A 61,969-nucleotide genomic window follows, 5' to 3' on the forward strand; every position below is an offset into this window, starting at 1 on the left:
TGAAATTTTTGCCAATCGTGGGTCGCGTCATTCAACATGTCGTATTAAATTTTGGGCAAGATGCGGCCGGGGGTGCGTCCGTGGCGCGTGCTGACGTGGTGTGCCATAGGGTTTACACTAGCATCGGCAACAGGCTATTGCTCGGGAACGGTAAGGGCTACGGGGGTGAAATTTTCACGCCAAGTCGGTCGCGTGCACTCATTTGTAGTATTAAATTTTCGAGGGTGTGGGTTCAGCGGTGTGACGTGATGGGGCCGCGACCGGCGCCGAGCAGAAGGCACGTGCTTTAGGCTCAGTTGTTCGCTTGCAAAACTGAGTGAAAAGAGTCAGAGCCGGGAGGTCATTGACCTTTGACAACGAAGCCCGACACAAGGCACCGCTCGCCAAGGGGATTCGCCAGTAAATACTATCAATTTGTTTTTGCAATATCTCACCCGTTTCTGGGCCTATTTAGCTGAAACTTGGACTGTCGGTGGTAGTGTAGTGTAGGGTAGGGTAGGGTAGTGTAGGCCGTAGGGTAGGGGTAGGGGTAGGGTAGGGTAGGGTAGGTTAGGGTAGGGTAGGGTAGGATAGGGTAGGGTAGGGTAGGATAGGGTAGGGTAGGGTAGGATAGGGTAGGGTAGGGTAGGGTAGTAGGGTAGGGTAGGGTAGGGTAGGGACTAGGGTACGGTATAGTATGGTAGGTTAGGGTAGTAGGGTAGGGTATGGTAGGGTAGGGTAGGGTAGGGTAGGGTAGTAGGGTAGGGTAGGGTAGGGTAGGGTAGGGTAGGGTAGAGTAGGGTGGGTTAGTAGGTAGGGTAGGGTAGGGTAGGGTAGGGTAGGGTAGAGTAGGGTAGTGTAAGGGTAGGGTAGGGTAGGGTAGGGTAGGGGTAGGGTAGGGTAGGGTAGTGTAGGGGTAGGGTAGGGTAGGGTAGGGTAGGGTAGGGTAGGGTAGGGTAGGGTAGGGTAGGGAAGGGTAGTGTAAGGGTAGGGTAGGGTAGTGTAAGTATAGGGTAGGGTAGGGTATGGTAGGGTAAGGTAGGGTAGAGTAGGGTAGGGTAGGGTAGGGTAGTGTAGGGGTAGGGTAGGGTAGGGTAGGGTAGGGTAGGGTAGGGTAGGGTAGGGTAGGGTAGGGGATTGTAGGGTAGGGTAGGGTAGGGTAGGGGATTGTAGGGTAGGGTAGGGGATTGTAGGGTAGGGTAGGGTAGGGTAGGGTAGGGTAGGGTAGAGTAGGGTAGGGTATGGTAGGGGTAGGGTAGGGTAGGGTAGGGTAGGGTAGTGTAGGGTAGGGTAGGTAGGTAGGGTAGGGTAGGGTAGGGTAGGGTAGGGTAGGGTAGGGTACGGTAGGGTTGAATTGAGTAACATCCTAACTTACAAAGGGCTCGAACGACTCGCATGCATTACCATCATACTTTACAGTTCAATTAAAAGCAGTTACCCAGTTATACACAAATAATACCATTAAACGCAAGTTTCTACACCCAAAACTAATGCATCCGTCAATCATACATATCAAAACATATAGTTATCGCGTAAACCTGTACCTCTAGTCTACTATTATAAATCCTAGAAAATCCGCCCACGCCGTCGGGGTTACTCCCTAAAAGGCTTATTAAGGCGCCGTCGATTGACGCAGGAGGGTGAAATTTTCACGACTCGTGGGTCACGTCATTCAACAGGTCGTATTAGATTTTGGGCACGATTCGGCCGGGGGTGCGCCCGTGGCGCGTGCTCATGTGCGCCATAGGGTTAACATTAAAAACGGCAAAAACAGGCTATTGCTCGGAAACGGTAAGGGCTACGGGGCTGAAATTTTCACGCCAAGTCGAGCGCGTGCACTCATTTGTCGTATTAAATTTTCGACGGTGTGGGTTCAGCGGTGTGCACGTGGTGGGGCCGCGACCGGTGCCGAGCAGAAGGCACGTGCTTTAGGTTCAGTTGTTCGCTTAAAACTGAGTGAAAAGCATCAGAGCCGGGAGGTCGTTGAACTTTGACAATGAATACCGGCGCCGGGCACCGCTCGCCAAGGGGATCACCAGTAAATACAATAAATTTGTTTTTGCAATATCTCAGCGGTTTCTGGGCCGATTTAGCTGAAGCCTGAAACTTGGACTGTTGGTGGTAGTGTAGTTTAGGGTAGGGTAGGGTAGGGTAGGGTAGGGTAGGGTAGGGGTAGTAGTAGGGTAGGGTAGGGTAGGGTTGGGTAGAATAGGGTAGGGTAGGGTAGGGTTGGGTAGGGGATTGTAGGGTAGGGTAGGGTAGGGTAGGGGATTGTAGGGTAGGGGTAGGGTAGGGTAGGATAGGGTAGGGTAGTGTAAGGGTAGGGTAGGGTAGGGTAGGGTAGTGTAAGGGTAGGGTAGGGTAGGGTAGGGTAGTGTAAAGGTAGGGTAGGGTAGGGTAGGGTAGGGTAGGGTAGGGTAGGGTAGGGTAGTGTAAGGGTAGGGTAGGGTAGGGTAGGGTAGGGTAGGGTAGGGTAGGGTAGGGTAGGGTAGGGTAGGGTAGTGTAAAGGTAGGGTAGGGTAGGGTAGGGTAGGGTAGGGTGGGGTAGGGTAGGGTAGGGGATTGTAGGGTAGGGTAGGGTAGGGGATTGTAGGGTAGGGTAGGGTAGGGTAGGGTAGGGGATCGTAGGGTAGGGTAGGGTAGTGTAGGGTAGTGTAGGGGTAGGGTAGGGTAGTGTAGGGTAGTGTAGGGGTAGGGGTAGGGTAGGGTAGGATAGGGTAGGATAGGGTAGGGGTAGGGTAGGGGATCGTAGGGTAGGGTAGGGTAGTGTAGGGTAGTGTAGGGGTAGGGTAGGGTAGTGTAGGGTAGTGTAGGGGTAGGGGTAGGGTAGGGTAGGATAGGGTAGGATAGGGTAGGGGTAGGGTAGGGGTAGGGTTGAGTTAAAAAAGGGCCCAACATTCAAAACACTTGAACACCCCGCAACTATCACCATCCCTTACAGTTCAATTAAAAACAGCTACCTAAATCTACCCAAGGCAAATAATACAGCTAAAAATACAAGTCAATCACCCAAACTAATGCACCCGTAACATAACATAAATCAAAACATACAGTTATCGCGTAAACCTGTACCTCTAGTGTTTAGATAAACTCAGCCTTTTTCCGGACAGTTTCGTGACTTGTATTGTCACTGCGTCGGCGGTTATACGAGCTTGCGTTGCACACTATAAAAATAAACAGAGTTGAAATTACACAAGAAAACACGCGTCACATATATCGCTGACTCCTCATCCAGACTACAGATTTTTTGGCATCTAGGTCATCTCGGTCAGCGAAGAATTTATAGGGAATGGTGAGGCAACACAAACAGAGCGGAGCAACCTGGTCATGGACGGATACAATGAAACTACGAGAACCGTCAAAGCTCCAAGTTGAATCTCACTCCCAGAGCTGGCTGCCAGAGAATGGCGACCGCTTCCGCAATTGGGCCAAACTGGCAGCTCCAACAGCCCCGTAAAACCATCAAAAACCAACCCTATCCAAATCATCTCACTGTGCCTAAAATACCACACTGCAGCCCACCATGCCTCCAGCACCTCCCGACAGATGGCAGTAGCAGCCATGCCCCTGTCAGATGCTGTACCGCTCAACAGGCATGTTTTTATTAAGTCCCCCCCAAGCGTTGGTAGGTGCCCAACAGGTCCATCCAGCGATGCTCCCTTGCCCTTCTGTACGTTACCCAATTTTTATATACTTTCTCCAGACCTATAATCCTTATATCCTCCACCAAATGTCCTTCCTCACTAAAATGACTTGCTACCTCCATCCCCTGCCTCCTACACCGCACACTCGACAGATGGTTTAGCGACCGTTGATAGAGAGTTCCCCCCGTTTCACCTACATAGACTACCAACCGACAGACACAACACCATATGCCATAAATAACGTTTGTGGATCTGCACCCTATAGTTTTATCGAATGTACACACCAATTTACTAGGACCGACTATTTTGTCGTCCTCGTCAAACATCACTCTACAAATGCAGCAGTTTTTTTCCACACCGTCCCGAAATATTTTCGCCCGCATGCGTTAGTCGCCGAGTTTTCTTGTGAACTAAGAGGTCTCCTAAATTTGTACCCCTCCGATACGAGACAAATAGTTTGTCCGTGAACATGTCTCCTAACTGGTTTGAGCGCTCTAGGATATGTCGCTTGGAATTTAGTATTCTGTTGAGGTTTGGTAGACAGTTGGAGTAGGTTACCACTAGGGGGACGCCTTCCTTATGTGTGCCATTCTTCCGTTCAAATAATTTTGACCTGTTCATTTTACCCGCCTTAGCAACCTCCCTTTCAGTTTGGTCCTGTGGGTAGCCCCGGTCAGTCAGCTGCCTGACGAGGTCACCCGCATGACGCTTGAAGCCTTCATCGGAGCTACATATCCTCCTGACACGTTTGACCAAACCAGTCGGGATAGCCCTTTTTGTGTGAGAGGGATGGTCCGAGGTATAGTGTAGGTAAGCCTTTGAATCACAAGGTTTAGTGTACAAATCAGTAGTGATCTTCCTATTGTTTATCCCAACCTTAACATCTAAAAACTCCAATTCCGTTTCTGAGCACCTGAGATCAACCTGTATATCCCGATGGATTTCATTAGCCATTTTGTGAAACTCCTCGAGACCCTGCTTGCTACCCTGCCATATACCAAAAATATCGTCAATAAAACGAAAATAGACCACAGGTTTGATCGGACATTTGTTCAGAAGTTCCTGCTCCCAGCTCCCCATGTAAGTACATGCATAGTTCCGGCCAAGTTTGGAACCTATTGCGGTACCTTTTACCTGTAAGAAATGCTTCGAACTTCCCAGGCCAAAATTATTGTTTTCTAAGACTAGTTTTATCATTTCCATTACATCATCGGTAGGAATGCGAGGATTTTGTCTCTCATCCAGAGCTAGCCTGCAAGCCTCAAGTCCCTCTCGTTTTGGGACACTTGGATATAATTTGCTTACATCCATACAAAATAGGAAAAGTGGACGACTCTGGTCCTCGGGTAGCTTAACAGCCTGCATCTTTTTTAGAAAGTCGGTCGTGTCTCTTATATATGAGGGTTGGGCTTCTACATGGGCCTTAACCCTCGCCGGCCGAGGGGGGGGGGGGCGGGTGCCGCCCCCCCATAGGGTTTTTTCGCGATAGCTCCGAACACGCTGGCGATAGAGAGCTGAAACTTGGCATACCTGACCTTTGATCCAAGCCGGATCTTTTGACACCAACAGCATTTTTGGGTCAGGTCAGGTCACTGACCTAGGACGTCATAAGTGAACCTCTGCACGGTCTTCAGATGTCGCAACTTCGCAACGCCCTCACTGCCAGAGGAGATGTCACAGGGAAATGAAACTTGCAGGATCTAGTATCCATTATGAGTCTCACAACTTGTATATCTCGGATTTTTCCTAAAGGTCATATGAGGTCAGGTCATTTTCGTGACCTCACCATTATAAGTCAATGGGGAAAAATTCAAACTGCTATTCTGGCGCCGGGAACGATCTCCAACTATCTCAAGCACACAGAATCGTGATTTGATGCACTCCTTGCAAGGTTAGATGCGTCACTTTTGCAAAGTTGACCTTGCGTGACGTCATTTATGACGTCATCAAGGTCATATTCGTTTTTCGTCAATAACTCTTGATCAAATTGAGCTAGCGAGTCGGGAAAGCCACCAATGGACTCAGGAAGACCTGCCGAATCGAATGATATGCGACATGACCTCTTTCGACCTACTTCGTGACCTTAGGGTGCTGACCTGACCTTGACCTGAGGTCAACACCCCAAGTTGACCTGACCGGAACAAAAAGTACATCATTCGACGCGCCTGAGCGAGGCAAACACGATGCTGCCAAAATCGCGGCTCTGCGGCCGTTTTTTGCGAAGTTATTCACCAAAAACTGAACCGTACCCTGGGGCACTTGACCTGACCTCAGAGGTCACCGGTTGACCTAGGACCTTAAAATCGGGTACCAATCTCTGCGTCTCGTAACGGCGCACACGCTCGTTTTTTCCGCGACGCGCTAGCTCCACCAGGGGCGAAACGGCGAGGGGGGGGGGGTCGTACCCGCCCCCCCCCCCCTCGGCCGGCGCGTATGTAGAAAACCAATAGGTCCGGCGAGGGTTAAGCTCTCCTTCAGCCAAATCCGCTAGGCCCTCGGTGGCATGACCCCTACCACTGATTATGACCCTTAGCGGTGCCCCCGCCTTATGTAGCTTCGGTTTGCCTTGTAGGTACCCTGCTTTGGGCAGTGGAGGGGTCAGGTACTTATGTTGGTGTTTCCCTATATAACCCTTGGCCAAAAGACCATCTGCCATTGATTTAACCCTTTTGGAAACGCTTTTCGGTACTATGGCAGAATTTAGAGTCCAAAGTTTAACGTGCGCACATAGCCGCGCACGGCCGGTCCCCTCACTGACTTCGCCTGGCTACGGCCTGCCACCAACCGTAACCATACCTGTCAGGAGGCCCATAAATGTCAAGCGCCCGTCGCGCTTCGAACCCGGACTGTTATAACCGGGAACGCGTGCTCTCACCACGCGGAGTCCAACGCTCTACCAACTGAGCTACGGGACTGGCAAGTAATATAGCAAGTAATAGTTATATATAATTATTGTTGTTTTGCTGCGGTCGGCTTTGCTGCTAATTCGAGAAATTCTGTCTTTATTCGAGAAATCGGAACCGGCCGTGGTTCAAATAATGTTTGGATGGAGATTTTGCAACACTCAAGTGATAAAAGAGATAAACAATATGTGAGCAACTGTATGTGAGCAACTGGATGTTTTTGCGGCAGAAGCATGTCACGCGAAAACCGAATCTAAGTGATAATCCTGCATTTAACATAGACATATGTATATGATGAGACTCTCATGAGAGTCTCATGTGCAGAATGGTTGAAAAATGTCCAGGTCATGTGTATTTTGAAAGTGTAAAAGATATTGATTAATTTATTAATGTATTAGTATCTCGATATTGTCACTGACGAAGGCACCCTGAGGCCGAAACGTCTGGCTATTTAGCCCTATTAGTGGCAGGCTCCTGGCTACCCCATATTAGTGGCAGGGGGGGGGGCTGTTTACGACCCCCCCTTGATATCCCGGCAGTTGCTGGGGTATTTCGCCACCCACCGTTTGCTGGGGGGGGGGGCGTTAAACGCCCCCAGCCGATAACTCGAGAACCAATAGGCGCAGCGAAACGCACGAGGCGGCAAACGAAAGAGCGCGACGAGACGCTTCAGATGAGTACTTTAAAGTTGAATTTTGAGGTCACAGGTCGGGTCAAGGTCAGGTCAAACACCTGAAATCGGGCTTTCAGTAGCATGGACTTCAGGACTTCGCAATGGGCGCCTCTCGCCATAAACTGTGTGAAAACGGTGCACAATCCATCTTATAAGGCCTGCAAGAGTGTCAGCTCCATGTAGGGGTCAGTCAAGCATAGGTCAGGGTCAAGGTCAGGTCAACCGGGTAGGCACATATCCCGGAAAATCAAAACTGATATTCGCAGCCTGTGACACATGTTTTATAGGTAATTTGGGGCGTAGAACACGATGGTGACATTCATTTTATCATATGTGTACGTGTTTGGCTCAAAAAGTTCAATTTAAGAAATTCATGTATCATGGTCGTGAAGTAGTCACGAAAAATTGTCAAGATTCAGTTCAAGCTTATGGAAAATGCGGAACGATAATCAAAAATCGAAGATAGCCAATTGATTGATCATGGTATTGGCAGTCTAATGGCGTTTACGGCATGTCTGTATGTCTATTCTGTGATTTTATATGATTTTTTGAACATATGCCGTTTTTGGTCGAAAACTCAGAAATCATGACGTCACTAAAACCTCGATATCTCAAAAATTTTCCGACCGATTTTTTTGAAACTTTGTCACAATAAACTTCAATCAATTCCCTACAGGTACCCAAAGTTTGGCGCGCCTGCGGCGCGCCGTTTTTATGCTATGGCCCGGCGAAAAAAGTGGGGGCGTTTAACGCCCCCCCCCAGCAACTCGCGGGATATCTCGAGATCTAACCGGCCGATTTTCAAAATTCAAACGGCATTCGATTTGGCTCAACGAGATCTACATTTCTAAAAAAAATAAAATTAAAAAATGTCAATAGGGGGGTAGAGGGGGGTAAAAACGGGCAAATTGCAGATATATTTTAGACTGTTTATCACGGCCAGGTTTCTGAACCAATCTTAACGCAACTTTTGCCGATCGATAGAGAATGAACCAGGAATTCACTTGGATCCTAAAAATATGCATTTTCAAAAATCATAGGCGGATACAGATCATTGAGATTGGGGGTACACAAAAAGTATAGTAAATAAGGTTTTTGTTGGTACTGTTTCTAAAAAGGGTGGCAATGGTCTTGTTATGTTACAATTTTCTTATGAGAGAACGACTAAAATTGTATTGGTCATGCATAGGCGGTGTCAGGGCACCTATGTTGGGAGGTAAAAAATAACCCCCTTTTTGGACGCCTGGATCCGCCTATTATAGCAAAAACGTGTCAAAAGAGGATGCACAATAACTTTGTATATGTTATCACATGATACCTTTCATTCACTGTTCGTAAAACTGGTGCAGCATCGTGATCTTCGCCCAAATGACTCGCTTCACGAATAGGACCCCCAATTCCCAGTGCTCTGGAGCCGCCCCTGGTAAAGTTATGAACTTGAAATTTTCAGGGAATGTGCCCAATTTAGTTTTAGGAAAAGTCAGAAAATTTCAGCATCGTAGCTTCAGCGGTTTCGGAGATATTCCCGAAAAACCTGAGGGGTGGATAAAAACAACCCCCCTGCCACTAATAGGGTTAGAATATTTGCTTTTGTGCTGTCATCGAAAGTGAATAAATATCACAATGTCTGACACGATACATAGACATATATATGCTGTGCGGCGTTGTTGATTCTCAGAAATCGTATCGAATACTTTATTAGCATAGATGTAGTACCTCAGAACTGGAATTAAGGAACTCGATATCGTTGCCGAATATGCTTCCCAGAATAATTTATTGTTGAAAGATGTTACTCATCCATGGTATTATTATACGGAACTGGATGCTAGTGAAACCCCAGTCAGACACTAACACACAAAAAGAAATTGCATTCACCACCGATTGAAATGCATATTCGGTAACACGGTGACATTCAGTGAAAGGTGATAACCCATCAGTTGTAGAACAAATATAGATACAAATAATGAATAAGGAACAGAGCAAGACTTTCCGGGGTTTAACACAACATAATTCGATACAATTTTCTAACATCTATCCAATTTATTGGTGGATTGTGATATGCTACTTAAACAAAATAGAATCGAAAGCATCGAAATTTAAATCGAAGGCAACGTCTGAGAGTCTAATAAATCAGATGAATGAATAACAATCGCTACCAAAGCTGACATCCAATACTATGAAAATTTGAAATATAATTTGACCGAACTACATCAACTGTGACCAAATAAATGCCACATGGCCGTTGAGAAAATGGCTGCTGTTAACTATCTCTTAAAGATAAACTTATTTCGACGGACCTTGTGCTCAGCCAAAACCTATTCACTATTCAGTCCCCGCGCCGTGCTGGGATGGGGGGGGAGGTTACGCCCCCTCCCTGGTTTTTCGTGAATATCTCAACAACGGTGGCATCAGTACCTGCCACTCGGTACTCAGACCTGACTGCTGACAGTACCTATGTCAGTACTGCTTCTCAAATCGGGACCAGACAGGCATAGACCTAGAGACGGGACGTATTTCGTTTTTGCAACCAAAGGAAGGCGCTACTCTGATAAATAATGTTCCAGGCAGCGGCTTCCTTTGGTTGCTAAAACGGCATACGATGTCCACCTATTTTATTATATATTTTAAAGAAAGGAGTTTCCATTCTGAATGTTTGTGTATTCTGAACTTACCTTAACCCTCGCCCATGTAGGGGGGGGGGGTTGAAGTTTTTTGAAGTTGGTGCAACCCCCCCCCCCTGAGGTTTTTCTTAGCTACACGCCGAACCGTTTCAGATGGCCTGCTCAAATTTTCAGTACCCTCTGGGGCATCCTTTGCGCAACATTTGGTATTTTTTTTTTGTCAAGGTCATGTCAGGTCACGGAGTTATGACGTCATAAAGGGAACAACCTCCGGCCAGATTTACGCTAAATTGGAGATTGCTTCACATTGGTATAAATGCCGACTGACCTGACACACTGATGGATTGTTTTAGAATCACAACTGGCTGATTTGACATTGGCACAATGTCCGTTGACATTTTGAAGGTTACTAAAGGTCAAGGTAAGGTCAGTGACCTCGGTTGACCTGTAATGACTTCTTGCACTTGTATGCCTTTTCGGGGTATTTTGATGCCCTGAATTCGAATTTGCTATCCATTTCAGGCATCGTCGGTTGTTTCTTGTAGTTCATTTTGGGTCAGGGTCAGGTCAGTGACGTCACACGCCTGACGTGACCCAATGCACAAATGACCTTGCAGACTTCCGATGCTCCCAATGCATCATTTTTAGAGTTATGATATCGAAATACACACCAAACGATAGAGAATTGATCAAGGATCACGATAGTGAAGGTTTCAAGTCTACATGTCTTACCGTTTAGCCGCAATCGGCGCGGAAATATGAAAAAGTTAGATTTTTATTCCGAAAATTTGCCCTTTGACCGGTCATAAGTAGGTCAAATGTTAACCTAGGACCAAAAAAATATACCACCAATCGCGGGATCTCGTTGAGAGCAATCCGTTGGTCTTTTCCGCTAAGCTCTACGACGCTCCGTTTTCAAACGCCAGGGGGGTCGCACCCCCCCCCCCCGGCATGGGCGAAGGTGGTAAAACACCGTTTACGGGCGAGGGTTAGCCCTCGCCCGTACATGGGCGGGGGAGGGAGGGGGTACCACCTCCAGGTAGCTTTTGTGCTCTGCACTAAACATTCTTAAAGCTAGAAGCTTGATTTATCCTTTGTCAGCGTCCAATGAAAATTTCAAGTTTCTGTGGTTTTTGGTTCCGGAGATATTACCTTGTTTTTCAGATCGTGTCATGACCCAAATGGCCAATACTCAATATTGCGTTGGCTATGGGTCTTGTGAGCTATTGACACCTTGATTTCAATATGTTTTTGCTAGTCTTACCTCAACCTATCATGGAACATGCTATTCGACGATGTGCAGATGTAAGGGTCAGGGTCAAGGTCAACTTAGGTCATCTAAGGTCAACTTAGGTCATCTAAAACATTGCATTTTAGGCTCGCTGAATTTGCTTTTCGTGAAGTTTTTTACTGTATTTTTGGTAGCACCACAAACGGCAGCGCCATCGGTATATGATGGGTACCCACGTACTTACATACATACGATCACGGTGGCCCCAAACAGCAACATTTCTTAGTTTGACCTGACCTGGAAGGTCAATGATTGACCTAATGAAGTAAAATTGGGTACCATTGGTTTTGTCTCTTCCCAAAGAATCTGCTGGTCTTTGCCGCGAAGCTCTAGCTCCAGCAGGAACGAAATGGCGCGGAGGTGGGACCCCCCTTCCCTTGGGCGTTCTAGGATGGGAAAATGGCATGTGTGGGCGAGGGTTAACCACTACAAGCTGGAAACCACAAGTTCACCACTGCACTGGCGCAGCCGTTAACCGTCCTCACGGGATCCTAGCCAACCCTGAGTTTCCCTTAACTTTTCATGGGTTGTTTTTACTCCTCCTATCCCTTCAATTTGGCCTTATGGACCAACTCAGGATTGTTCCCGAAGGTAACCGATGAACAATTTTATCTGAAATATAGCAACAACTTTTGTATGTATATGTATACATACCTACAAATACCATGTATATGTATACATGGTGTCAAAACAACGTTTTATACATTAACTATGTCCCAGCTAAACAACAATATTTACAACAACAGCTTTTCTGCACTAGGTAAGTGCAAAAGCTACAGCAAAACAAATTATTTTTCCAGGCTTGGGCCAAATTTGCCCTTGGTGGCCAAAGTAGCACGAAACTACGGTACGCTTCTACAGCAAGCAAATCTTGTCTCGATGTTCTTCTCACGCAGATGTCGCGACGAGCATCCTTCCTCGACCTCAGCTGTAGGTGACGCTGCGTACGAGTCCGTCCACGGCCTGCACATTTTATTTGTCCGCAGTTGGGCATACCAACAGCAAACACAGGCTCTATAGGTATGTACGTTGCCTACTGCCAAGTGCCAGGCATATGTTTTTTCATACATATTTTGAAGTTCTAAGCCAGCGAGACCAAAAACATGCCTATAAGCTCGTATAATGTCTGCAAGCAAGGGAGAAGAAGAGTCGTGAAACCCAGCAAGGCTCCTTACGTCCATATCATCAACGCCAACACACTTAGCTTACTCCGTTCATACGTCAATGCATTATTGTTGTTTTTATCTACATAACTTCGAAGTCTTCTTCTGTTCATTGTGCACGAAGAATGACTGAGCCTCATAGGAAAGCATAGTAGGTATATCATGGTAAATCTTCACTTCATAGTCGACAAAGCAAATTAAAAATAAACGATTAAAAAACGATTAAAGAGCATGGTAAAGACAGCACTAAGTACTAACGGCTCTGTAGGCACCTCTTGTATGATGTCCTCGTCTGGGCCTGCACTCATCAGACAACACTGATTGTTTATAAAATCTGATGGCCAATAGTTGCAAACCAAAATGATAATTAAAATATAAATATTTTGTATTTCATATAAAATACAAATCTTATATAAAATACAAGAAGATTTAAATTTTAATTACCATTTTGGTTTGCAACTATTGGCCATCAGATTTTATCAATATGTCTAACAATACTAAACACTGATTGTCATAACACGCATCCCTCTAAACGAACCTCACTCGATATATCCTAATTACACCAAGCACAGATATCACATAGCGGTATCAGCATTTTGTTGTCGACGGGTTCGCCATTCCTTCTGCAATTTGTTGTTCATTATCAACACACAATACACATCAACTTCAAAAGCAAGCGATGGGCGGAAAATGACGCACGTATAAACCAAACTCAGCATCAAAACTTGTGCATACTGAGCGGAAATGTGAAACATTTCTCAATGCCCGCATAAATGCCGCCATATGCGTGTTTGCCTATCAACAATAAGCAGTGCATGCTCGCCCTCCTTTTAGTTCTTATTCAATGAGAAACGCAAAAATAGTTTCTCGTGCACACTCAATTCAGAGACATTCACCCTCGTAAACGCAATCACTTTGCCAGTCAGCAATGGGCGTTCCAGTCCAACAATCACGCATTTTTAAGTAACCCCTTGATCGCTCCGATGACACTCGCGATCAGTGACGTGATAGTGACCAGTAGTGACGTCACCCCGTTGTGTGTCAGCGTTTGTTGGCGTTCTGTGCCACCTGGTGCTCGCATTGTCTGTCCTCTCACTAAGCTCCAACTCCTCTGTCCTCCAGCTGTGGTCCAGCTCGGAGGTGACGTCATCGACACACCCGGAACTCGACCGGAAGTCGCCAACTTCCGGCCGGATGTCGCTCACTTCCGGTTGTCTTTGGGGTCGGGAAACACGTCCGGCAGCTCCTCCATGGCTGTGCCGCCGGACACGCTGTCGTTGGAGACCTGGGACATGTAGGTACGCGAGCCCATCACCCCGTCGCGCGACTTGCTTTCCTTCGCTGCAATCGACACAGAGGTGAACACTGTCAGAGTACTGTTAACGATACAGGGATAGCAGTTTAACTGGCGAGTCATTTTACCATGTGTGCGTTGGATAATTGTTAAGAATGCTGGAATGCAGCGTTACATTAATGACTGCGTAAATATTGAATCGACCAAAGATCCTACGAGGCATGGAGTCTGTTTCGATGTACTCGATGGGACGGTGTCTAGCATTTCGGCTGTAACTGTCCCAGGGGCGTAGCCAAGGGGGGGGGCATAGGGGCCATGCCCCCCCCCCCCTGGAGCCCAAAAGGGCCCCATCGTGGTGTCATAAGTACGGTAAGGGGTACAATAAAAGTAGCGTAAGGGCCCCTCGGGGCACTCCACTGGGTTCGCGGGAGCCTTTCGGGCTTGAGACCTTGCCGCTAGGGCCCTCTGGGCTCTCTTCATTGGTTATAAAAGGGCCCTTCGGGCCTGAGGCTTTGCCACTGGCCACTGGGCCCCTCGGCGCCCTCTCCATTGGGTTCGCAGGGGCCCTTCGTAATTTTAAGGTAGTTAAGCAAATAACTACGTCATGAAATTAAAAAAAAGTTGGGCCCCTTCGCTCACATGGGCCCCTTTCGGTCTGATTGGCCCCCCTGAGGAAAATCCTAGCTACGCGCCTGGCCCTGTCAGGCGTTCAGGGGCCCCTTGGGGTCCTTTACATGCTCAGAGAGTTTTCCTGTAGATCAGAGGACCCGTCACGCGCGCTCAGAGGCCTCTTCATGCACTTAGAGGGCCCTGTCGTGTACTCAGAGAGCCTTTCTGTGGTTTAGAGGGCCCCGTGAAGCGATCAGGGGGCCCTCCATGCGCTCAGGGGTCCCTGTCGTGTATTCAGAGGTTTTTTTTGTTTCTTAGAGTGCCCTCGTCAAGTTATCAGGGCTTACGAGGCTCTCATGGGCTGTAGGGGCCTTTGGCGGTCTGAAGGACCCTCATCCGACCTACGGGGCCCTCAAGACCGCCTTCAGAACCGGCTGAGCGACTCTATGAAGCTATTCGTGGGCTTATCTAGCAGGGACCCATCAACTGCTTGCCCCTCATTTCTAACATTTTTTTCATTTTTTGATACTTTTTTAATTTATTTGGGCCCCCTCCAAAAAATAGTGGACGAAATCCGATGACTTTTTGGATTTTGAGGGGTTTACCTTGGGCCCCTGTAAGTTTGGCCCCCTCCTGGAGGAAACCCTGGCTACGCCCCTGTTACTGTCCTGTCTTATAAAAAAGTGAAATGTATGCATCATACACGATGACCAGTTCACAAAGTCCCGATACTTGCTGAAAGCACTCTGCTTCATAGTGCGCTTTGATGTGGCTACTTCCGAATCAAATGCGCCCCGCTACTACATAGCACACATCAATATGCAGAAAAATTGCATAAATAAGTTATGGGCTGAGTCATGACTGTTTTGAGCCTGCATTGTCTGACCTGAATATCTAATCAGTTTTATCGACGCAACAAAAAACGCCAAAGGCTAAAAAGCTCTTTTGACACAATATTGCTCTTTTCTTCGTTGATTTAAAATGCAGATGAGAATGTTGTTTACCGTAAAAGAATTCCTTGCAAAAGTCAGCTAAAAGTTTGGACGAGAACTTTGATATGAGTGGAAGCTAGCAAACAATGAACTTATTTATTATTTCACATATGCGCACAAAAGAAAATAATAAAACGTATGCAGTGTGTGCCATTATCTAATAAGCCTAAACGAAAAAAAGACCAGCGCGCTAGCGCCTTTTCGATTCCGTTAGATGGATATTTTCCGATGAAGCCAAGCACGAAAGCAATTATGCTCGAAACTATGCTGGTACCAACACAAAAAGAAAGACAGACAGTAATTGAAATTAACAACCATTCCTCAAAAATGCTGGCGAAAAACTTAAAACGAGAACGGCCGGTGGATGTTGGTGGATGTTTGCATAGAGATCTTATATGTATACATATAAGATCTCTATGGATGTTTGTCCATCTTTTGGCGTCACTAGTGCAGCTTTCATATAATTAGCCGCGTTAACAAGCAAGACAACATGTTGGGTCAGTACTTTCCAACGAACTCTGGCCTATTTTATGCCTGTCAAACAAAAGGGAAGCAGCATGGATGCTCGACAGATATTAGTTTGCACAGGTTAAAGTAACAGCAATGGTTTGCCTATGCGCCATGCGTAACTATAAAAGATTTCCACTTCTTTTAACCATATATTGAATGGAATGCAATCTTAAGCCAATCGTTAAGGGTTTCGGTATACTATTTTTGGCTTTAGGCATTTTATGAGTGACAGTCACAAAATAACGTTAACAAGGAACAATCCATTTACGTGGTCCCCGACGTCACTCGTCACAAAAAACGGATGGCTGTGGTCGATTTGACGGCGGATAGGGAGCGAGCAGATAGCAGCACGTGATACGTGACCGTGACCGTGTTGAAGTGTTCCAAACGTGTTATATTGATAGTGGCATATATTCAGACCGGCATCAGTGAACTAAGATCAACCAAAAGCTGATTCCGACCACGTTCAATTAATTGATTCAATAAGTTAATTAATTGAATCAAAATAATTTAATTAATTAAACTACCACGGACCACCCAAGTGTTTGACAGTAACCACGCGGGCTTACTGTCATACCCATTCAAATCATCGTGTGCCGTTTATCGACATAGTGGTACCCAATTCCCAAATATTCTTTACAATTTAACCCGCGCCCCACTGGGGGGGGGCTATTTATAGCCCCCCCTCCCGTTTTTCTGCAATAACTTCCGAACCGCTTGACCTATCGACGCCAAACTTTCATTACCTTAGGCTGCATCAATTTGACACCTTGTGTCAAAATTTGAACTTCGTACCTACAATAGGGCGGCCGGAAATGACGTCAGAGTGACGTCATGTTCGGCCGATTTCGACGCAAAACATTGAACCACGGCAATCGCTCCCAAGAGCTCAGTTTTTACGCTAGATCCAATTTCTTTGCATTAGAGGACTCAGAATTGACTGCGCTATCAAACTGCTATCTCGGATTTTCGAAATTTTGAAAATTTCGAAAATTTAATATAATAATCTCCAAAATTTATATTTTTACTTTTTTTCAAAAATTTTTGACTTTTCGAAAAAACCGGAATATATATGATAGAACGCATTAATATGACTGACTCTAGCAAGTTTTAGCTAAATATCTTCAAAAATGGCCAAGTTTTACGCATTATTGCAAAAAATTCACAATTATTAATTTTTCAAATCAATTTTTCAGCACGTATTTGACATCGTACGCCAATATAAATAGCACCATCGTGTTCCTGAGCTCAAACTGCATCCAATAGACACCTTTTTTTGTTGAAAAATTTTAACTTCAAAATTTGACCTTTTTTGACCTGAAAGTGACCTAACATAAGCTAAATGCGACTCAAAATGACCTCAGATGACACAGACGACATCAAATTCGAAATCTCTGACCTAAATGGACCATAAAATATGTGTCACGTGACCGACGCATGATATAATATTTTCGTGACCTGTGATGACCTGACCTTGACCTGAAAATCAAAGTACAAGTTTGGTACCCTCAGGGTAGCTAGAGCATCTGTTCCCGAGTGTGTGATTCAAAAATGAGCCTGATCTGACTTGTAAGACGGCGGCCAGAGCCCAAAACGTGATCAAGCCAAAATGCGAATAATTTTTACTTTGACCTGACCTGTGACGTCATCGGTGACCTCGAGGTCAATGAAATTAGGTTTCGCTCGACAGTTTTTCCGGGGCTATCAGACGCCGTTTGAATTTTGACGATCGGCCCAGTAGTTTCGGAGTTAGGAGGGGGCTATGAATAGCGCCCCCCCCCCCCCCCAGTAGGGCGTGTTATACGCAGACCCCAGTGGGGCGCGGGTTAACAATAAAGCAAATGGTGACAGGAGTCAAGAGTGCTAAGTTATTCTTTGCCTTCTTGGATCGGTTGAGGTTGTTTTTTAGTTAGTTCCTTCAATTCTGTTTTATGAGGTAACTCAAATACCCTGACCTTCCAGGTGTTTTACATGATGTATGTAGGTACTTATGAATCTGGGAATTGAGCATTAAAATAAGGCAAGGACTCCAAATGTACGAGTCAAACAGCCCGATATTTTCATTCATTTTGATGCGGCTCAGATATTTCCCCGCCCACGGTTATACCACGCAGGCCCATTGGCTGCGTCATAAGTTACGTTCAAGTTCAATGTGCATGCACTGAAAGTCTTGAAACCAATGAATGTAAGCGCAGTCCGGTTATTGAGCAGCTGACAGCCAAAAACGTTCACAAGACACACGGCGACACTCCTGCCACCTGCTGGCGTTTTCCGGCGGCGACAGCTGCTTTCCCAGGGAGATTCGAGCCAGTCGGGCCGACAACCGAAATGTTCCGGCCCTGGAAACTGGGACAGAGGCATACACTCTGCACGGCATACCTAAAACACCGAGCATTTTCTCATACAACCAAGGCGACTGAGCAGTGTTATCAGTAAATCTGACATTTTTTTTTTTAGAAAACTTTATGAGTCTTCCGTGAATTTGTTCTGTGAACAACATGTTCTGTCGTCGTTGGAAAGCTGCAGTGAGCACCAATGCGGCTCGAACCACGGGATCGCGAAAAGACGTAACGTAAGCGTAAAAAGAAGCACATACATCTTGTTCCATACACATCTGAGTGGATTATTTTATCAGTTGTTTTATTGTCGCGTAACTTTTAGTATACTGAATAAGTTATGCTTGACATCCATCAGCGTGTTATTGGATTTTGTCGAAGTAACTAGCTTCCCGTTGAAACAATAACAACAATACGAATCTGCAGGACTACAACAAGAAACATAAGGTGCCAACTGCTTTCTATCTCCTTCGAACTTGACTTTAGAGCTCAAACTAACCTTCCCCACCAAGGCGCCCCTCTGCTTTCTGTCTGTGAGCCCGTGACAGTCAACTTACACTGCATGGAGCTGTCGGAGAAGAGGCGAGGGCGGCGGCAGAACAGCACCGTCTTGTACGCCTGTCGGTACTGCTTGCTCATGATGACGTAGATAATGGGGTTGACACAGGCGGAGAAGTAGCACAATATGTAGCCCAGGATGTGCAGACCTGTAATGAAACGGGCACGAGTTTACTTGAAAGAAACGGACAGCACTTGTTCAGCTAGGATGTTTCGTGGAAATGGTCTGATGAGTTTTAATGAATTATTCATCGTTGAATTTGCTCCACAATTAGCGTGTGATAAATGGCACACATTTAGCATTCGGTTTCATCTCTCATGTATTTTAATGGAACTTTTGCAGATTGCAAGGCTAGATCCGAAACATTAAGTTCATCCAGGATATTTGAACACGACATACCTAATAAAAATCCACATTGAATGCCAAACATTTTAGTCAAATTTCAGCACAGTTGAAGCTCACACAAACATTTTACTACGGAGCATGTCATACCTGGGTACTTGACGAACGGATCTTTGATCTTGGAGACGGTGACGGGCAGGTAGCAAAGCAGGAACGTCAGGAAGATCACCAGCGACATCCTGGTGATGCGCATTTCGTTTTTGCGCCGGCGCTCCTCCCTGGATTTCTTCTGCTGGGTGGTTTCCTTGACACCGGCCTTCACGCTGTGGCGACGCATTCTGCGGTCCGACCTGGATTGGGCGGGGGGGGGGGGCGATCGATAAGTCGATTAATTTTGTTTTTATTGTCGTCACCATTCCCTCTAACTGGCAAAATTTCTCCGGTGTACGAGAGGCTACTGTTTGTTGCCTTCCCTATGATACCGGTTGTGATGTGAGGCCCTTGGTGGGCAGGTTAGGACGATAGTCGATAGGACGGGCGGCGCCGGGAATCGAACCCGGTTCCTCCCAAACTGACGCCTTACCAGGAACTAGAGGTGGCAAAAGATGAAAATTTTGGGAACCAGACTCGAACCAGACCCGGCTGGACATTTCTGGAACCAGTCGGACCCGGTCTTAGTTGGAATCGGAACCAGTTGGACCCGTTCCCCAAAAGTCAATTAATACAAAGTACTTGTAGTCATCATTAGTTGCATCATGTAAAACAGCGTATTTCCAATTGGGAATAGTCATGAGCTACTGTGTGCAAAAACACATTCACTTAATTCACTTCATATTTTGCAATAATGTGTAGTGTGCAAGATGTATAGTTTATGGTAGGACCCGGTTGGACCCGTCAGAAAATTTCCAGGAACCGATCTGGACCCATGTAGGTCCAGACTGGTTCTTTGGACCGGGTCCTCGGGTCCACATTTTGCCACCTCTACCAGGAACTGTATCATCGTCTTCGCAAAAGCTCTGAATGTGGTTAGCTTGGCTCGTAAAGTAAAAGGTATTTCTCTGGAAGTGGGGAATGTAACTATTTTGATCCGTAGTGATCATACTGGAAAATAGACAAGCTATTGTCGCAGACAGTTGCATTTTGACTCATGTAAGCTCGACGGGAGTCTGAGAGCTAATCCGAATGCCGCTCATTCTTCATGCTTGTGGTCGGAGGGAGTGCACACGATTGCTGGAATCAGCTAGAGTTACATATTCAGGCAATAAACCTGTTAATATTTCTTATTTTTTACTACAGGAAAATAAATATCGCGAACGGTTAGGTAATTGTATAATCTATATTACTATAGTTCTTTTTTCAAAAGGACGCTGCCTCCAAGTCCATTATCGAAGCTATCACTTGAGTTTTGGCAGCTTCAGCGTCTGGCCAAGAATTTCTGACCGAAAAAATATTCTAGTTCAAATTTTTTCACGGTAAACACCTGGAAATTGTGTCTGAAAAAAAATAGCATGCTATGATGACGTCACTGGTGGCAGCAGGCACCCAATGTCCGTACAATGGGACGAAGTGTCGACGAATTTGGGGGAAACTTTGTTTTTCACTGTTGCGAGGTTATAATCGAGTAAGCGGTTCCGTCCATGTTATTAACACGTTACATTGCAATACAACTTCGATAGCATGACGTCACCGCTGTTCTGATATCTAGTCAGAACCGAGCACGTATAACAGTATTTCAGTATTTCACATGTATGCGTGGAAAGGGTATAATTAATCAGCAGTCAATGCCAGCGCAAGATGTTGCTCCGCGAATAGGACTGCATTAAGTGATGCAGACCTACATATTTCCACACTATTTCAGTACATTTTGCCACAGATATATGTTTAACCCTATTCCTGGCGGGGGGGGGGCCTCAGGAGCCCCCCCCCCCTGAGGTTTTTTGGTTATTTCTCCCAAACGCGTTGAGCTAGGAAGCTCAAATTTTCTGACTTTTCCTAAAAGGCTTCTACGCAACATGTCTGAAAATTTTGAGTTGATCTGACCTCAGGTCAGGTCACCAGAGGCGGTTTGGTGACCCTACCTCAGAAAAGTTTGCAATCACGCCAGAGCTAGAGTTTTTGACCGATCAATTTCTTCTCTTCAGGCTTTAGTTAGGGTACCAGTATGTGCAATTTGTATATCTCGGAATTTTGATATCGGTGACCTAAGGTCAGGTCAGTTTCGCGACCTCCCCATTATAAGTCAATGGGGGAAAAATGAACTCCCTGTTTTTACCACTAAAACGGGTCGGAATGGCCCCATATACCATAAATGACTTCATATACGATCAACCTTCACTACCTTGAGGTCTGTTTTGCTGTTGGGCAGCTGTGAGGTCATGTGACGTCATCAAAGGTCACCAAAGGTTTTTGGCCAATAACTCCGTACAGGAACAAGATACAGACGCGTGGATGGTCTCATTGTGTTCAGCTCGTCAAGACGCATCGAATGATATACATGATGACCTCGAGGTCACGTGACCTGAGGTCAACCTTTGACCTTGACCTTTCGAGGTCAACATATATATCATTCGATGCGGATTGACGAGAGGATCACGATGATGCCCTTAGTTTGTTCCTATCTTGACTAATTCGAAAGTTATTCGAGAAAAACTCTCTCCATATCTAGCGCCGCCATTTTGACTTTTTCGACCCCTGTGACGTCATCTTTGACCTGACCTGAAAATGACCTTAGTAAAAATTGTAGATCTTGACCGTGCGTATCCGATGCCGTTTACCGTTTGTCGCTGCGATGTGTAGTTTTTTAGATCTGAAGGGGGGGCCGAATCGGCCCCCCCCCCCCCCCGCCAGTTTCTTGTCCCGGCGGAGCCCGCCAGGAATAGGGTTAAACATATATATGTGGCAACTGGCAAAATAAACTGAAACAGCGAGGTCAGCTACTCAATTGGGTTGTAGACCTCTGGCCACTCCAAGGCCTCGGTTTTTGCTTCCTTTCCTGCAATCCATCGCTTTGGCTGCTCCGCGCTGGGCATTGGTCCCATCAATCATATTTCAGTGCTGTAACTATGCGATACACGCAATGCTAGATGCGCCGCTGATTTACTACTCACTGGCAGTCGCCAGTCAAGGCTTCTTTTTCCTCTGGGAACAGATACACGACCATAGATACGACCAAGATATTTCGCTAGCCGGCCGACGCATATCGGAATCGGAGCGATTTGCGGAAAGGAAGGTCCCTCACCCTGGCACTGCTATCACGCGTTGCTGCACATAGCGTCCTTCAGTGTGGACTAAATAAGTGTTTTATGTAAGCATGTTAGGCAATCCTCTGACATAGCAACTTCAGGAAAGCTGATACTGGAAAACGAAAAACAATATGACGCAAACCCACTGCAGGAGCTCGTTAGAAGTTCAGTATACCGGGTGGCCCAAAAAAAACGTTCCGAACTTTGGAGGCCTATATCTCAAATTCGAGTGCAAATAACGAGCCAAAATTTTCATCAAGTTTGCGTCACTTCTTTGCGCATTGGTATGTCAAATTATAACACTGTACCATCATTTTAAAGCCAGCAATCTTATGTTGAATGAAGTAAGACGTTTTTGCTTTTTTGCGGTTGTTGAACGGAAGTAATGATTTGCTTAGACGTACAATGTTAGAAAAAATACAAAAAAAGAACGGCTTGAATGATACCAGCACGTGTGTTGCTATTTTGTATTTTTTTTTGTCACACTTATGTGCTAAATATTCAAATACTAAGCCAAAGTTGTGTTACTGGATGCCATTCGTTTCAACACAAGTTCTGTTTCAAGGCGAAGGAGTGGCACGGTGCATGGGTTTCTGCTGATCGCCCTCCCTTCAAGAAGATCAAATAGTAAATCGACCGAATAAGGAAAAAAGCTAGAGGGAATGTTTTTTTTTTTTTGCCTGAGGCCTGAACCACCAATGAGACTAGTTGCCAGTAGCAGTCATGGCTGTAGGCCGTGGTGCCGAGATGGAAGTGGCCCGTTCACTCACATTTTTGGTAAACATCAGAGCAAAAAAGTGATTTTTACATGGCATGCTAGAAACATGAACCGTTTAAAAAGTAATTGACCGAATAACATAAAAATCACACCATTTACTGAAAATGTGTGCCGCATTAACTATTCGAAGTTTCAATGTTGTATCTTTATCACTTTCTGAGAAATATTGATTTAAAGTTGGGAACGTTTTTTCTGGGCCACCCGGTATATGCTAAGCAAATAATTATTTTTTATGACTTTTCCGTAGATCAAACACTTGAGCTAGACAGTATGGTTGTTGAAATAACAAATACTTGCTCGTTATTTATTTTAATTTGTCCTTCAACAAATAAACTTAATTCCGAATCTGGCCATGGCGCTCTTTTCTCCGAACTAAATCGGCCGCACAAGACGATACATTGATATGATTGTGATGACGATGGTGAGCAACAATAATAGCATGACATCCACAAGATAGTTACTGACGAGAGAGCCTACTCACAATACGATGACGAGGAAGATGCCCACGTAGCAGATGACGATGGCAATGCAGGGGATCAGGAAGCCGATCAGAAAGAGCGCCTTTTTGGCCGAGTTTCCGTTGGCATCACGGACCACCGTGCACGTCATCAGAAGAGGGTGGTAGCCGAACCGACCTGACGGTGAAAGGCGTCATTCAGACATCAGTCAAACATTGGTCACAGGTCAGCATTCAGTCTTCGGACAAACAACGGTCTTCAGTTAGACAGAGATCGTCGTCAGGGTATCAATATCCTGGATGTATGAATTCAAGTACTCCCCACACTCTCATTTAGTCCCGTGAACATTGAATTGTGAATGGGTCGAGTGGGAGGAAAGCCCTTATCTTTTCAGCAGTGAAAGTCAGATGCAGCTTTGGTGCTGAATTGACGTCGACGGCCCTTCAACAGCAACTGAGACAAACAGGGTATTTATAGGGCTGAGCTGTGCCCAATTTAGAAGCGTTATTAGCTACGAAAGCTGGCACTTGTTGACGAAATAGAGACTCTTGTAGAGTTCCTTTTCATTTGTAGCTGAAACTGTCATCCTTTGAACCCAAACTACCTGTGTCGAAGGATTGCTGTTAAGTAATGTTAATCTTCCAACTCAATCCCCACCCCCGACCGAAAAAAGTAACTAGCAAGCATCCAGATATTGGGCTCGTGCTTGACGCCTCCCCGGCCGGAAGCCCTCCGTTGGCTGAGTAAAGGCCGATCACCGACTGCACTGGTGGCAGTTCGTCCTTCAGGAACCACTGCTTCAGGCAGTTTCTCCTTCAGGAACCACTGCTTCAGGCAGTTCGTCCTTCAGGAACCACTGCTTCAGGCAGTTCGTCCTTCAGGAACCACTGCTTCAGGCAGTTTCTTCTTCAGGCGAGCACTCACCCCACTGTCCGGCCAGGGTCGGCACCAGCATGCCGAAGCTGTAGCCCCAGATGAAGAGGATCTGCACCACCACCCAGCGCCGCTCGTAGATCTTGTTGTACACGTTGTTGAAGGCGATCATCACGAACCTTGAGTGAAGGCGGCGTGGTTCAACGGACTCTTGGAATTTACGCCCACATGAGTATAGTTGTCGTGTATCCATATAGAGTCATGCGATGCAAGCTTTTTTACCCATTCTCCATTTCCCTGTATATAGCATCAGATAATATGCTTTTCTGTGCGGTGCGAGCGACTTTAGCGAGTGTCATTTGAGCGAACGTCATTTGAGCGAACCAATTTCAGCGACTGGCAACTTAGCGAATATCAAATTAAGCGATTATCAAATATAGCGATTATCAATTTAAGCGAAAGCTATGTTTCAACGACATCTTTTTCGTCGACTACAGTTTGAGCGACTGTCATTTCAGCGAAACACTTCATCGTCCCCTATTTTTTCTTTTTTCTTTTGCGAGCGTTCGCACAACGAATGTTTCCGGAACTTTTCATGTTTATCCGGAACTGGATGGCGGATGTCACGTTCAAAGTTCAGACATTAAGCTCCAAATTTAATGCCACATTTCTAAAAAATTCCAGCGGTTCGATTTCACCTTGCTGTTTGCCAATAATGATGACCAAACGTTCGTTCAGAGATTCATATTCCTTGTGCTGTTTTTCGCGAAATTCCCCCGCTTTAATTTGAATCAGTTCCCCATGTTGTAAAATTTGTTCTTGCCCGAAGCAACGTACCTACGAATTTCCAGATATTTGGGTGAAGTCCCTGGACCCTGAAACATAGACTGGATCCCCCTCTGCCATCCCTCGAGTTTATTATTGGTCCTTGGCATTCCTTCCATCGTCCTATCTCTCACGTTCCACATTTCCAGATCAAAGTTGCAGAATGGGGCCAGATAGTTTTGTGGTTTCCAAGCTTAAAAGCAAATTTTTAATTTACCGCGCGCAGCTAAGCTTGAAGCATGACACATAACAAGCGGGTATTCCAAGGGTAAGGATTACCGAAAAGTAGCAAATGATTGACTTCCGTCGCGTTCGGTTTCGCTGTAACTGTGTTCGCTCATTTGGTCCCCCATTGACCTCCATATATTCGCTCAATCTGGTTTCGCTGATTCTGGTCCTCGCTTAAGTTGATAATCGCTGTGATTGAATTCGCCGACTTGACAATCGCTGAAAAAGTCAATCGCTTAAATTGATAATCGCTGAAAAGACTTCGCTCAAATGTCGTTCGCTGAAATGACGCTCGCTCAGGTGTCGCAGAACCTTTTCTGTGATATACGTTACACCTATCCACCATTTTCACTTAATATAAAACCTTACATCTACCGATATAATAAAAGTTACGTTACCATCATCGCGTCTCTGAATGCAACTGGATCAGTCTAATATGAAAACTGAAGCATAACGTACGAATTGAAATATCTGGGTATGGTTACGTCCTACCGGTTACATGAACCTCACAAGACCGATATAGATAGACAAAATGTGCCCTTACCTGTTGATGGTTATCTGAAACAAGAAACTTCTTGTTAGACTCGAATTGAATACACATACATACAATAGGTAATAGTACGGAGCCATAACATTTTCAACTTAACATTCAGGGTGGTCGAGTAATTAATAACTCTCGCAACTCATCTCATTTCCGACATGTACGAGTGCATAATCCTTTTTCGCTGCTCTTGTGTTTCACGCTGAAATTGTTCTTAAAATAGTTACTTGCTTCGTATGATCCTGTTAACGACATCAAGGTCTTTTTCCCACATCTGCGCATCCTTTTTCAGAGATATTTTATACCAAGTCCCTTTAATGTCTCGGTCTATGTAGTGAGACTGTAGCCTAGTCGTGTTTCTCGTAAAATGCTTGTGCCCTATACCCCGCTATATGGCTATACTATATGAAGACCATGCAAAGGCCAAGCCAGCCACTCCCCAGCCCAGCCCACCCCTTCCTCCAACACTCTCTCACCATGGCGATTGATAGCAGCGAGCAGCCCACGTTCCAGTAGCGCAGCAGAGGGAACAGAACGCAGATGAAACCGTCGCCAAACAGCCACTGGCCGTTAGCGAAGCGCGACACCTCGAATGGCAGCACGAGCAGGCAGAACGAGAAGTCGGCCACGCACAGGCTGCCGGCACGCACACGGCACAATCACAGAGCGTGTCAATAGGGGGTCTCTTTGTGAGGCGGCAGCGCCGCGCCGGAGTGTGATGCCGGCCGGGCCTCGGGGTGTGTGAATGGGGCCCCCAGGCAGCCTGGGTATTGCGAACGGCCCGACTCAGAGGCGTAATAAATCAATTGAAAGGTAATTCTTGACGGTATGCAAAACAGGCGAACATTTTAAATGTATATTTGAAATTTTCTTTAGAAATTGCTATTAGAAGGCCAAGTATAGGAGTAAAATCAAAGTCAGTAAGCAGTGAATGACTAGCTGAATAGAGACAACCACGTAAAATTACGCAAGTTAGGATTCCAAGAAATCTGCCAGTCACCAACGCGCTCGAAAGGTCTCTTTTCCATTTGTTGAGCTGTGTCGTAATTCGGAACGTTTAAGAGAGCAGCACTTGGCTAAATCTTATTTCACATTTCGAAGAAGAGGTAAGCTTCAGAGCAAATTTTTATTACATCAACTATCTAGAAGCTTGTACTACTCGCGTTTTTGCACACTAGTCATGTTTCAGCAACGTGACATTTCGGCCAAATCCTCCAAAAATAATCCCTTTAAGACTTGGCAGTGCCTGTGTTCGGGCTCGAAGAAATGCCGTGTCACCATTGCTCTGATCGCTGGCCAATGCCGGCTCCCACTGCCCTCCGTCCGCGCCACACCCACGCTCCGAACGCGCACCGTCCGTCTTTGTTTATAGACCGTCTCCAAGTCGGCGTCACGGGCCGTCCTTCACGCCCCCATTGACAGGTCACCGGCACAGAGACAGCGCGCAGAGCGGAGCACACGGCTCAACTGCAGCGGTGCGGCCGCTTTGATACCGCGCTCAGAGGGCAGCGATGTCACGGAGACGATCAGAGATGCAGGGCCGCGTCCGGAACGCTGTACCGCTCAGGTTGGTGGTGTTATTGAGAGCCAGCCGGGCAGTCACAGACAGGCAGCCTTGCGTGGCGCCGAACTGGGCCCCGGTGATAGTGCTCGTCTAGGTGGCTTTGAGAGGTCATATCGCTGAAAGGTGCTTGAGTGGTCATGTCATCACGACGGTATATTGCAGATAAAACTGGACACCACTGGTATATCCATTAAAGGTGCTAAAAGTCACGATAAGAACTAATCCCCCTGTGTCATCGCTCACTCTCATAAACTCATGACGTCAGTGAGATCTGATGACGTCACTGAGGACGTCACCTGTGGACAGAGGCAGCTGACGGTGCCCACCTGCAGATGAAGGCGGCGGTGACGTTCCGCACCCTGGGGCACCTCAGCAGAGCCACGATCGTGATGGCGTTGCCGAACAGACCCACGACCATGAAGGTGGCGATGAGCACTGCCGTCAGCGTCATCAGCGAGGGGGAGAACCTGCCGGAGAGGTAGCTGGTTAGCCGTGGTTCCTACTCCGAGCTCAGTGCAATCCGCGGCAGGCACCACTAGACCATAGGCTGGCATTGAGTACAAAGTTGTGGGTGTTTGAAAAGTAGTCCCAAAAAGATTCGGAAAAAATTCAACTGCCACTTACAATAGATAAACGTAAATATCCAGGCATTAGTCAGATACAACTTATTCAAGTGAGCATGTATGTCAACAAACTACGTTGGTCTTAGTGTATACAGAAGGGCAATGTCATGCAGGCTGCGGTGCCGAGTCTTGTCTGTAGTCAGACTGGTGTTGTAAATGGCAGTAAATCAGCCTCGGCTGTGGGAGACCTCTGCTATCTGCCGACCACCCCCCCCCCTCCCGCACTGCCTCCTCCCCTCCCCCATTACCCCCTCTTGGAACAAACACCATGTCGTCCCGCTAAAGGCGTGACAAAGGAGCAGCTGGGGCCCCGTGTGGTCGGTTCCAGGGCTCGGCTGGTAATACAGAGCGTTAGTATACCGGTGCCGACACTGCAGTGTAGTGAGCAAATGCGACCTCCATAGCCTCATTGTCATGTGAATTTCTGGAATTGGGCCAAATTCATCCGGCATCTAATTCAACAAAATAAAGACGACAAACATCCAAGGTGATAAGGATTCCAGTATGACATGCAACATGCGTTGTAAATTGATATTATGTCAAGCCTTGCCTGCGTCACACACAAAGCTCTTCGTAAGTGCGTTTACAACTACTGCTTTATTTTATGGTATCATGTTACATAACTGGGTAGAACGGCACTTCTAATAGTAAATAGGCGGTAAATGTATTCAACAGCAGAGGTACGGTAGTATTTTAGGGCGAGTTCCAGCGAAACTGAACAATGTTTCGTGGATGGGAGGGTTTCCCTCGTTAGTGGAAAGGCTAATGAAGAAGGATGAAAAGAAGCGACTGACTAAATGTAGCAATAAGCCGCACCAGGTCAGTGCACCCAGCTGCCCAGTAGTGACCTGACACAATGTCATTTCGGGTCACAGTTTCGGCTCAATAGCTAAGACAGACCATTTAACGTTGGCTGCTGAAATTCAAAGAGTGATTGAAATACGACTTCCGAAATACGACGCTCAAGGCTAGAGGCAAGAGCTGCGTAGAAAAGCGTTTGTATATCTGAATAAATAGCCTATCCATGCTCACTGCGAGCTGTATCAGCTGGCCTTGGCCGCTGCTGCGGTAATGATGGGCCAATGCGTTAAAGATCAGCACAATGCAGATCTACGCGCCATTGAATCTTCGTTCCATTGTTCAACATTAAGCTTTAATTAAGAACAAGAACAGATGCGTCGTCCTTTCGTAGCATCTACACACTTCGTGCAGTAATTGTTGGTTAATTCAGCGGTGAATTGGACTGTTACTAAGCTCTAAAGACAGTGAAGAACTTCTGCAGAGCAAGTGCAGTTCCTAGCTGGTATAGCGTTCCTAGACCATTTCAGTAATCGTATGCGGTTATTCAGCATGAAGATCTCTCAATTGAAGGTACTTGAGGTAGGCACAGTTCTTCCCTTTACATTTTAAACGACTTTCCGAGAAATAATGAGACAGCTTCTTTGCGCAGTGCGTTCACGTTATAGCTTTACCTACGGCTGGCAGCACTTCATTATAGCATGTATGTACCCCTCGGTATGGAAGCCCGCATCGCATCAGTTGATTATATACCTATTGTGAATGGAATGTCGCCACTTCAAAGGCATCCAAAGCAATTGAGGAAGGGTGTTATGCGATACAAATGAAGAGAGAGGAGAGAGGAAGGGAGAGAGAGGGAGAGATCAGAGAAGTGAGAGAGTGAGCTACTCTGAAGCAGAGGTAGTTACGTACCACACATTTTCCTTTGCTGTTTATCGAGCCTTGGTAACTGTTTTCAGATGTTTGACGCTCTGAATGATAGGATAAACAGTATAGGAACAACAACACGTACTGAATTCGAAGAATGTCATATAATCGCTACTTTTCATGTTTTGAAATCAAAGCTGAAACATATCACTAAGAGATGACGTATGGAACCGTATACCAAGAATGCACTGTTATCGGATATTTGGTCCTGCCGCCAGAGGCTATTGAACAGAACACCCTGCACCAGTTCTTATCAACCAGAACCCCGCTGCTGCGAACATCAGTAGGTATACTCGTACCTATACCTTACCGACGTGGGCCGAACACCCCGCCTGTTTCATGTGATGTTAGTCCCAATGGTAGGTATAAGGTAGCATCTTTTTAGTTATTGACTCAGACTTAATAACACAGTAACAGAGTTACAATGCATGCGATTCTCGGAATTGGCTGCACTTTCGGAAGACGTTTCCCAGTTGAAATAATATTGTTTCCTTCAAAAAAATAATATATTTATTTTATACTGATAGCCTATGCCATAGATAACAGTAGAACCATAGATAGATAATAGATAGATAGATAGATGCAATAGATAACAGTAGTTCTACTGTTATCTATGCCTATGCATATGGCGCATTTGAATGTGCGGCATTGAATGTCGGACATCTTCGTTTCAGGGCCTGAGCTGAGCTGCTTGGTTCGTAACAGTGATGTTTGTGTTGATTCGTGCTGGTCAGAAATATTTCGAATGAATATACATATCTTGTAATCACCTAACTGGACGTAAAATACATACGAAAGACTTCGCTCGCTCCGTAACCCTTACGACAGCATAAAGCTTACCTACCTTTAACGTGCAATATGTAGTAGTGGCTAGTGCATAGTTTAAGAGTGAAACTGAATGCGGCAAAAAAAGTAGGTTTACCTTCTTTGCTCATTCAGGGAATCATCACACTAGTTTCCTACCTGTTTTACTGCTAGTCTTTACCTGAAGCACAAGTAAATAATTCGCACTGACCTGTTCATTTCGTTCAAGTCGGGCAGGGGTGCCTTAGTTGTGACGTTGCTGACCGTTGCCATGGTTACGTTGGCCGACATCTCCGTCACAGATTGGCTGTCCACGTCCATAGTTCAGCCCGGGCCGCAGTTAGCTTGAAATGGTTACGGAACGGGGACAATCCCACTCTCCGGCCAAAGCTTGGATTTACACGCAGGTGAAAAGCAGCAGTCTGAAAATACAGAATAAGCAATGGCACTCATTCAGTTTGGAGAGCACTTAGAGCGCCTTTTCACTGTGAAAGAGCACACATTACGGGATTATTGAATATGTGAGCACACTCGTCCAAAAATCCCACAGAGCCGCGGGCAGAGGTTGCATTCGACACCATACGGGATACTTCCACAACTGTGATGCAAAAGACATTTGACTTAGGCTTTCCGAAAAGAGCTGTCAATTAATTTTCTTTTCGGGTATAACCATGTTCCAATAATGGGAAGCCCCTGCTCGGTCAAATCTTACACTGTAAGCACCAAGCGCCCCAGTGCAGTGTTTCGAATACCCGGGATCATAAGACTCCACTCGGGCCAGTCGACCACCGGGATATTCAGCTATGAAGGCCAAATGGGATTTATGAGTTTCAAAGATAGCAATTGCTCGTTTTGGCGGTGCGCTTCTGATGCAGCGCACGGCCACAGAAAACTGCTGGGTAGGCTGTGCCGCACTGTCGCCAGTCATTGCGGCACAGCATAACTCACTCAGTGGCCGCCACTTTGCCGCGCTCGTCATGGACACACAAACCAAAGTACACAAACCATCCTCGGCCTGCAGCATGGGTGTAACTTTGTATACTTTCGAGGTCCCATGTGGGACCCCAATGCGAACATTTGGGACCCCAATTGTCATTTTGGGACCCCAATAGTGGAGGCCCCCGAGACGCATCAGCTACTTTGCAAACGGAGGTCCGATATTCATATAAAAGGTTCTCTGTTTAAATAGGAGGCCCCTTGGACAAATCGGAGGCCCTGTTGGACAAATAGGAGGCCCCCTGAACAAGTAGGAGGCCCCCTGAACAAGGAGGCCCCCTGAACAAGTAGGAGGCCCCCTGAACAAGTAGGAGGCCCCCGGAAAACAGGAAGTCCCCTGGAGAAATAGGAGGCTCTCTGGACAAGTAGGAGGCCTCCTGGACAAATAGGAGGCCCTAGACAAATAAGAGGCCCCTAGACAAATAGTAAGCCCCATGGACAAGTAGGAGGCCCTCTGTACAAATAGGAGGCCCCCCTGCAAAAATAGGAGGCCCCCTGGACAAATAGGAGGTCCTAGACCTAGACAAACAGGAGGCCCCTTTCACAAAAGGAGGCCCCTGGACAAATAACTAGGAGGCCCCATGGACAAGTAGGAGGCCCTCTGTACAAATAGGAGGCCCCTGCAAAAATAGGAGGCCCCCTGGACAAATAGAAGGTCCTAGACCTAGACAAAAAGGAGGCCCCTTTCACAAAAGGAGGCCCCCTGGACAAATAGGAGGCCCCTTTCACAAAAGGAGGCCCCTGGACAATTAAGAGGCCCCCTGAACAAGGAGGCTCCCTGGATAAAGAGGAGGCCCCCTAAAAATAGGAGCCCTCTGGATAAATAGGAGGCCGCTTGGAAAATAAGAGGCTACTTTAACCAATAGGAGGCCCCTTGGACAAATAGGAGGCCCCCTGAACATGTAGGAGGCACGCTGGACAAATAGGAGGCCTCTTGGGCAAAGAGGCCCCCTAGAAAAATAACAGGTCCCTTGGACAAATAGGAGGCCCCCTGGACAAATAGGGGACCTCTTGAACAAATAGGAGGCTCCATGGACAAGTAGGAGCTAGAGGCTCTCTGTACGAATAGGAGGCCCCCTGGACAAATAGAAGGCTCCCTTAACAAAAAGGAGTCCCTTAAAAAAAAGGAGGCCCCGGGACAAGTAGGAGACCCTTGGACAAATAGGAGGCCCCTGCACAAATATGAGACTCCTAGTCGAATAAAAGACCCCTGGATAAATAGGAGGCCCCTGGACAAATAGGAGGCCCCTGAACACGTAGGAGGCCCCCTAGATAAAAAGGAGGCCCCCTGGAAAATAGAAGCCCCCTGGATAAATAGGGGACCTTCTGGAGAAACAGGAGGCCTCCTGGACAAATAGGAGATCCCATAGCCCGCGCCCTGCTGGGGGTCCTGGATTTCCACGCCCTGCTGGGGGGGGGGGTGTTTGAACACCCCCCCTTGTAACTCGGCTCCTGGGCCACGTAGCGATACGCGGAAGGCGGCGTTCGAAAGAGCGTAAAAAATAATGACGAAATCAATTCGGTCAATTTTTTGGTCAGGTCAAAGGTCAGGTCACCAGAGGTCATTGAAGGCAAAATTTCGCCGATTTCCAGGTCGAATGTCGAAAATTTCCAAGAAGCCAACGCATAACTCGGGAACCAATAGAGCTACAGCGCCGCGGAAAAGCGCATTCGATAGCCCTATTAACGCCCTTTCTGAGTAATCCTCTCAGATTTGACCTAACGTCAACGGTTTTGCCTGCAGGGGGCAAAAACTGCAAAAATAGCCGATTTTTTTCGAAAACAGTTTTTCTGCAATAACTTTTGACCCAAGCCTTGTACGAGCTTACTTTTACCGGCATCGTGTTCCTCTCGTCAAGACGCATCGAATGAACTATAACTTGACCTTGAAAGGTCAACTTGAAAATTTGACCTCAGGTCAAGGTCATGACCTGACCGGAAAGGGTCATGTTGCATATCAGTCGATCCGTATCGTCGAGCTGAACACATCTAAGGCGTTTTCATCGCTCTAGCATGCCTCTATCAAAAGTTATTTGCGAAAAACTGATAGATACCATTCGTGACCTAAGATGACCTCAGGGCATAAACAAGGGTCACGGACACCATTTTCAAGTTCAGTGTGTCTAAACCACTTGTAATTCGGTGTTTGGGAGTGTTTATAATGTCTTTCATCCAAAAGAGGCGCATTTCAATTTTCTCCCATTGACTTATAATGGGGAGGTCGCAAAATTGACCTGACCTTAGGTCATCGATATCAAAATTCTGAGATATACATTTTGTACATGCTATTGCTCTTAGCAATCGCTGAAAGTTTCAAAGCGATCGGTCACTCGGTGTAGCTATGACAGACATTGAAACTTTTTATGAGGTGAGGTCACTTCAAGTGACCTGGTGACCTGACCTTGAATGACCTTGGTCTGAAATTTTCACAACATGTGTAGAATTGATGTATAATAAGGTATACCAAAAACGGCGGCGCTCCGCGCCGCCGTTTTTGAGATATTCGCGAAAAACCACAAGGGGGGGTGTTCAAACACCCCCCCCCCCAGCAGGGCGCGGGATAGACGAATAGGAGGCCGCTTGGACAAATAGGAGGCGCCGTTAACCAATAGGAGGCCCCCTAGACAAACAGGAGGCCCTCTGTAACAGTAGGAGGCTCTCTGTACGTACAAGAGACCGGCGCTGTAGAAGCTTAGCCGTATGTACGCTAGGAGGCTCTCTGTGCAAGTAGTCGAAGTAGGAGGCTCTCTGTACTGTACCTACAATTACAAATAAGAGGCCCCCTGGGTAACTTAGATGCAACACAAATCGGAGGTCACCTATAAAAAAGCGGGACTCTGTTGGAATACCTGATTTAATAAATTATTTTCCTGATATTCAAATTACTTAGGTAATCCTCGTCCGCACATGGTGGGGGGGGGGGGGGGCAGTGGTTGCCACACCCCCCACCCCGACCTAGGTAGTTTTTTTCTGCTCTGCACTAAACATTTTGATTGCTAGAAGTCGGATATTTCGTATAGCTGCTGCTCTATCCTTTTTTAGCGTCCACTGAAAATTTCAAGTTTCTGTGGTTTTTGGTTTCGGAGATATGACCTTATTCTTCAGGTAATGTCATAACCCAAATGACAAATACCCAATATCTTGCGTTGGCGTTGGGTCTTGTGAGCTTTTGACACCTTGATTTCGGCCTTTTTTGTCAGTCTTACCTCCCACCTATCATGGAACATGTTGTTCAATGATGTAGAGATGCCAGGGTCAGGGTCAAGGTCAACCTAGGTCGTCTAAAAATATTGCGTTTTAGGCAAGCTGAATTTACTTTCGTGAAGTTTCTTTGACTGTATTTTTGGCAAAAGCTTCTCAGTTCATGATCTCATGTAATATGGACACATTCACAGTCGGTGCACACATCAGTATACTCGTACACACAGACACACACAGACATACAAACACATGTCATTGACCTTGAGCTAACTTGACCTGAAATGACCACAGCCAGCAAAAACCTAGTCGGATAGTGTGACAAAGAGGTTCTAGCTGGCTTGGCACCACAATACGGCAGCGTCAGCGGTACATGATGAGCAGCGCACGTGATATTCCAACGGGCAACGGTGACCCCAAACAGCAACATTCTTTAGTTTGACCTGACCTGGAAGGTCAATGACTGACCTGATGAGGTAAAATTGGTATCATTGGATTCGTCACTTCCCAAAGAATCTGTTGCTCTTGACCGCAAGGCTTAAAATCTTGTAAGAAAAAATTGTGGTGATGTCGAATAAGATACCTACACAAGCAGCGGGCCAACCCATCATATACCGATGACGCTGCCGTATTAGTGCCAAGCGAGCTAGAACAGCTCTTTGTCACACTATCCGACTAATTTGCTGGCTGTGGTCATTTCACGTCAAGTTAGGTCAAGGTCAATGATATGTGTTTGTATGTCTGTGTATGTCTGTGTATGTACTGATGTGTGCACAGATCGGTTTGTGTGTCCCTATTACACTTGATCATGAACTGAGAAGCTTTTACTAAACATACAGTCAAAGAAACTTCACGAAAAGTAAATTCAGCTTGCCTAAAGCGCAATAATTTTAGATGACCTAGGTTGACCTTGACCCTGACTCTGACATCTGTACATCGCAGAACAACATGTTCAATGATAGGTGGGAGGTAAGACTGGCAAAAAAAAAGCCGAAATCAGCGTGTCAAAAGCTCACAAGGCCCATAGCCATCGCAAGATATTGGGTATTCGTCATTTAGGACATGACATGACCTGAAGAACAAGGTCATATCTCCAAACCCAAATGCCGCAGAAGCTTGAAATTTTCAATGGACGCTGAGAAAAGATAGAAAAGCAGCTATACAAAGAAAATCAGGTTTCTAGCTTTAAAAATGTTAAGTGTAGAGCAGAAAAACTAACTTGGGGGTGGCGACCCTCCCCCCAGGTGCCGGCGAAGGTTAACCCTCACACTTTCTGGGGTCGGCTTACGGCTAGATTCCTTGCGCAATGCTGTGCCGTTATTTTTTTTTTTCTATTATAAAGGCATTGTGTTTTATTGTCAAAAGTGAAAAAGCCAGAAATTTTCGTCGATTTCGGATGCCGCGGGGGATATTTACATACAATGTCACCCTGCTGGCCTGGATCCACCAGTAGGGTCAGGTGACCTACCATTTCTTTATCGATATTTAAAAAAAAAATCATGGCATCAGAGCTGTGACGAAAAATAAGTGGCCTAAATCCGATGAGAAAACTGGATTTGGGGGTCCCCATGTTTGGCTTCTGAGCCTCTGGTCCCCCAATGAAAATTTCTTAGAGGAGGCCCTGGCGTGGCTCGTAAATTACCGCTTCCGCAATTGGAGGCCCCTAATTGCTTGGAGGCCCCCACTAAATGGAGGCCCCCTTGGACGTTTGGGACCCCAATGGTGATGTCAAAGTTTCACCCATGGCCTGCAGCAAGCCGTTAACACACGTGCGCCTGTATACAAAGGCACCGCCGGACGAAACCGAGCCCTGGCCTTCAGCAGAGGCAACTGTTTACTGTAAAGAATGGTTGTTTGCCGTCCGAGGGACAAGGAAGAAACAAGGCTTCGTAAATGGGACTCGTGCGCCAACTAGGTCAAAAGGCCTACGTATGGGAGGGTCTGCACTCTGGAGTAGTGAGGAGTGTGTGTGTGGGGACTGGGGGGGTGAGGGGAACTTACAGCGCTCCTGGCAGCTCCTGAGAAAGGAATTTCACAAGCTTGGTCAACCCTTTCTTTGCAATTTCACGGATAATACCCGTAATAATTCGCTCAATCCATTGCTATTTTAAGCTTCGGTTACCCCTTCTAACTTATGTCTCGTGTTGTTTCCTTTAATTTATCATAACCAACCATGTATGTGAAGGGTAAGATGTCTTCAGTGTACGCAGTACGAGTATAAATTAAAGAGAATGATTGGCGGACCTATCCTGTCAATATTTGACCTGAAAAGTCATGCCGGCAATTACCGATCCTTACTAAAATCGAATTGACAAGCTCTACTTCTCAGAAGAGGTATATAGTTCGTTTTTTTTTCAAAAGGACGCTGGCTCCAAGTTCCTCATCGAACCTCTCACGTGAGTTTTGGCAGCTTCAGCGTCTAGCCAAGAATTTCTTACCGAAAAAATATTCGATTTCAAATTGTGCACGGTAAGTACCCGGAAATTGTGTCTTGAAAAATTAGCATACTATGATGACGTCACTGGTGGCAGCAGGCACCCAATGTCCGTACGATGGGACAAAGTTTCGACGGTTTTGGGGGAAACTTCGTTTTTCACTGTTGCCGAGGTTATAATCGAGTAAGCGGTTTCGTCCATGATAGTTATACGTTACATTGCAATACAAGTTTGACAGCATGACGTCACCACTGTTCCCATATCTGGTTCCAAAATGCACGTATGAAAATTATTGGGAATATTTCACATGTTAAAATAAGGCGACGTTCGAGTTTCTCAGGTTCAGTTTTTGCTCGTTTTGGTCGCTAAAACGCATGCTTTTTCGAAAAACGTACTTGGAGCCAGAGTTCTTTTGAAAAAAAAAACGAATTATAATAACCAGTAAAACGCCTTTTGGGCGAAGAACGAGCGAGCGAGATAGTGAGCCCTGCACGTGCGGAAGGGCGAGAGGGTGCTTCCAACGGGCTTGCGCAAAGCACTCTTCTAACCGGTCGCTAGCGGTGTGCCAAATTTGAACGCAATCGGCCCAGCCGTTCCTGAGATCTGGAAGCGGCATTCTGCACGTGCGCACGTGCAAACGGGGTCCAAAATGACTTGTGCACGGCACCCTACTAACTGGTCTCCAACTGTGTACCAAATTTGAGCGCAATCGGCCCAGCCGCTCTCGAGATCTGGAAACGCCCCCTGCACGTGCGCACGTGCAGTAGCACCCTAACCGCAACACATGGGAATGCATTGCCTGGTGGGTGCCTACCTGTATGCCAAGTTTCAGCGAAATCGCCCCAGTAATTACCGAGTTACTGAAATGGGAACAAATTTGGCACCTCTTATTGTTGTATTTTGCACGTGCACTGGGGGTGACCCACATGCATGGAGAGTATCCTATTTTGGGTAGAAGGGATGCTGCTACCCTACAAAAATTACCGCAAGTCAATCGCCCAGGCGGCTGCTGAGATATGAGCCTCTCAAAATCACTACTTTTGCAAAACAGCTTGAACACCCTTGACTTTTCACGTGGCACGTGCCACGACGGTCACTGAGATGTATCAAAAGTAGTCAATTACGGGGTAGAAGGGATGGGGCTACCCAGCAAAAAAGACCGCAGGCCAATCGGTCCAGCGGTTGCTGAGATATAAGCCTCTCAAAAGCGTTACAGGCCGGGCCGGGCCGGGCCGGGCCGGGCCGCTCATACTGAGATTTTTCCGTTATATTGAAAAGACTCGCTTCGCTCGCTGCGCTCGCTCGCTCGTAATCAGTGAATTTAAAAGCTGTAACACATATCCCCTGCGGTCCTCGGCAGGGTATCTGCGCGCCCCCGTGCTCTCGTCTCGGTGGTCAGGGCCGGAGCTGCGGTCAGCGGATGGACCCTATCGGACCACACGGCTTCCGGGACAGCCCACCACTGTCCGGCAGGACGCGTGGGCATGATGGGACGTGGTTGGAAAGGCCCAGACCGATTGGCGACTGGGTGTAGAGGAAAACCGCCAGATATGGTGCACTTTTGCAGATAGAATATATCCTGAGAAACTCTGCTGAAAAGGTTTCCATTGCTGACAGAATTAGTTGTGCATTTAAAGGATCCTTGCAGCCTGGTAATCATTATACGGCAGGTAGGTAATAGCAGGGTAAATATATTTTAGGTGACTCGAAAAATGATAATGGAGGATTGAAATAAATTATCATCATACTCAAAGAAATAACAGGAGATGCTCTAACACTGTTAAAGGGACCCTCCTACCTTCAAAAAAGTTAATGAATTGGCATGAAAGTGATGTCGCTCGGTTCAGAAAGAGCAAAAACGAATATCTACCAAATTTCATCGAAAAATATTCACCGGTTTTCAAGATATTAGACTTTTACTTTTGTTTACTTTTTGGGATCTCCGCTGTTCCTAGCGACTTTATTTGAAAGTGCGGCATTTGTTGCGCGCAAAGCAGCATATACCACCGCGTGCTACAAAACGTTTTAGTCAAACATTTAACGGACGTTCGAAAGCCTGATGACGTCATCAGATTCCCGTGATGGTTAAGAGATAGGGACCACGCTGGTCCCACCCTGCAAGTAAAGGGAAGAAATTTCTTGAACACCATAAAGCTGCGGGGGTTACGACCAGGATAAATGGTGGTTTCTGAGCCTGGCCGCAAACTTGGCTATCTCAACTCAAAACTAATGTTAAGGTGGGAGGGTCCCTTTAACGTGAGTCTTTTACCATGCAAGTGTTACATATTCTCTAAGTGCTTTTCACAATTTGCTACTGCTATCCAGGGCATTACGCAGCTGCCGGCTGATAGCCATATTGTTGTATTTCAGGCACTGATAGCACACCGTTTATTTTACTCTTCCCGTTCTGTGAAGCATCCCACATGAGGTCCACCACTGGTCTAATAACACCGCCCCAGCGGCTGCCGAGCGCCCTGCGATATGTATCGGATGTCGCCGGCTGATGGTTGAATAGCGCCGCCCGATTGTGGTCGGATGATATGCAGCCGCACGCAGTGGCACAGCCTGTCTCCGATTACTGCGCCGTTCAGACACCCGATCTGTTCGGCAGAGAACACTGTGCGCTGCTGCAGTCAGGCAGGCGCCGTTAAAACGGCAGCTGCTGGCTAGCCGACTAGCTGACTGAGCACAGCTGATCAGCGGTAAGACAGCAGTCAGCTCACAGCGAGAGAGCTGACTGCTCACAGCGAGATAGCTGACTGCTCACAGCGAGAGAGCTGACTACTAACAGCTGACCAGCGGTGAGACAGCAGTCAGCTCACAGCGAGAGAGCCGGTCAGCGGCGAGACAGCTGACTGATTACTGCTTACCAGCGGCGAGACAGCGGTCAGCTCACAGCTAGACAGCGGTCGGCTCACAGCGAGTCAGCTGATTGATAACAGCTGGTCAGCGACGAGACAGTTGTCGGCTCACAGTCCTACAGCTGTCAGCTCACAATTGGCCAGCAGCAAGCCAGACAACTGTCGGCTCCGAGCTCACAGCCGCGGGGTCTGGGCAGCAGCATGGAGACAGCTGCAAATCGCGGCTCCGAGCAGTCCACTCTGCCGATAAACGTCTGCTCTTGGTTCCATCCGGCGGACGAAGGGCAGACGGCTCGGCTCGACACTACCGCGACAGTGCAGTGGACTTAGTACTGATCCAGTGCAGCAGGGAGCGTCCGTCAGTCGTTAATTCAGTGTCGCCTGCCTTTCACGGTCACCATTCGCGGTCTGGCCAGCATTGTTGGCAAGGTCTGCGTTGTTGGGAAAAATGCGGCTGATTCTGGGAGAAGCAGCCGCTTTTACCTTCTTTTGCTGGTGAGAGGTTGTTCGCTGCTGCTAAAGGCGAAAAAGGACCGAGGGAGGGGCGGGGGGGGGGGCGGAGTCTGCCGCTGATGCCTCCGCCGCTGGAGAGGGCGGTATTCGCTGGTAGAGGTGCGATCATGATTCAGCTCCCACATAGCTCATTTTGTAGCTCCCTGAACAGATGGGAAGGCGCTCTCCCATTATTTTCTAAAGCGTCAGCCGACATAAAAGATACACCGGGAATCAACTTTATAGTTGGTTGAGCCCGGCATTCACACAGCCGTTTATGATGATTACGACATGAATATACTGATTCCTTTGCACTATAATAGTTTTCGAGTTAACTTTTGTCTTGGTTTGGAAGTAACACCGAATTATCTAAGTTTATTCCTGCTGAAGCAACGGCAAGTCGGTATACCCAACTAAAATGCCTCCGAGGTTTCCTACTGTTGTAAACATTGTCCAATTACAGGATAATTAAGGCAATGAGGCTGCATGTAATGCAATCTCCTATGTGTTTTATGGGCCTATTTTAGGGTCTTGTTTGCTCATTCATTTTGTGTTACAGCGGAAAGATAACATTTTGGTTGCTGTGTGCAGAAATATCGACTGTGGCGGCATGCATGATCGATTTGAGTTTAGTACCATTTTGGCTGGCCGAAGTGTGCGACTCTTTATCCAACGGCAAAAAAAAAAAACAGGCTTATGCAACACACACATGCAGCCTAGAACCGCCAGTCCCCACATCATTTGTCGTCCGTGCTGACACTGGAGCGTCCTCAGACGAGTCCCACGCGCCAGCCGCTCGTCGTCGCCACAGCGGCGTACATTTATCACTCACAAATAGCCCAGCTTTAACAAGGACGGGATGCATTCTCACCAGCACTCGGCCGCTGAATAGACCGAGATGGATGATGGTTTTATAAGCGATATTCAAAGCTCTCAGCTTCTATTAATTGCAGGCAATGAAATATCCACTCATCTCTCTCACCGTTTGTCACAAAACTGGCCTCATTGTCCAGTCTGGAGTATAGTCTGATGTTGTTTCCACCGGCAGCGGTAATTGATTTTCTATGCCTCCTGTTCACCAACACCCACTCACAGCTTGGCACCGCTGCTGTCGCTGGCACCGTTTTACACGAGCCTCGGTGTCACGGACTTACAGGATGACAGCAATCACTGGCGTCACGATGAGCGTCACACCACCACAGTGTCACAGCCACAACCGTCACGGTGTCACAGTCACGGCCACTAGCTGGCGGAGCCCGCAGTGAGGCCGGTCGTCTCGTGTGCTGCCGGTGCCGGCTGGCGGACGACTCGCCGACCCGTCCGCCGACCGGGCATCCAAAAACAACGAACGGGCCACGCGGCCGGCCCGGCTGGAGCAGCGCCAGCCGTGTCGGACGGACGTCACACCGAGTGACCCGTCACGCGCGTGACAGGTCACTGACCTGAACTGTGTGACAGGTCGCTGACCCGTTCTGCTGCGCTGGCAGGCTAAACACCACCTCCTTTATCTCTTATCGCAGCTTCAAGGACGGCAGGAATCGGGGTGTTGAAATGAAAAAGTGAGATGATAATGCGAGTCGATGGAGTAAGTATTTTTACCTATACCTTATTTTTATGACATTGTCCAATCATGAACGAAACTATGAGGACTAAACAGACAGCGTGAAACTGGCTCAAACCGACGTCTCATTAAGCAGAAATCAACCCAACTATTGAACACCAAGTCACGAAGGCAGGCAAATGCAGGTCCCCTTTTCATACAGGTGCCAGTCTGCTGGCTGCGTGAGTACCTGTCTGGTAAATGTTTATACTGAGCACATCATTTACATGCAGATTATTAACGACTGTTCCTTCAAACGTGTTATTGTACAATATACAAGACACGATATATCGCCAATGTCTTTTATCTTTGTCAGTCGTATGTCTACAGTGAAATACGATTTTATCACCCCTGTTTATATAAATAAGCACGATCTATTTGATTGGCATAGTTGACAGAAGTGCCCTCTATCAGGGGCACATGTGGGTGAGCGTGAAGTGTGTACTTCGCTGGGGGTCTCATGCCAGCAGCAGTCAGCTGAAACGGTTCAGCTGCCCTCCATGCTCGCATCATCAATTTACTAAGGCGGGGTAACATACGCGTAGGCGGTGCAGTCGGGGGCACCACTCAACGCTACCTCATTAAGTATAAACACTGATATCAGCTATAGGGTTGCGGCTGATTGATGAAGTACATCCTGCTAACTGTCGTGTTAGAGGCTGATAGACGGATTATGCGCAGATCAAAGGGACGCGACTCTTACTTTACAATTAAAAAATTGATGGGTTACCCTACTATTATTGTTAAAACTTTCAAAGGACGATGCAAAAACATACAAGCAATTGCTCAAACTTTTCCTGTGCATTTCAATTGGCTGTCAATTGGAAATATCACAGCAGTGGAATGGTCAGTAGATAAGCCGGCGTGAATAGACTGAAAATATGCTATATTAGCAGGGTAATTAATATTTCTTTGCTATGGCAGCACCGACGGCGAAGCTGTCACTGGTGACACGGAATATATGTATAGTCTACGACAGACAATATATTGTCGTTGTATATTGTCTGTCGTAGACTAGTTATATATTCCGTGCTGGTGATAAGTTAAGTACGAACACAACTGATATTACCCGAAAATTGATTGAAGAAACCGATACCAAACGCATCATGTGTGAACCCTACAAGAAACTCAGGACCAAATGACAATTTACGAAAAACAGTAATCTCATCTCTCAAAGTTGAAACAAAGGAATGATGATTTGTCCAGTTCAAAGCTGTGTTCAAAGATTTATAGTACCCATTAATTTCATCGAGGCTCCCATTCCTCTAAATTTTGGATTATGATGTTATTCCTTAGGTGAAATAAAGGTACCATATATACGTTCTACGTCTAGCGGACCCCGGGAGAACGCTGTTGAATTGAAACACACCATTCACCTGTCACCAACGCGTGAAAAACGAAAAATACACTTCGGTGAGATGCAACTTTCCCAGCCTTCGTTCAGCTTATGTCAGTAGATTTTACAATACTGCGTAAGGTTTTCGGACTTGATTTGAAATAAGCCTTTTTGCCAATGCGTTGCAAGTAAAGCAAATCAAGCGGAGCTCCTTGCTGACCTTTGCCTCATAGCAGAACGTCATCCCGGATGTGCAGTTAACCCGCGCCCCGTTGAGGTCTGGCAGGTTCCAGGTCCTGTTTTTTTTGGGGGGGGTGGAGGTCAAAGGGCGTCCCATCGTATCTCCGGAACCAATAGTCGGATCGGAAAAATTCAACCGGCATTCGAGAGAGCTCATCGAGATGCATGAGATGCAATATCGGTTGGTGCCCCAGAAAATGTTTGTGGGGCAGGGCAGTGCCGGTTGCAGCATTTGGGGAAAGTTTTTTGCAACTCTATCTCTGAAATGTATTCTGTTTGTCTATTTCTTCAGATTTAAAAAAAAAAATCTCAGAAAATGTACAGATTAAGTTAGAATGTCAAACGATCTTGATAGAATGTTAAAAGATTTTCATGTTTTGTAAATTTTGAGATAGCCATTTTGTTTGCCATGTTTTTTTTTGTATCTATGGTTCAGTTTTCTAGCCTCTAGGTTGATATCCTGATATTCTGTTTTTTTTTTTGTCGTGAACAACTTTTTAACTTTTTTCGGCCAAAAACTGCCGAACATGACCTCAGTTAAACCACTAAAACTTGTGGCCTGAAATGACCTAAAACATATTTTTTTCAGCAGTTTTTTGAAATTGATGTTTGGAGAGGTACTGAAAATTTCGAGTCGAAATTTGCAGCCGTTTCTGAGTTATCAGCGGAAAACCTTAGGGGGTAGCTCCTTGCCCTCTCCCCCCAATGGATCTCGGGTTATTGAATAAACAGGTTTATATACACCGTTCCACTGAAGTAATGCATATCCCGGATCAACACTGGTGAATGTGAATGAGCAAACGTATTGTATTGCATTTCAATTCTTACTTTCATATGAGAGGCGCATTTCATTCTGCCAACGTGTTCCGCTCTAAGCTCGCCGGCTGTCCGAGTGAATCGGCAGGTAGTGCCCCGCGGCATGGTAATTTGATGAGACATTCCATCTATGGGCGCAAAATGACCTTGTAGTCGGCGCGCCCTTAAGCCCCAATAAACAAACAAACAAGAGCCACCCCCGTTCGGTTCCACATCCGGCATCCGTCTTCGTTATCAGAAGGTACTGCAGGCGTATAAGCATAGGCGACTCGAGCTGATGACTGCCTCTGAATCGAGATGTATGATGCGGTTATTTGATAAAAGAAAGAAAAAAAGAGAAAAAAGTTGACATCTCTTCGACATGCAAATTGTGGTGAAGCCTATATATGCTTATTAATTTAAAGCTATTGCTAATATATATTTATTTTTGGATTTCGCGTCATTCAAATGTCGAGGAAAGGTCAACTGTTTCTCTATTTTATCTCTATTAGCTTCATGATGTTTCTCGCAAGAGCGCTCCAAAGAATGGTGATGCATATTTTCATTGGTTGAAAAGACTTTCATGCGGTGTATTTTTGAAGTCTATACATAAAGGAAATTATTCTTACCTAGCCGGATCCTAATATACTTCTAATATACGTTTCAAACATTTGCTATATTACATTGAGGCTAAAGAACATCGTAACATCGTATAAGTAAACAAGAGAATGCATGTAAATTATTTCGTTACAGAGCATGCATATTGCATAATGTAGCCAACAAAAATGGACATGAACATTTTGAATGTAATTGTACCAATAGTTGGAATGCCATAAATCTCGAATTCGATTTGCAAAAATAGAAACACGTTTTAATATAAGTTTGTTTTTTTTTCTGGTCAAAGCTACACACATTACTTGTGTAAACCTCGAGAAGACATGAAATTCTCAAATAAACAAAACCAACATCTAACCTCTTTTACTCACCAATCTGCTGAGCTGCGTCCCGTCGCTGCTATATCGGTCAGTGGTGCCGCGCGGGGGCCGGAGGCCGGTTCAGGCCGGGTCGCGGCGTCTCGCTGCTGGTCGGGCTCGGGCCGGGAGGAATCTGACGGCGCGGCGGGCCAGCGACAGTCACTGCAGCGCGTCCGGCCGACCCGATAGGGCGGGCGCCGCCGCCGAGCCGTGTCACCGAGCGGTGCTGGTGACCGCCGTCACCGAGCGCTATCGACGCCCTGGTCACCGCTGACCTTCGGCGGCCAGTCTGGAGCTGCAGTCTGATTCTGGACCCAGTCTGTAGTGATCCAGATGGCAGTCGGACAGATGCCAGACAAAAGCCAGTCTGCAACCAGTCTGCAGTCATTCAGTCAGTCCTTAACCACTTCTTTAGCTAGTCTGTAGTCAGTCAACAGCTAGTTAATCTGTTACCAGTCTGTAGTGAGTCAGAAGCCAGTCTACAGACAGACAGCTGTCAGTCTGTAGCCAGTCTGTAGTCGAACAGTAAAATCAGTCCAAAACTAAACAACAGCAAGTCTTGAAGTCACTTGCAGTCAGCACCCAGACAGCAGTCCAACCGAAATTCGGTCCGAAAAACAATCGATCCTCTTATACTAAAAAGCGCTTCTGATTAAACCGCAAGACCATAAATCGGAGAAGGGCCATAAATCGCGGAGTGGAAGCGCGAACCACGAGGTCAAGGGTTAGCCCAGATCTGTTTACGCGTTAACTGTTCGCATTACGCTCCAAAGAGTTTTTGCTCTAAACTGCAACTGTGACGCTAACCAGGTTGACGTTAATGCTATCGCGGAACCGGCTTGCGGTGACAGGGCCTCTGGCCCCTATCACGCAGCGCTTTTATAACTCGCCGTTCGGGTTAATTGCAAACGGCGATGTGGCTGGCATGTTTACGGTATGATTGTGCGCCGCCACGCGCCAAGTGAAGATTGAGTCCATTGTGCGTCGGGAAGGAGCAGATAATTGGGAAAAAGGTAAGAAGACTGCTGCCATTCCGACCCAGCCTCACCTAGTGGTGATAATGAACAGGACACGCCTCCAAAGATTGAGTCCGAGAAAGCTTTTAGCGAAAATCATTCAGCGTGATTTTGTCGGATCTTTGCAAATTAGCTCGCAAAGACATCGATGATATTTTCAGTCACAAACTTGCATTACAGACTAACGGCTATATAGTGTTTTTCTGGTTCGATTTTGACTGAGTACATGCAATGGTGACTTGGTGGTGACTATATGAACTGACTAAATCCATTCTTTTTATTGTCCGTGGTTAGAGAAAAAGAACAATGGTCCCCAGATGGTGAAAAGACTCATCCCATGACGGTACCGACCAGTCGTATATGTAAGGGATTTGGAAACTATAAGAAGCAATCCTAAAATACCAATAATTGATTCAAATAGTTTTTGTCAACAGTTCAAGAAGGTAGTGAATTTGTGAATTCGCTTAATTCGCTTATTTGCTTTTTGTGTGGCTGTCTCAAACTGATATGATAGCAAATAAAAGTCAAGGCTATACTTAATTAAAAGCAGCTTATCACACCAAGTTATGCCAAAGGCTCTCAGCCGATCCTGCGGCCGCCTTTCATCTGTATGACGTCACTGAATGACACAGCGGTGACATCACAGTAGAGGCAGGGTGAGGTGGCGGTTACACTCAGAAGGAGCGGCCTGTGGTCAAGGTCACTCGGCTGATCCCAAACGTAAACATCATGACTCATGGCCGGAACTGAGACTGCATCATATCCTCAGTCCGCAGTCGTCAACACCGAGTTGGTAGCAGAGTTTCTAAATTAGTCCTTGCATGGTGATGTGTTATTCCAAGTAAATGGCTTCTGAGACACTGTCATAGAAAATAGGGAAACCGTTTTTCCGTTGGTTGTGGTAGTCAGTCTCTAAGGTCTGTTTAGCCTCGAATAATTATCTTTTTCTTGCATAAAATATATGCGTACAAATGACCTAGTCATGTTTTCAGCTCTCAATACAAGCAGACGGTCAACACGTGCACACAAGCCTACCTGATTTCTTCCGTGGTCCGTGCTCTCTTCCTTCCACTAGTACACCAGAACCACCCTCCACGTCGTTCGCCCCGGCTACACTGCCGACCCGGGCCGGCGGGCCGCCCCCCCCCCCCAATCCCAGAGGGGGGTGTCTGTGACGTCACGCACGGGTTATTGTTCGGCACGTGCCGGCAACGGGCGAGGCATAGACGGCCAGCCGGGACAAAACACGCCACGTCTGTCTGACAGGTCTATGGCGCCCGTATCCGCGCTGCACACGAGAGGAGCTGGGCCGATAGTCAATCGGGAGGCCGATATATCGGAGAATGTGGACGGAGGAGGTGAAAACAGGCTTCGTGGAAATATAAAGAAGTAATTTTGGTTTAGAAAATGGAAATACAGCTGCTGCATCGAACCCCCAGAGAAACCATGCCTGAAACACAGTGTGGATTATCAACAAATGGAATTGCTTCTTGGAAATATTGTGCTGCTCAGTCGAGTCGAACAACAAAAAGTTCTGACTTCTGATCTCGAGAAATGTTTACATCTTAGTCGGCTTTGAGGAAGGCAAACATGGAAATAATGTGATTATGTTGTCCATTCGTAGCGCCGGGACTTTGAGAATTTGTGTGTGCAGTTGCATATAGAGCCCAGGTGTTGGAGCTGTTTTCTATGACTTGTAAGATTTGCGTCTATAATGATCTCTTAACCCGCGCCGGGCAGGGGGGTGTTTGAACACACACACCCCCCCCCCCCTTCGGTTTTTCGCAGATATCTAAAAAACGGCGGCGCTCCTTTTTGGCACACCTATTTGTGCATTTTTTCCGCACATGTTGTGAAAAGTTCAGACCCAGGTCGCCTTACGTCAGGTCACCAGGTCACGCCAAGTGACCTCACCTCAGAAAAAGTAAGAATGCTCGTCATAGATACACCGATTGATCGATTGCCCTCAAACTTTCAGCGATTGATTAGAGCAACATTATCTATAAAATGTATATCTCGAAATTTTGATATCGGTGACCTAAGGTCAGGTCAATTTTGCGGCCTCCCCATTATAAGTCAATGGGAGAAAATTGAAAAGCGTCTGTTTTGCACGAACGCTATTCTAGACACACTCAAACATCGAGATGTAGGTAAAATTGACACACTGAACCGGAAAATGGCAACTGTGACCCATGGTTATGTCTCCGAGGTCATCTCAGGTCACGAACAGAATCCAGAAAAAAAAAACAGAAAACAGAACAGTTTTTTCGCTAATAACTTCTGATAGAGGCGTGCTAGAGCGCTGTAAATGCCTTAGATGTGTTTGGCTCGACATTCCGGATCGACTGACATGCAACATGACCTTTTCCGGCCAGGTCATGACCTTGACCTGAGGTCAAATTTTCAAGTTGACCTTTCAAGGTCAAATCATAGTTCATTCGACGCGTCTCGACGAGAGGAACACGATGCTGGCAAAAGTAATGTCATTGCTCTTTTGAGTCAAAAGTTATTGCCGAAAATATACTTTTCGTAAAAACGGCTATTTTTGGAGTTTTTGCCCTCTGGAGGCTAAACCGTTGAACTGAGGTCAAACCTGAGAACATTACTCAGAAAGGTCTGAGGGCTATCGAATGCGCTTTTCCGCGGCGCTGTAGCTCTATCGGTTCCCAAGATAGCCGTCGGCAGTTTCCAAAATGTTGAAATAGTCAACATTTTTTTCTCTCTCTCTCTCTCTCTCTCTCTCTCTCTCTCTCTCTCTCTCTCTCTCTCTCTCTCTCTCTCTCTCTCTCTCTCTCTCTCTCTCTCTATCTCTCTCTCTCTCTCTCTCTCTCTCTCTCTCTCTCTCTCTCTCTCTCTCTCTCTCTCTCTCTCTCTCTCTCTCTCTCTCTCTCGCTCTCTTTCTCTCTCGCGGGCCAAGCCCGAATAGTGCGTAGCTTCAGCACTGCCGGCGCGCAGAATGGCTAAATGCGACAACAATGAAGAGTAAACGGTGTACATCAGAGCCGGTTTGCCAGCAGCGGACGGTATTTGGGGGGGGGGGGTCTGGCGAGCCCCGTGGCCACGTCAGCTTGGCTGTTGTGTTTGGCGCGGCCGGCCTGCGCGTCGTACCTCCTCTGACACGGCACGGAAGGAGGGGCTGATGGGAAGGATGAGACGATAACGCAGAGATGACGGAAGGTAGGGACAGGGAGACATTCAGCGGCGAAACACCAGGGGAGTTACCGCTGCCGCTATGGCCTCTTCTCAGTGGCGCTCAAATACTGTTTATAGCGCGAAAAGTTTCATATACCTACCCGATTGGTATGAGTACGGAATTCGTCTCCTGTAATATCGTCGCCTGGCAAAGACGGCTGCCATTTTATAGCCATTGTCATCAAAAGGTAGCCTCTTTCAAACATCACTGAAAGAGCGCGTCTGGCATGCCGTTGTAACTGAGCGGACTGTCAGGTGCTAGAATGTTCCAGGGTATTCTTGGTACCTAGGTACCGCAATAACATCTTCACAGCTCGTATTCATCCAGTCGCCCATATGATCCTCACTGAAGTCTCCCGTGCCTGTAGAACGCCGGGATTCACATGGTCGCAGCTAGTTCTTAGGATAGTACATACCATTTCCTATTAGCTCATACCAATGGGCATCGCTCATTCTCAATAACAACAGCCAAAAGCACCGACTGGTGCACATAATCACCAACTTCATCAATAATTTATCTGAAATTTTCAACAAAACATACTCGGCTCGACGAATGAACGCAGGCAACCAACTCGCACGCCTGCTCCCATGCCCCCTGTCATCCCCCTATCATCCCCCATGTGTGATGCTACAGACCACGCGGCTGGGCCCACCACCAATCTAACCAACAGACTTTCGAGTATACTCGTATCCGGTGGGTAGGGCACAAGCGTAAATGGAAGCAACCCAGCACCTTTGATGACCTTTTTTCTGGCCGTCATGTCCGAATCTAGTCAGTGACGTATAATGTTGTTCTTGCGTCACCAGCAGTGGCGGCGGAACACCTTCAATTAAGGGGGGGGGCACTGCCGACTTTTTGGTCCCATTCTTTTCATGCAACGCCCATAGGGCTAATGTCAAAATGCCAAAATCAAAGGGGGCACGGTGCCCAGGTGCAGGTGCCCCCGTTTCGCCGCCTATGGACTCACCAGCCATTATCAGTAATGGCCTGAGCGATGACGAGCTCAAGCATCTAATCGCCGTTTGACTGCAATTACGGTGATTAATTCGCCGCACGTGCTCGTCGAGGGGGTATTCTGGCGCGCCAGAGCCGATATTAGCGCGGGAAGTGCGGTGTTCGCCATGCCGGGGTCATGTTCTAGAAAAACATGGAGGAATTATGCTAACGATAGGGATTGGGTCCTCTGAGTCAGACCGTGCTGTGTGTGGTGAGAGTAAGACAGACAGACAGACAGACAGACAGACAGACAGACAGACAGACAGACAGACAGACAGACAGACAGACAGACAGACAGACAGACAGACAGACAGACAGACAGACAGACAGACAGACAGACAGACAGACAGACAGAGAAGATGTATTGTTTTGAAAATAATTAATTTGATTTGTAACCCCACTATTGAATATTGGTAGCTTTGTCATTTGTCGGAGCTGCCGTGTAGCTGTACGATAAACTACCTACATGTTGATAAAAAATGGATGAAACGTGCTTCTTTCGACCTAATTAGCAATAACACATGACCTATCACTTATATGCCTGAGAAGCAGCTACATTGTTTACACTTATAACGTGGTAGACGTGATTTATGCCAGAGTTAATTGCAGGATATTGCTCATCAGCTCATGACTCATCGAACAGCAAATGATAAAACTATGATAACATCTCAACGTGGCCCACAAAATGATCGGCGCTCCGACGCCGCATTTCTGGTAGTCACAGCAAATACATATTTGAATAAATGTTATTTTCAATTGAATCATCCATCTTACGATCAACCTAACAAAGAGCGTCCTACCCCTGTGTGGCCGCGGCTCCGGCCAGGTTGTCCGACCCCACGAATGCACCGCACACCTACCCTCGCCCGGCGGCCGAGTACGAGTAATAGGGTGTCTCGGGCAGGGCCAACTCCGTCCCCGGTGGCCGGCCTGTTCCGACTACAAACACGAACACCAATATCGGCCGCTGATTGGTCTATATCGGCTGACAGCAACAGCAGGGAGCGTGCCGTGCGGCCGCTGCTGTTCACCGAACACTGACCCGCGCAGGTCACTGACGGACTCAGCGGGAAATTGTCACCAGGGAATTGCTTACTACTGTTAACGCCAGACCCCTTGAGACCCTAATTTTTCGCGATTTCTTTTAAATGCGTGAAGGAATTTCAACCAAGCTCAGGACATGGCCGTTTCAAGACAGGCCGAAACTTTTACAATTAAGATATTTTATCGCCATTTCAATATTTCAGGCACTTGTCATTGACTCGTAATGTTAAATTTCGAGCAAGATTTTCATCCGGTGTGTAGAGGCTATCACCAGTCAGTCTGTGATACGTTATGACGTCACAGCTAAGCCCCGCCTCTGTGGTCTTGGCCTGCGGCGGTTTCGGGCCGGCGCGCGGTCACTCTCGCTGTGGCGGGGAGCGGGGACGGGCGACGGTCGAGCGGTGCCGAAAGCCGGCGGAGTTGTGCGTAGCGTCTTGGCTGACAGTGCCCAGAGAGCGACATGATGACTAAGGAGTCATAAATGCTCAATGCGCATTGCTTCTACAATGCTGATATGTTCGCTGATATTTTTTTTTTTATATAAGCTGCATATGACGGGCAGATGGCATATAACTGACATAAGGTTAGGAAATATTCACCTGTATTTAAAGCCTATGGCGTTGCAGATAATGCGATAATGGGATGTCGGATGTCACCAAGTAGCTGCCGATTTGTACATCGCTATGCAACCATCGAACAACGCAATAATAAGTTAATTGCCTGAGCTTCACATCATACGGCTCGCTCGTATTTCAAACAGATACCCTACATCGAAAATCGTATTTGTTAGGAATCGTTAACGTTTGTTCGAAGCACGGCTGAGTAGTAGGTTGAGGAGTGATGGTCCTCTTGGTCCTATATACAAGAGTCAACAAGAGCCTAACATTTACTTGACCGTCTGCTGCAATTGACTCAGCACGTGAAGCGTCAGCGAAATTCATAGTCCTTCACAGATGGCAGGGGTGTCGTTTGTACAGAGGTCGCTGATGGGCACGGGTCAATGCCGCAGTCGTGGGCGGAGCCTAATGTCATATGACGTAGAAAGCCTCTATCCAGGATGGAAAAACAGTTAACATTACGAGTCAATGACAAGTGCCTGAAATATTGAAATGGCGATAAAATATCTAAATTGTAAAAGTTTCGGCCTGTCTTGAAACGGCCATGTCCTGAGCTTGGTTGAAATTCCTTCACGCATTTAAAAGTAATCGCGAAAAATTAGGGTCTCAAGGGGTCTGGCGTTAACAGTAGCTTGTTAGATGGCAGTTTTTGATCAATTTTCAGGCATACATAAATAGATAGCACGTCTTACAGTCGGGCTTCAAGAATCAAAGCTGACACATCTTTTATTCATTTAGTTACCCACAGTTCAAAAGATAACAAGATTTCAGGGAAATCAGCAGCGGAGGCCTCTGCCTTTGTTCTGAAGAGGCGGTACTACGCTTCAGTGCAATGTTTTATAATCAAGTAATGAGCTAACAGCATCTGCCAAACAACGCGCATTTCGAGGAAACAAGGAACGGGGCTTATATAAGTATTTGTGTCTGGAAAGACGTTAAACTCAAAAAGAGAATGCCTATTCGTCATCTGTGCATGCGTAAAAAAAGAACATCTTGCAAGTGGTATGGTGACGCTTTGGCGTCGGTCTCAGTGCTATAGCCACTGACACTGTAGTGTCTGTGTGTCTGTGTGTCTTAATTGGTATCCAGCCAGTGTGTCAGAGTCTTCGTCTCTATGCGGCTTTGTCAGTGCACGTATGTTTGTGTCAGTGCTCGTGCCCGGATCAGCATGTCTATTTCAGTTTGCGTCAGATTCACTGTCGGTATCAGTAAGCTTGGCCATTTCAGTGTTGCTTCAGTGTCAGTGTCAGTGTCAGTGCGCTTGTCAGTGCCTTTGTCCGCATGTCCCACATGTACTCTGCAATCTGCAGGATATTCTCCTTAGGGAGCAGCGAAGTGGAACGGGAGGCGAGAGATCCCAGGTCACCACATCTTGCGGATGTGGAAGAGATTTCTAGGATGTCGCGTCGTGCAGCCCGTCCTATCAGCACATTTTCCGGCGCAGAATGTGTTATACGTACCTACTTTCTACGAACATCAGCCTTCGAGCCCGACGGGTCCACCCAAACTGACGCTGTGGTTGGTATGTTCACCTACGCGAAACAAAAAAAAAAACAGCTAATTGTTATGAACAGGTCTGTTATCAGCGAGCTCGAAGGGCGAAACTAAACTTTCCTATATATGTTGCATGTTGATGGGAAATCTTAGCATGAGCGATTGGCACAAACCTGCCAGGCTCGACGGTTTTCAGTGGTTCAGATCTTCGGAACTGTGAAATGCACATGCACAGTGTACATGGGCCCGTCTGATAAACTGTCTCCTATCCCATAAACATCATCCCTTTTACATTGATGTTGGCTGCTCTAGATGAATCGTCTTCGGGTCCATCACGATAAATTACAGGTTCTTAATAAAATAAATATGGAATCAGCTTGCTTTAAATAGCTACAGAAATGATATAAATAGCGCTAAGACTTTACTTATTGACGTTGGGCAAAGGACACTGGGCATTAGGCACGCACCTCCCACCTTGCGGGCGACGCTGTTATGTGTCGCGGTCAGATGTAGTTATATGCTCAAAAGCCGTGCCTCGTTGCAATGCTCCCAATATTAGGTGACGCCGTCTCGTTGAGGTTTGTGTGGATCAGTGCTCCCTTTGGCATTGATTTGGCTCGGAGGCCGGGATGTCTCCGAGGGTTCTAGGTGCGGGCCCGTCGGGAACAGTGCTGCCACCTAGGCCCGGGCGACCGGCTAACAGCTACATATAACAGCAATCCCACTGGGAAGTCCAGCCACCAAACCTGCAGCTCGGCCGATATGGCCTCTGGCGGCAGTCTATGTCTATCTACAAACCAACCAGCCACTGTTTCTCAGGACCTTGCTTGAAGGTAATTCAAAGTCCATAAAGCTAGATTGGATCTCATTTCAGACCAGTCTGTGCCGGAAGGCGGCCTAAAATCAGCCGGTGGAATGTTGATGACGCTTTCTGTCCTCCCGATTCTCACCGTGCTAGCAACTTCTTATGCTTGATCATACTATTCTGATCCAGGCCATTGGACCCATTGGACAGCTGCGGTGGCGCTGGGTAGCTCCATGACTTTTCGTAAGGGCAAACCTTTCCAAGCAGGGTAACCACTTGAGCCCGGCAGAATGACCTGTTCCATCGGGGAACTCCCGTTCCAGAGTAATGGATTCAAACGCTTCGACGCCACATTCACGTCTTTAAATGTCCGCCTCGGAGTATATATTCTCTCAAGGCACATAAATGAAATAACGTTTCAAATGAGTGCTATTCATAAAGCGTTGCCCACCATTTTACTTTTGCATTATGTAGGCATTTATCATTATCGTTTACGTTCCCATATAAGACAAAGCTATATGACCCGCATGATCGAATATCTGTCAGCATTCACACCTATCCAAATACATCGGCGATCAATGACCTATCCCCACTTCCAGCAGCAGCTCAGCTGCACCCAATACGCGGCCTATCTCGGCGCCATGGCGCTGCACCAACTGCGGGAAAGCCCAGGGAAAGCCCACTTATAACCGACTGATAGCATTATCCGCGGCAGTTCATAACAGTCACGGGGTGGATTTATGTTCTCTGGACCCGAGCCAGGGCAGTGGGGGAGAAGGAAAGCAGGTCTATGGATTCCCCGCGGTGCTGATGTATGACTTTTGCTCGGAATCGTGGACCGGTCTCTGTAAGCCAACAGATGTTGATTGTGTATGTTATTCATATCTGGAATTAATAACTTGGCAATGCGGCCTGCTTCTTGGCTTAGTTTTCTGACTGTCGCGGCTATTTTTGAGTGAGAAGTCGTTTTTGGTCCCTCCGCCTGGTCTTAACAGCCCTTTGTCTTATCCCACTGGCACCAGATACCCTTCCCGCACCCCTTTGATCCCTGAGAATCAATCCCACCATTTCCGCTGACCAGGCGGTGGTCCGATGGCCCCGTCCCCGATTCCTTGTGGCCACACCGACGGGCCACGGGCCACGGGGCAAGAAGGCAGTGGCCGGCGGGTTTTTCGCCCCGGGGCGATTTGTGCCGGTCCAATTGCCTTCCAGGAGACCGGTCAGCCACCAAACAGAGAGAGAGATACGCTGAGCGACAGACGACTTCCGAAGACCTCAGACAACGAGCATGTAAACAAAGTAATGGAGAGTCACTAACCGTGCCGGCGGTCACTTTGATATCCTTTCAGTTGACATATTGGATAAACATGTGATATGTCTATTGCGATGCATGTTTGATGGAGTCATTCTTTGTTTGTTTATAAGTTTTTTTTTTCTGAATGCTATAGTGGTAGAGCTGGTGGGTGCAATATAGGTGGATAACGGAAAGCGAAATATTCAAAGAACTTCAACACAACCTTGAACCTATTTGTGCTAGTCCGCAGGATAGCTCATGTCAATTTCGTTAAAATGACCCTAGCAATCTGTTCTACGACACGACGATAATTTGTCGTAAATGGCGAGTGGAACGTTTGTTTCCGTTATCAGAAAAGACAAATGTCGCTGAGGATAAGCTGGAGAAATATGAAGAGGTTTCAGAGTTGAGGGAAGTTGAGAGGGATGAGCTGGACAAGTTTGTTCTTGAATTCCTATAAAGATGGATCGATGACGTTTTATTCCTGTTCATCAGATGATCTCTGGTAGCCTCATCAGTAATGCTGTTTTCAAAACAAACTGCAATTCACAAAACATCATACAGGTAGCTCAGGTAAGTGCCCTGTGGTCGAGGCTCGAGCAGACTCTGTTTTAGTTATCAAAGTTACTTCATTATCATATTAGATAGAGGTTTTTACGATAAGATTACCTAAATCTCAGCAAACGTTATTAACGTCTTCCGTTGATGGGCGTTTTGTGTTTTCAGCGAAGTCAAAGAGCGTAACACAAAGGAGCTGAACAAGACCAACAGTAGGCTACTGTTAAAAACAAATGTTTATAAAATCAACAAACATGATCGTAAGACCATACGGTGATAAGTGATTACGTGGACCATTATGAAATGCTATACGATAAGCTCTGCATTGGAAATAACACCTTAGATACCCAAATAAACTTTCAGCCATTCATGGTAAAGCATTGAGAGGAAAGATAGAAAAATTTATGATACACCATCTGTAAGGCATGCATTGTCAAATCATCTCTTTTATCACATTTAAGCTATTCAAGCTCAAGACGCATTGCATCTCTTAACTTTAGGGTTCACCATGGTTGTGTTGCTGAGGTTTGAAGAATTAAGGCAATATAATGTCAGTTCAGTTTTGTTATTGCTGTGTGGCGGGAGACATGCATTGCGGTGGGCCAAGTCTGAGCCTACCGTTTATTTTACCATTTGCCCATGAAATATTAAGAAGCCATGAATGCACCTATCCATTAGAAAGTCGTGTCAAACACCCCTTTGGGTGCCACTGGCGAAGTAACAGTCAAATTGGTGTCGACACGTCACGGAAGTGACGGGGGCCGGCACGCGACATCACAGTAGACGTAAATATTTAATACTTTCATAACCTCGCATGACTGACACTGCCTGTTCTTTATAATCTTTTCACGTAGCGACAGAACCTTGGTGCAGCAAGACACCAGATTTACTTACAAAGGCAGTGGTAAATGTCTAAATGAATGATTTTTACTTTACTTACCTCCAAAGATCTATTAGTGTCGATCAGACAGGACCACAAAAACGACCGCCTATCTGGCACAATCGTTTTATCACCTAGCAAAAGGGGTAAGCATCGGCCGTCTTTGTAGGCGGCCCTGGTCAGCTGCTCTCTGACCAGGGACCGGTGGTGGTCGGTAGGCAATTACCTCCAACAAAGCACGCCCCTCGCCGCGGAGACGTGCTCTCAATGAGGCTGACCTTGACCCTGCCCGGCCGCCCCCGGCTCTGCAGAGGGGCGGGGAGGAGTATAACGGCCCTCCTGGCGAGCGGGCCGACCACTGTTCGGTCAGAGCCCGCCGCGGTGAGAGCGTCTCGCCAGTGCTTACTCAAACGTGTGTGGGTCGCGGGATGACTAAAACGTGGACAAGGTGTAGGGCCTCTCGCGGGAAGGCGTGCTTCAGGTGGGGCGTCCGCCGTCCAGCCGGATGAACTCCACAAGTTTGTTCGCTTGCTGTGATTGCTTCCGGGTATTGCGACTTAACTAAGTATGTGCATCTCTGGAGAAATTCAGCAGCGAAAATCCCGCTCTGATCCGGCGTGAGTGAACGATCGAGCAACGGCCGTATTCAAATTTCCACCCGGTTATCTGGGTCGGCATCACTCTGCGTCTGCTTACGCTGACAGCGCTGGCGCATCCGGGTGTCATCCTTCGCTCAGCCGAACGGCGGCTGTCACAACAATCTCAGCAGGCGCATAGATCACGGTCCGCTCCCTGAATCAGCGCGCCGACCCGCGCACCGGTCTCCGACCGCTCCAACCGGCCGCGGTCGGGCCGTCGGGCCGAGCAGTCGGCTCCCGGCCGTCGGCAGGCTGAGGTGTCGGCAGCGACGCGCCACGGCTGACCTCGTCGCTCTCGACGCGGGCTATCAGCCGGCGGCCTCCCAGTCGAGCTCTGGTGACCGTGTAAGAAAGGACCCACACCTCACGGCCGCGCTGTGGTCTTTCGCTTTCTCCGACGTACGCACGAGCTGAGTCTCACCCAGCTCTGTGATTGCGGACTCTTATTTTGTCGCACGGTGCGTGTGAGGGTGATTCTCCGAACTGCCTGGAGGCGAGGACGCCAGTGCACACCTCTCCGTCGCCTCGTCCCCTCTCGAGGGCCAGCTGGAGTGCGGCAACGCTCGCCCACAGCTCGCGGCGCGATGACGAACATCAGCGCCACGCCGCTCTCGATGCACGAAGTAGAGCTGTTTGCCGACTACCCGCCGGAGCTACTACACTTCGCCGCCGCCTGCTGCATCCTCTACATCATCGTCGGGATCCCGGGAAACGCCATCACCATCGTGGCGCTGTGCAGGTACAAAAAGGTAAGTCCTGCTGAGAGCGGTCCGTGACCAGCTGTGGCGCACGCGGGGGGGGAGGAGGGGGGACTGCCAGAAGTGTTCCGGCACGGGATTGAGGTATGGTGTAAGCAGAAATGTCAAGTGCGTGTCGATTGCAGCTAAGCGGGGACTCTGTTTAAACGAGTTCTTGAATGTGCTTTTGCTGCAATTGAAGTGTGCCAAATCAGTTATAGGTATGTTTTAATCTGATACTTGACACCTGTTCTTGAAGTCACGCCAACTGTTTTGAGTTATTTTTAAGCATATGCTTTCCTAGATTGCTTAGTTTTCTGGGAGAACGCAACTTTTTGTTCCTGACACGGTCTCATATTAGATGCCAACCCTAGGAACTTTTATCCCTCTTTAATTGGCTGTGCACTTATTGAAAGCGCACTGTTCGTTGACCTCATCTGACCAGCTCATTAGCAAAGTCGGAAGGAGCAGCCATTCAGAGGCAGCCACACAGCCGGCCCACTCCTGCAGGGCTCTGGTGGCTAGCCTGTGTGCGAGTGGTGTGCTTGCTTCCCCGACAAATCACATTACCGAGACAAACTAGCGGGCTACTGCGTCTCCGTCTGGTCGGTCAGAGCCGGACACAGTCAATGGGACACGTGTCCCCGGACACGGGACACGCTCTATCGGCGCTGTCCCCCGGAGACCGACAATTAGTGGGTCCGTCTCCGGGGCTGGACAGTAGGCGGACTCACTACGGGGCTCATCAGTGGGCGGATTATATGCTTAATTGGTGGCGTTCGCAGTGAACTAGACACTTGGCCCAAAGTGGACAACATCCGGTGGACCGTGGGTTTAAATTGGCGAAGGTAAAACTGGACACATTATAGATTGAAGACGGTGGATAGTTGGCACAATGGAGATCGGCGGTGGGAGTCGATGGTTTGGTCGATCAATGGCGATTGGTGTCCCGTGGTCGATGGGAGGTGAGGGTGGTCAACGGTCGGCTGGGGTCGGTGGTCAGCGCTGGGACGGTCGTGGTAAAGGCTCGGTCCCACCGGGCGGTAACGGGACGCTGGGAGCAGAGAAAGGCGGGGCTGTAGCGGACAGTCATCTGTCATCTGTGACGGACAGTCATCTGTCACAGCCGTCACGGGTGACGGCAGCAGGGTGCCAATAGAGCTGTCATGGCTGGGCTACGGAACACTGATGGCGCTCAGTGTCGGACTACGGACCAAGGATCCCGGACCACGGACCACGAACCTCGGACTAGTGAACACGGACACTGCTTTCTCACGATAGGAGTATTTACCAAAGCCAAACTTCCCGGCGCTTAGCTGCAAGTGGTCAGAATTGTCAATTGCACACGATTCAAGTATACACAGGCGTTTAAGATTGATCGCAACCTTTTAGTTGATCAAAAGTCAATATTTTCGATTACAGGGGCGGATCCAGCTCCGAGTTTTTTTTTTGGGGGGGGGGGGGCAAACCATAACAATTTATCGATTCTTTCCATGCCTCGTCCATAGGTGTAATGTTAAAATTATGCCGTTTGGGAGGGGCAAATGCCCATTTTGCCACCCCCCTGGATCCGCCACTGTTCGATTATAAAATATAATAGAAATAAAGTTCGCATTCGAGCAAATGTGGGAAACAACCTTGCACAACAGAAACGTTATTGAGAGTCATCAGTTGCCTGAAACTCGTCTAAGGAGGATGACCTCCATCTTCCTGGAAGTGTCGTAGGATCTTCCCGACGCGACCAACAGGAAGTGGTCTGTCAGACGAAACACGTGACGGGAATAATTCAACGCGCCGACCCCAGGTGGGGCACAACAGATCAGATAAGTTCATCCGAGGCCGACACACTAGGAAAGGCGCAGGAAAGGGTGTCAGTAAACTCGACTGATGAGACAGCTGCCATGCACTGCAAATTACATGTTTTCGCCACGTATTCGATATTCATGATCTCCAAGTGCTATGGACGACCGTTGGGAAACGTTAGTCCTTTTATGACAATTAAATCCACGTTTATCTCTAGATTTTCCACGTTTATCATTAGCTTATTCACATTTAGTTGTGGCTAGATTATAAACTTATCCTGTAATAGCCCCTTTTCCAGAATGGTTTTTAAATGACGTCCATCAACAATGATTAAATATGAGTCGCAGCTAGACAATGGCATCAGCTTCTGGTTAGAAGACCATAAAGGAAGAATTTGGCAAACATGCCAGATCCTAGAGCTTCAGAAGAATGGCGATGCTTGAGCCGCGAATTGCAGGACCCTTGGGGATAAACAGATGAAATCAGAGTCAGCACCCTGGGCTGATGTGTTTAAACACACGCCCACTAAGCGCTGAGCGGGATAAGCGAATCACCGCAAGGCATTGGCTGGGAGCGCTGTTTTACATTCACGGATACACCATCTGACGAATATTCTGCGGATTAAAACGACGCTGCCGGATTAAAACGAAGAGCAGTTGACGAGAATGCTAGGAACTCCAATTCAGGGGAATTTATATCATCGTCCTTTGCGAGTGTAATATGCAAAATGAAATATGAAAATAAAGTAATTGTTCTGTGCCAAATCGCTCAACGATTAGCTGATTAAGGTTCTTACAGACTTCTATAATCATTGTCGTAAAGTGTTTGTACAGTACTTCCAGGCACAAAACCTACATACAAGCTGTACTCATGAGCCATGCATTCCAGCAGGATAAGACTGACCTATGATAAAATACCTGATGATAATATCGCTTATTGGCTCATCCTATATTACTTCGACTATACCTCAATGCAGCACGCACAGTAAATCAGGACAACTAAGCGTTAGATGCACACATTTAACATAATCCTGACAGCCTGATCGCTGAATGGTTTTATTTCAGGGCATCGTCTTATTGTGCCTTGCGTACCATAGCAAGTTGAACTCCGAAGGATCTAACTTAATATCCGTTTCAAAAAGTCCCGTTTCCTCCAGCATCATCTTATTGGAGCATTGGTCAATTCATTGGCATCTCGCTCCAATCGTCCGATTGGGAGATAGGATGAGACATTCCACCTCACCGAGAGAGCGTTAGACCAAATATCAGCGAGCGAGGCAAGGCTTTGATATTTGACATACGGTAGATCCCTTCAGTGGGACCACGGCACACTGATGCGTTTTAAATTGGGTTGGTGCTTTGCTGGTGCTTCGTGACTGCAAATGCGTGAG

At 47.1% G+C, this 61,969-nt stretch overlaps 1 protein-coding gene across 6 annotated transcripts; it reads right to left on the reverse strand.

The window, feature by feature from the left end:
- Positions 1 to 12,068: 12,068 nt before the first annotated feature.
- Positions 12,069 to 45,669, reverse strand: LOC122376351 (G-protein coupled receptor moody-like). Of its 6 annotated transcripts, none has more exons than XR_006255615.1 (11): positions 45,517 to 45,669; positions 30,789 to 30,999; positions 27,752 to 27,892; positions 26,338 to 26,497; positions 25,865 to 25,878; positions 24,319 to 24,446; positions 23,418 to 23,571; positions 19,067 to 19,266; positions 18,573 to 18,722; positions 12,784 to 13,615; positions 12,069 to 12,613 (listed from the first exon to the last, which is right to left on the reverse strand). XR_006255615.1 is itself a non-coding variant. In XM_043356171.1 (10 exons), the coding sequence occupies exons 2-10, from the start codon at positions 30,896 to 30,898 to the stop codon at positions 13,476 to 13,478; spliced, it is 1,197 nt and encodes a 398-aa protein (XP_043212106.1). In that variant the 5' UTR covers positions 30,899 to 30,999; positions 45,517 to 45,669; the 3' UTR covers positions 12,069 to 13,475. The 6 variants fall into 6 exon arrangements, 2 of the variants coding, with proteins under 2 accessions (XP_043212106.1, XP_043212107.1); XR_006255613.1 differs by having other exon boundaries at positions 12,069 to 12,614; positions 12,762 to 13,615; XR_006255616.1 differs by lacking the exon at positions 45,517 to 45,669 and adding an exon at positions 41,542 to 41,708.
- Between the last annotated feature and the right edge of the window lie 16,300 nt (positions 45,670 to 61,969).

Source organism: Amphibalanus amphitrite, unplaced genomic scaffold, assembly GCF_019059575.1.
Source record: "Amphibalanus amphitrite isolate SeventyFive unplaced genomic scaffold, NRLGWU_Aamphi_draft 002109F_arrow, whole genome shotgun sequence".
Lineage (NCBI taxonomy): Eukaryota > Metazoa > Arthropoda > Thecostraca > Balanomorpha > Balanidae > Amphibalanus > Amphibalanus amphitrite.

Bases quoted from the DNA above. Each gene is read 5' to 3' on its own strand.
- LOC122376351 (XM_043356171.1), bottom strand. From the start codon at position 30,898: ATGGACGTGGACAGCCAATCTGTGACGGAGATGTCGGCCAACGTAACC. The intron at 23,572-24,318 runs GTGAGTGCTCGC...TTTCACCGTCAG, and splicing joins GACCCTGGCCGGACAGTGGG to GTCGGTTCGGCTACCACCCT. The intron at 18,723-19,066 runs GTATGACATGCT...GTTTCATTACAG, and splicing joins TCCGTTCGTCAAGTACCCAG to GTCTGCACATCCTGGGCTAC.